Here is a 72,089-nt window from a genome sequence, read left to right as displayed (position 1 = left end):
ATGTTTACTAGGGTCTCGTTAATGCAGTCATTAAAAAAATGAGCAATTAATATTACTTTAAAGTGATTGTAAACGGTCACCTTGTAAAACAACCCATTCAGTCTAAAATAGATAAAAGGCAAAATATTTATAGATATAAAAGAAAAACATTCTAAATACCTTTTTTCCCCTTTTTTTATAAGTGATCGCATTCCCTCTGTTCTCAGCTGCATAAGAGCTAGGGGGAAGAGAAGCAACACAACACTGAGCTTCCCAGTGAATTTCTGTGCTGGGTTGTCAGGACAAGTCTGATCATTTGAGGAGTGCACTAAAGGAACGGCCGATCATGCTGTTTCTTCAGGGCCCTGTGCCGTGACTGGCGGCACCCACACAGCATGAGCGGGAGTGACCTCATTGCGGCTCCAGTCAATCACAGTGCCGGAGCCCGTGAACACAGAAGAAACTTCGGGGAAAATGTCAGCTGTCCCAGCAGTGTGCAGGCGCTGCTGCAACAGCTTTGTTCTAAGGTATTTCATAATGAGCTAGTATGTGATGCATACTAGCTCATTATGCCTTTGTCTTACATGTTTGTTTTATTTATTTATTTATTTTTGGGTTTACAGCCTCTTTAATCCATTCTCGGCATTAAGGTGTAAAACTTTCCAGTACCAGCTTCCCCTAGTACCCCCCTAAATACTTACCTGGCTTCTCTCTGTGCCCAAAAACAGTATTGCTGATCTCTTTGTCTCTCCTTACAGGCACAGAGGCAGCAGAGCAGCGGGAGCCATTAGTTCCTGCTGCTGGCAATCAAATCCTGTGAGGTGGGGGGCGTGGCCAACCCACAGTGTGTGTCTATGGATACACGTTTACCCCCATAACTACCAGCTTGCTATTGGGGCAGACCTTGAAAAGAAGGAGCTAAGATCACCAGCCGGGGGACCTCGGAAGAGGAATTTTTTAGACCTGCACATGGCTGGAATGGGCTACAAGACCATCAGCAAGAAGCTTGGTGAGAAGGAGACAACGATTATTCATTAATGGAAGAAATACAAAATAACCATCAATCGCTCTCACTCTGAAGCTCCATGCAAGATTTTGCCTCATGGAATAAGGATGATCATGAGAAAAATGGGTGATCAGCTTAGAACTACACAGTGAATGATCTATCAAGAACCATGAATCAGACTGAGACAGAAAGAAATGCAGTAAAAATTCGCACCTTTTAATACAATGGTAAATATGGTACAGATCAGTAATCGTGGTCATAAGCCAGTGACCGGTAACCAGAGCAGGTAGTCAGACAGGCCAGTAATCAGGAAACCAGAGATCAGAATAGTCGGAGGCAGCAGAACAAGATCAGGAACCAGAAAGGACTTCAGCTGGGCAAAATCTTTCACAGGAACACAGCAGAGATTCTCCAGATATGTTGACCAAGGCGAAGGTAGGAAAGGAATGAACAAGGCAGTTTAAATAGCCAGAAGGGGCTGACTGTAGGCGGGACTGACAAGCAGATGATGATAACCAGGTGAGCCACTGAGGGATCAATGATTGCTGAGAATTATCCGGCAGCTGAGCAGCCTGAGCACAGAGAAGGAAGCTGCTAAGAGCCCAGCCCTGACATGATCTCAAGGCAGCTGGGACCAGAGTCACCAAACAAACCATTGGTAACACAATACACCGCCATAGATTGAAATCCTGCAGCACACGCAAGGTCCCCCTCCTCAAGAAGGCACATGTAAAAGCCTGTCTGAAGTTTGCAAATGAACATTTAAATGATTCAGAGAAGGATTGGGAGAAAGTGCTGTGCTGAGGTGAGACCAAAATTGAGCTCTTTGGCATTAATTCGACTCACCGTGTTTGGAGGAAGAAAAATGGTGACTATGACTCTAAGAACACCATCCCTACAGTCAGCACGGAGGTGGAAACATTATGCTTTGAGGCTGTTTCTCTGCTAAAGGTACAGGCCAACTTTGCCACAGTGAAGGGCCAATGAACGGGGCCATGTATTGTAAAATCTTGGATGAGAACCTTCTTCCTTTAGCCAGAACACTGAAGATGGATCGTGGATGGGTCTTCCAGTATAACAATGACCCAAAACAGATCGCCAAGGCAACAAAGGAGTGGCTCAAGAAGAAGCACATTAAGGTCATGGAGTGGCCTAACCAGTCTCCAGACCTTAATCCTATGGAAAATTTATGGAGGGAGCCAAGCGACAGCCAAGAAACATTAAGGATTTAGAGAAGATCTGTAAAGAAGCGTGGACTAAAATCCCTCCTGAGATGTGTGCAAACCTGGTAACCAACTACAAGAAACGTCTTACCTCAGTGCTTGCCAGCAAGCATTTCTCCACCAAGTACTAAGTCATGTTTTGCTTGGCGATCAAATACTACATTCTTCCCAATGGCCACAAGTGCAAGGAGCATTCCTCCCACTGACATTCACACTAATGTATCATGAGTTGTAGATCTAGTAATTTTTAGCAGGGGTTCCCTGAGACTGGAAAGTTCATTCAAGGGTTCCTCTGTGTTTAAAAGGTTGAGAAAGACTGATTGATACATATCATTTTTGAATCTGTATTGGCACAAAAAAACAATCATCCATTGTGTTTGTACTATTACTTTTTATGAATCAGTTGCCATGTATATATGATATATTGTAATCCTAAGCTAGATGCATGCTTCCTCTGGGAGTGCATTTACAAAGAGCACCTTCTATCTACTTTTACTACCCTCAATATCCCAAACACTTATTTACTGTCCTTGTCACAGTTGCCGGGTCCAGGGTCTATCAGTGTTGCACCCCAAACTTCCTGAGTATCCACCAGACACTGAGGGCAGCAGAACATAAGGCTCCTGCTGCTATCAGTCAAACTGCTGGGGGAAAGGTTCAGGAGCATGGCTTGCCAACGTTGTGTGTCTATGGATGCCAACAGTTTGGATCAGGGAAGGAGCACGCCAAGGTGTCCTTAGTACTTGGCAAGCTAAGGAGACATCCATAGACAGGGAGCCGGGGACAGCAGCCTTAGAACCACATGATTTAGGAGGAAAAGGACATTTTAGAAGAAGACTACACATAATAGATTAGTGTTGACTTCCTCTTCTGAAATAATAAAACAGAAGGTTTTTGTATTAGTTTAAGGGAAATGTTAGGAACTTTATTACCTGACCACAGTCTGATGGCATACCCCCTACATGACAGATCTGGAGCTGCTGGAGTTATCTGTCCTTCAGTAACAAAGCAATTTGGAAAGGACCAAACGAAGTTCCAGTGCAGAGAGCGTGGATCATTTCCCACTTATTAAAACATCTGAGGCTTCTGGCTAATATCCTCAACTGTATTAAAACAACCTAATGAAATTACTGACATTTTATTAAATCAACATATTCTTCCGTTTATCTGGAATTTACAAATCTTAAAGGTCATCTCCACAGGCTCAGTATTTATAAAGGATTTTGCAGTCACATCACACCTCAATGTCTGTGTTCAGAACACTGATATATTTTCAACTAATCAAAAACACGGAACTGTACAATGGAGTCTTTGATAGCTTAAAAAAAAACCCTGTATTATCTTATACTGCAGGTTTGCAGTCTGTTGCCTTTCATCAGTTGAAGAACCAATAGAATCCCAACATGTTTGGCTGGTGGGCATACTGAGACTTTTAGTTCTTCAACCACTAGAGGACCAAAACATCACAGGTAAGAAACATAAAGCACACAGGCACAGCACTTCACGTGCCCTATTTTGAGATGGGATAATAACTTCCCATAGTGTTAATAAGGAACAACACCAGGCAAATACATCAATGCATCCTTTAATTCAGTGATCCCCAACCTCAGTCCTCAAGTGCCCCCAACAGCTCATGTTTTCAGGATTTCCTTCATCTTGCACAAGTAATCAATGGCGTGGTATCAATGACAGCTGTTATATCTAGGGAAAATTCCCAAATCATGGCTCGTTAGGGGTACTAGAGGAAGTAGTAGATGTAAAGTGCAGACCCCTAGACCCCTTGTGTATGCCATAATGCCTGTAGCAGCTTTCATGGCCACTCTACACCCAAATACCAAGCCACTTTGCCAATAGGCAAAGCGACAACTTTTCCAGTTAGCTTTAGAACTTCCACACATTTTGCCGATGACACTATACTATTTATGACAAATCCAAATGATGATATTGTTAAATTATATGAGTTAATAATGCGATATGGCTCATTTTTAGGGCTACGAATTAATGCCACTAAATGTGAAGTCTTATTGTTAACCTCTAGAGTGGGACTAAAATGGCATCATAAGGTTGGCTTTGCAGTGGCTAATACAGATACATATTTAGGAAATAAAATAGGGAAGACTCCAGCATCTTTATATATGTTACATTTTCCAGCAAAGATTGATAAAATTTGTAGAGAACTGACAGATTGGGCATCATTACCTTTAACTCTGATTGAATCCATTTAATAAAGATGTCAAGTTTTGCTAAATTACTCTATCCAGTGCAGAAACTCCCATTTCTTCTTAAGCATTAAGACGTGAATGTGTTGAATTTGGCATTCTGCAAATTCATCTGGCAGGGTAAGAAACCTCCGATCGCGTTCAAAAAACTATTTAGCTAAGAAAGAGTGGGGAATGGCTTTATCCAATATATGATTATATAATCTATTGTGTCTTTTGAGACATGCCATAGATTGGATAGTGGGTAAATATAGGTTTTCAGATATGGAGCTGAAATCAAATGTGACAGCACCCAGGAATCTGATGGCCCTTTTGCATTGCCCACCTGCAAAATTGCCTTTAATGAATTGCCAAAACATCTTGATTAAAGATATGGTGGTTACGTGGAGAGAAGTGGGAAAATATATTTATAAATCTCCATATTGCACAATATACCTCTCTATTAGAAGTAATCCGGCATTTTCTGCCGGTGAACAACTTATAGCTTTTCACAGATGGCAAACCAGGGTTTAAAACATTTGCATCATTTGTTTCATAGGGATACAGGAAACCCATGCACTTTTCAGGCTTTAAGCCAGGAATTTCATATTCCCCCATCAGTTTATTTTTATTTTTTGCAAGCGTCCTCTTAGTGGAAGAGTATTACGTTGCATCCTATACGGGACATATCTGCCTCCTGTTTGGACACTTTAGTAGAAATAGCAGATTTATCTATATCTTTCATTTATCCATACTTGAGAAGGCTTAGAGCTTTTGATCTAGGTAGATCTAATATCCATAAATGGTCCCAGGATTTTCAGGTAGACAACATAACACCTAAAATACTTCAGGGATACTGAAGAGTTTGTAAAATCATAAGAAAAGTATGGCGAGAGGCAAAATTTAAAATAATGGTTTTACTGCGCACTACTACAAAGCCTTTCCATCGCTTTTGAGTTCACACCTCCTGAAAGCCCTGAATTACCTTAAAGATCCCAGAAACATCCCTGAAGACCTCTTAAGGGCCCATGTCACGATATTACTTAAACCTAATAAAGACCCACTACAATGCTCCAATTATAGACCAATTTCGCTTCTTAATATAGATTTAAAACTTTTCACAAAAGTCCTAGCGAATCGCTTACGACCATTATTACATTTATTGATTGGTCCAGAGCAAGTAGGCTTTATGCCTAGGAGGGAGGCTAGGGATAACGTGACAAAAGCCATAAATCTAATTTACAGGGCACACTCCGATAGTCTCGAAGCCATGCTTCTCTCCACAGATGCGGAAAAAGCTTTCAACCGAGTGTCCTGGCACTATCTGCATGCGACCTGTCAACATACTGGTCTGAAATCTCATATGCTGTCGTGGATTTCAACCTTATCCAACCTAATCCAACAGCGAGAATTAAGGTAAATGGCTCACTATCGGATACTGTGTCAATTAAACATGCAACACGACAAGGGTGCCCTCTGTCCCCTTTACTGTTCATACTTACTCTTGAACCATTAATCCGTTCAGTAAACAACTCCTCAATTCAGGACTTTCAGGTGGGAACAAAAACATATAAATCAGTGGCATATGCAGATGATTTGTTTTTTATCACTCAACCACATATCTCACCTTTGTAAAATTTTCACACATTACAACTATTTCTCGAATTTCAAGGTAAACTATAAGAAATCTGAAGCATTAAATTTACCATTATCAGGGGAAATCTTAGTTACGACAAGGAAAAATTGCACCTTTAAATGGGAAGACAAAGCCATTAAATATCTTGGCGTATGGCTCACCTTGAAAACTGATTCATTATACGCGACAAATTTTAAGCCACTCTTACAAGATATTAAAAAGGATTTGGAAAAATGGTCTTTGAAATATTTTTCCTGGTTTGGCAGAGTAGCCATAATAAAAATTACAATTTTACCTAGAATCTTGTATTTCTTTAGACTCTACCAGTCCAGCTACCAGCAAGCTTCTTCCAAACATTAAACTCCATGACTAGGAGATTTCTTTGGGCCGCCAAAAATCCGCGTATAAATCTCACAATACTCACCAAAGGAAAACATGTCGGAGGTTTGAGTTTTCCTAATTTTAAAAACTATTATTTAGCCTCACATGTGAACCGCATAATTGATTGGCATTGCCATCTAGACAATAAGGACTGGGTGAGTCTGAAGAATGATGCAGGGCCTATTCCGATTAAATATATGCCTTAGATTGCATGGGTCGCATGCCCTACGCAACTTAAAAATCATCCAACAATAGGAGCCACACTAAAAGCAGCACAGAAAATCAGTAAAAACACCAAATTGATCTCCTCACCAGGTCCATTGACCCCAATACATAATAATCCTGAATTTCCACCAGGCCTAATGCCGCGTACACACGACCGGACTTTACGGCATACTTTGCACGGCGGACTTTTCGACGGACTTTACGACGGACTTTCCGAATGATCAGACTTGCCTACACACGATCAACCAAAGTCCGACTAATTCGTACGTGATGACAAACGACCGGACTAAAACAAGGAAGTTCATAGCCAATAGCTGCCCTAGCTTGGGTTTTTGTACGTTGGACTAGCATTTTCGACCGGACTCGAGTCCGTCGGATAGATTTGAAACATGTTTCAAATCTAAGTCCGACAAACTTTTGAGAAAACAAAGTCCGCTGGAGCCCACACACGATCGAATTGTCCGACGAAATCCGGTACGCCGGACCAAGTATGCCGTAAAGTCCGATCATGTGTACACGGCATTACAGTACAAGCAGAACAGACAGGAAGTGAGAAAAAAACTCTTATTAGCAATGCATTGCTTTGAGAAGCATAGAGTGAAAACGTTACAAGAGCTTCACCAGGTGAGAGGACAAGAAACGTTATCTTACTGGAAATATCGCCAAATATACAGCTATGTCTCAAATCCCAATAAACGCTCTCATTGTATTAAGCCCTTATCTTCACTGGAGGAGGTTTGTTTAACAGCTGAAAAAACTGAGAAAATGATTTCTCTGGCATATACTTGGTTACAATCACCAGGAACCACCGAAACAAACAAACACAAAAGGTTTTGGGAGGAGGCGTTGAACACCACCTTTAGCGATGATCAATGGCTTCATGCTTGTGTGTTTGCACATAAATGCTCGATTAGCACACAACACCAAGAAAACTTCATACAAACTTTTGACAAACTGGTACAATACTAAATCTAAATCGCCATACAAACTTCATAAATGGTTCCCCATGGTGTCAGATCTATGTTGGAGATGCAATGGGGCAGAAGGTTCGGCGTACCACATTTGGTGGGAATGCGACTTGATAGGCCTATTTTGGCAAAAGGTTTGTGACCTAATTAAACGCATCACTGAGACTTCAATTTCACTGACAGCAGCTTGCTGCCTATTAAATATTTCTAAAGGCACAATGAAAAGATATAAGCGATCTTTAACAAGATTCCTCCTTACGGCTGCAAAAGCCCTAATTACCAGATATTGGAAAACCACAAAAACACCCACTATCAGAGAATGGCTTCTAAACATACATGACATATACGGCATGGGGGAAACGAGAGCCATAGTACACAAAAATACAGAGAAATTCAACACTCTGTGGAGAGTATGGGTGGTCTATAAATATTCTGAAGAATTTAAGACACTTACGAATACCTGAACAATGGGTAAACGCCTAGCAATCTCATGGTATACGTACAACACATCTTTCTTTGCTATTCATTTTCTCCTTTACTCTATATATTCCATTTCTATTTCTACATTTCCTCTACTAAACTTACATGGTTACTTATGACAGGCATAACAGTGTCTCATTGCAGCATACTCTTTCATTACTTTTTTTTCTTTCTTTTCAGTTTTCTTTTTGAACAAAATTACAGATTATGGGAACTAGGCTATGATTGAGAGATCCAACCGGGTTATTATCTTATATATAATATATGGATACTGAAAACTAAAGTGGTGGATGGTAGAATTGCAACATGTTATATCCCTATGTTTGTGATTTGATTGGCATTGTATTGATGTAATGCGATCACTATTTTCAATAAAACTTTATTGTGAAAAAAAAAAATTTAAATAATGCATCGAGCATATATACCAGTCCAAATCTATGACCCGCAGACAGGACTCAAGCTTAGTTGTCCAAAGTGTGGAGAAAATAAGGCCACATTAGCACACTATTTTTGGTATTGTCCCTTAATAATTTTTGGAAGCAAGTACTAAGCTATACATCTAAGATCTGTGGTTACATCATTCCGGAAGATCCACTGCTAGTTTTGTTTAGCTACTGGGAGGCAGCACCAAGGGCACAGTCGGAAAAATGTAACGCAGAATGCGTCCACATTTGTCTAATAGCAGAAAGAAAATGCATACTTAGAGAATGGCTCAACCCATTGCTCCCAACTTTGAAAAGGGTACAGTGAGACATAAAGAACTTGTTTTACCATCAATTAAAATAGGTGATGGGAGGGAGCAAAAGTTGAAGAAAATCAATCAACGGTAGGCTCTATTAATAAAGAAATCCTTAACTGCACAGGAGAAAGCTATATTATCATTTAATTGGGATACACAAGCTGTAAAACTAGAATATGAGGGGCGATCACATATTATTTTTATTTTTTAATTAGTTTATTTTCCCCCCCTTTTTTTCCCTACAATTCTATTTGGTACAATTTTTATTTTTATATTTCGATGTATTGGAGGAAAAAAGCTTATATACTTGGAGTATAGAGTGTTGGAAGCGAGAAATTGATATTGAATGAAGCATAAAGGAACTTAATGGTCAGAGTTGGTTTGATGATGGGTAATAGAGAGAAGGAATTAGGAAAAGACCAAGATAATTGATATTATTAAATGTTGGACTTTCTTTTCTTTTTAACATGTAATTTATTTGTTTTTGTAAAGAAAATATTTTGAAAAAAATTAATAAAGTGTTTAAAAAAAAAAAAAAGAACTTTGACCTTACCCTCTATATCAGTGGTCCCCAAACTGTGGCCCGAAGGCCAGATGCGGCCTCTGCTTGCCTTTATCTAGGCCCTTGGGGCACTATTCCTCCCACTGGCGCCAATGATGGGACACTATTCCTCCCACTAAAGCCAGTGATGGGACACTATTCCTCCCGCTGGCACCAATGATGGGGCACTGTTCCTCCCACTGAAGCCAGTGATGGGGCACTATACCTCCAACTGATGCCAATGATGTGACACTATACCTCTAACAGATTCAAAGGATGAGGCACTATACCTCCCACTGAGGCAAAGGATGGGGCGTTGTTACTGACACCAGGACATTTTCTACTCCCACTGCCACAGTCTGGCCGCAGTCTGATAGTAAACTGGCCCTTTGTTTAGAAAGTTTGGAGACCCCTGCTCTATATGAACTAGTTCATTGCTATAGTGGGATGCTTCGCTGGCCTATAGAAAAATGTAGGAGGCAAGCTCTGTCTCTACCAAGAAGTGTCATAGCTTTGTCCAAATAGAACTCTACCATTTGGGCATTCAGGGGCACTGAAAGCAGCTGGAGAAATGTACCGGCTCCTTTAGTTGCCTGCACTTTATACCTGCTATTAGCTGTATTCTTTAAATGCAGAGTCACTTGTGTGTGCATACAGGAGATAAAAGGCTCATGGTGGAGACACAAATGTGGTGATACTCCATTGCTGCTCAAAGAAAAGGCAGAAGTTGGGGCAGTAATGTTGGCTCTTAAAAAAAGAAGCGTGTCACTCTCTAACAATATAGCACTGCTCACAATAGTATAAGATTTACCTTGCAAACATTCTAGAAGTTAAAACACATCTGTTTGTGCTTTAACCATATATTTAGATATTTAGTAGATATGCCCTTCAACTTAAAATGAACCTGTGTCCATGCACAGCGGAGTATTCACATATTCTGAACAAGCATTAAAATCACTTTAAAATAAGTCCTCAATAATCTCTGCATATGTAAGCATTGTGAAGAAATGTAGGTAGCTCTAGGGCCTTCTATTAAAGGAAGTATGTGCTGCGGAAACTTAATTATTAGTCCATCTGCACTTCTACTTTTCTCTTAGTTCCCCTGCAAAGTTCCACAAATATCCATTGATCCTGCCAGTGAATTCCACCTAAAACAGCTTCCCATGATGGTGTGGCAACAATGCTGCACTGCTCCTGAATTCAGAGCAGAGTTGTCATTCACTTGTAGGCTGTGCCTGTTTGCACTATAGTGGGAGGAGTTGCAGGGAGCATGGCTTTCAGCATTGTCACTGCTGATTCACAAGACTGTAGCTTGTCAGTCAGTACCTGTTCACACCTAGTCCTGCCTACTGATTTCTGTATTGACAGCACTGCCTCTGTTGGTGAAACCCCCTCACTGTCATCTGCAGTGTTTGGGAGGGGGAGTGTGTGAGACACAAATGAAGTAGGAATTGGCTCAGTCAGGAATGGTAAAGCAGTTCTTTTTGTTTACTTGAGGATTGTGCATAACTTAGTTGCTGAATGTGGTACTTGTTTAGACTGTCACAGGCATTTAGTTCTTTCAGTACTTTTATTTTCAAAGTTCACAACACATTAGTGGACTCTTATACACCAAACCCGCACACCATTGTGCACTATTGGCTAGTTGTGTAGGGGTGAGGGGTGATGCATTGTTACAATGCATCCCACTGTTTTCTATTTTTTTTTTTTACTTTATGGAAGTGTCACAAAATGACCCTTCCTTCAACCCAATGCACTGCAGCGTGCTGCAGTGCAGTGAGATGTGCCTCTTAAAAACTGTAAACATGCTACATTTTTTAAGGAAAAGTACAGCCAAAGTTCATTTTGAAGTAGCAGATTTAAGACAGAATATCGGTAAATGGCGTTGCCAGACACAGGACTCTAGTTCTCAGATTTATTCCACCTTTTTGGCCAAAAAAGTGGACACGCTTGACCGACTCGTGTCTATATGTCAAGTGTGTCAAATACAGCTCATACAGTGTACATATAATTTCAGCATATTGCGTCACAAGCGAACAGGCGGTACACTTCTGTTATACAAAACATTCTAACCTTTTAAAAATCAACCTAAAATCAACCTACGCATGCAAAACCAGACAGTTCTGCAAAACATTTTTAAACCTTATGCAAAACTTTCCTTTTCCTTGCACAAAAAAGAGGAACTCAGCAGGTTTCTGTATGGGAGGGGGAGTGAGTAAGTCCAGTGTCTTTAACCACAACCTGTCATAAGTAGTTTCAACATGAAATACAAGAAATATGATTCTTAGCTGAAATTCTAAATCAGTCTTACTACACACATAACTATGGCCATATAAACTGACCCTCGTTGCCAGTTCATTCCCCCCTTTGATCATAATCATAGCGATTAATATGAGCGAGATTAAGCATCACTAGATAATATACAGTTTTTTTTTTTTTTTCTTTATAGTGGCCTCACTAGCAGGCACAAAACATTCTTCTACCGAGACTATTCCCCATTGTCAGCTCCAGTCGGGTCTCTCATTAACTTATAAAACACTGGGATAGTGACCCTTGACCCATGGTAACAATAAGAATACAAAAAGAGTAAATATATTAGCACCCCATTCACTATAGGGAGAATCAGAAAATAATTAAAACTTGTCTCTGCAATACTTGAGTTGGTGATCAGGGTATGGTTTACCAGCTTACCGGTGGAGCTAAAGCTCCGAGCAGTTAGCCAAGTTTTATAGGGTGCATAAGTGGGGTTATAACAGGTTATCTGATTTCCAACAGAGCACATTGAATAGGTAGTCCCATTATGTATGCAGGTACCAGCTACTGTGCCCTTGCATTGATAATGAGAGTGCCACAATAACATCTTGGTAGCTATGAATCCTACTCTGGTGGTCTTTATACAAGGGTCACATGAATTACCCTCCCCCCTTTTTAGCTCGGCCAGTATCACTGCTATGGCTATCAACAGTCTCATAATAAAGATTTTAGTAAACATTACATCGATGAATATCCTCAAGCTTCAGCTTATGCGTAGACCAACCAGCGTCCGGGCTGTGGTTGGAGCAGAGCTTAGTAGATGTCTTTTATCTTCCACCGTGCGTTGAGCCAGCAGCTTCCAGGGATGTGCTGGCCGCAGGGCTGGAGTTCTTCCTTCTGATTTCTCTGGTCCATCTCAGTCTCAAAGGATCTTGGGGATCTACTATACTGTGCCAGGAGTCTGTGAGGTCAGCAGCTCGTTTTACCCTGGAATGGTGTATCCAGGGTGTCACCTCAGCTACCTTAATGGCTGTTGGTGTAGATAGCAGAACAGTGTAAGGACCTCTCCATTTTGGCCCTAGTGGGGTTAAGTTCTACTCCTTTTCCCACACTGTATCTCCTGGTTTAAAGGGGTGTACTGGGTTCGACAAGCTTATGGGAAGTTTCTCTTGAAACCATTTCCCTATGTCTTGCTTACTCTCCCCAAGTCTCTGTATCAGTTCACGGTTAACTACCCCTCCTATCTGATGCAAGTCTCCTCTTATCCCTCTAATGATGGGTGGGGGCCTACCATACAGTACAGGGGACAGATTTGTCCTCTTTGTTGGGGTACTCCGAATTCTCAGTAAAGCAATGGGCAACATCAAGGTCCATTTCATTTGGATTTACTGACAGAGCTTGGCCAGTTGTGACTTGAGCGTGCGGTTCATTCGTTCAACCTTTCCAGAGCTTTGGGGCCTATATGCGGTGTGTGGTTTCCAAGTAATCTTAAATGCTGTTTCTTATTCCTGGAGGCACTTGTGGACAAAGGCAGGGCCATTGTCTGAGCCTATGGCGGAGGGAATTCCATATCTGGGGAAAAACATCTTTTACAAAAACTGCTTCCGTCAATAAAGTACTTAACGTTTGGCTTTTCCAAGGGGCTGTCTTTCAAGTCTGGTCGGCTTGCATATCCATTACCTGGAGACAGTCATGAGTTAGGGGTTCTTGTGAGGTGGGGAGCAGAGTGGTTGGGTTTAAAGTGTTTACAGTCTCTAAGTGGATATGAGGATTTTCACACAGCATAGCTTGATATTTAACCATTCGACTGTTAGTGAACCAGTGATTTCCCTTGTAATCCATTAATGCCTGTACTTGGTGTGGGACTGGGACATAAGTCTCCTGACCTAATGACAACTTGTCAGCTTCGGCCACAAGGAGGGCTGTTGCTGCGATGGCCCGCAGGCAGGATGGCCATCCCTGAGCTACAGTGTCCAGTTGTTTCGAAAGGTATGCTACAGGGCGCTGCCACGACCCCAAGTATTGTGTCAGGACTCCTACTGCTATTCCTTGTTTTTCACTGACATACAAATAGAAGACTTTTTTTTTTGGCTATCCGGCAGGCCTAGCGCAGGAGCCTGCATTAGGGAGACCTTAATGTCTTGGAATGCTCTGTTTTGTTGTTCTCCCCATTGAAAGGGTTCCTTTTCTCCCCCCTTTGTGGATTCATAGAGGGGTCTGGCTTTTGTGGCAAAGTCCGGTATCCAGATTCGGCAGAATCCTGCCGCCACCAGGCATTCACGTACTTGCCGTCTGGTAGTCGAGGTGGGAATCTGACAAACAGCTTCTTTCCTGCCTTCTCCCAGTTGTCTCTGTCCTTGTGATACTCTGAATCCCAGGTACTTTACAGTCTCTTGGCACAATTGCGCCTTTCTCCGGGACACCTTATAACCTGCCTCCCACAGTAATTGTAACAGTTCATTAGTAGCTTGAAGGCACTCTTCTCTATTTTTGGCGTTGATCAATAGGTCATCCACATACTGTAGGAGGACTCTATTCTCAGGATCAGACTTTAAGGATTTCAGGTCTTGGGTCAGGGCTGTTCCAAATAGTGTAGGGGAGTTTTTGAATCCCTGGGGTAAGCGTGTCCATGTCAGTTGTCCCTTACCCCCAGTCTCTGGGTCCTCCCACTGGAAAGCAAAAATGCGCTGGGATTGTTCTGCCACTCTGAGACAGAAGAAGGCATCTTTTAAATCCAGAACTGTGAAATAGGTGGCCTCCCCTGATATTAATCCCAATAGGTTGTATGGGTTTGGGACCGCTGGGTGGATGGTCATTACAGCCTGATTGACTGCTCCGAGGTCTTGAACAGGACGATAGTCCGCTGTTCCGGGTTTCTGTACTAGGAGTGTATTCCAGGGAGACTGACAGGGTTTTAGAATTCCATAGTTTAGGAATTTGTTTAAGTACTTTTGTATTGTGTTTGTCAGTGGTACTACTCTTGTCATAACCATAATTCTGCACTGTTCCTCTTTTTGTGGCTTCTATCCACTGCAGGTCCTTATCTCCCGTTTGTTCGAAGGATGCACAATCATCCAGATGGATGTTTTATCCTAGCTGACTGACTGACTGAGGATTTGTCTGAAAGATGCACAATCATCTGGACGAACATTCCTCCTGACTGACTAGCTGAGGTTTTATTCCGAGAGATGCACAATCATCCGGACGGATATTCCTCCTAACTGACTGGCTGAGGATTTATTCGAGGGATGCACAATCATCTGAACGAACAGTCCTCCTGGAAGGTGCATCTTGGTCATGTTTCTGTGAGTCTGCCATAATATTCTCAAATAATCGGTCAATGGTTTCTAAGTCAAAGGTTCCCTGTGGGGGCCACCGCGCTCCATAGCGGGGCCAATCTTTCTCACACAATTGTTATCAATTTCTCAGGACTAGGTTTTTAATTGCAGTTCTTAGAAAATCCCTTCCTAAAGTTGGAGATCATGGATTGTAGGGGAGATTCAACACTATGTTTACCACCCATACTTGTAACCTAAAAGACACCAAGACAGACACAGAGGGTAGGGTAAATGATAAAAATTCAGTAAGGGGTCTGAATCTTCAACACAAATAGGAACAATAGACCACACTTCCCTCGGTCAGTGGCCTGGGCGGGGTCTCCCAGCCAGGAAACCCACTTAGAAGAGGACAGCTGTCACCTCACCACAAAGTGATGTCTCATACACACATCAATCATACTAGACACTCCCACCCAAAAATGACTGACTGACTGAAGATTTGTCCAAAAGATGCAGAATCATCTGAACGGACGTCTCTCTCTCGGAAGGTGATCAGGCTATCCTTCTCTCGATCCGTCGAGAGGCTGGCTGGCTGTTTGACTGTTATCCAAAAACAAAAGTAAAAAGACTCTCACCTGTTCCTGTTGGAGCTCCAGCTATCTATTTCTCAGATTCCCAGGTCCTTTTGATGCTACCAAGGTCGTCCACAGCAGGCCACCAAATGGGCCCAGCGCAGTCTCCTAGATAACAGTTCTAGAAGGCGCCTTTTGAGACTACGATATAGCCCACAGGGCTGGCCTCTCGGACCACTCCTTGTAGGTCTGGTGGAAAACAGTGCCACCTGCCTCAACAGGTCACACCGATATTCCCCCTCACGGCCAAATGCACCAAATGAAGTAGCAGATTTAAGGCAGAATATCGGTAAATGACGTTGCCGGACACAGGACTCTAGTTCTCAGATTTATTCCACCTTTTTGGCCAAAAAAGTGGACACGCTTGACCGACTCGTGTCTATATGTCAAGTGTGTCAAATACAGCTCATACAGTGTACATATAATTTCAGCATATTGCGTCACAAGCGAACAGGTGGTACACTTCCGTTATACAAAACATTCTAAACTTTTAAAAAATCAACCTAAAATCAACCTACGCATGCTAAACCAGACAGTTCTGCAAAACATTTTTAAACCGTATTCAAAACTTTCTTTTTCCTTGTGAGTAAGTCCAGTGTCTTTAACCACAACCAGATCACAGGAATGCAGTTTGTTCTACACTCCTGTGACCCGTTTTCAGCAGACAGCGGGCTGAAGCCCACTGTCGGCTGACATCACAGAGCTGGTCCAGGCCCTGGAAAGATTAGAACCATATGGTCGCATAGCATAGGATGCATTAAGGTGAAATGCTGGACTCTGGTGCTTGCCCACAAGGTAACCCCCCAGGAGAGCGCTTCTCTCAGGGGGTTTAGCGATGCGAGGAGGAGCCGCGAGCACCGGGGGACCCCAGAAGACAAGGTTTGGGGCCACACTGTGCAAAACGAACTGCACGGTGGAGGTAAATATGAGAGAGTAAATATGAGAGAGCCAGTTCAGGCTGAGAGCCTGAACTGGCTCCTTCCGCCCCCTCCACAGCCGAGTGCTCCAGTGAGCTCCTTTGATCGCTTGGTTCTCAGCCTTAGAGCTGGGGGGGGGCGGGGGACAGATGCCGCATCGGACTGATGCTGCATCCACCTAGGTAAGTATGATTCTAAAATTTAAAAAAAATTCCCATACTTCTCTCTTAAGAAGCGCTGACAATTGCATTTTATGTGCCCTTGTGTTGAGTCTGCATTAATCTTTGCTGATCAACACGGCTCAAAGGACATGGTGTGAAGGAGCCCTTATCTTAGCTCTTTTCCTTTTACTTTCTGTTGCACCAAAATCTTTGCAGTCTGCCAGCTCAAATGTAAATGCACAGCAGAGGTTTCTAAGTTGTTAGAAACTGAAGCCTGACTCTGAAGTTTTTTGTGATCTTTTGCCCCTTCCTGCCTGCTGGAAGCCTATATGTAGCAGCACGCAGATGGGCTTTATTTTGTGCTGCCTCATATGCTTGGCTGTCTTGTGCTGGGAGCGTGATCAATCGTACTATGACCGCACTGTCATCTACATCTCCCGATCACACAGTAATGCCCGTCAACCAAGAACCGGTAGGATAGGCTCCCTATCATGTGATCGCTGTGACAGCCAATCACAGTGATCACATAACTGGGAACCTCAAGGAATGCCACCAGCATTTAGGTTTCATAAAGGGCTAGTGGGAAGCCAGCAGAAAGGGGTGCATGATTTTGAGAAACAACCTTACATTAAATGCAGCTAGAATGGTGAGGGGTGACTTGTTTTTAAAGCTTTATTTATGGCTTGTTAACCCCGTAGAGCCGGCGCCTGCTGGCCCTTTAAGATGTTTAAAATGCCGGGGGTGGGGCTTATGATCATGTGACCGCTGTGATTGGCTGTCACAGTGTTCACCTGATCGGAAAGCTCCCAATTGCAACCAGCGAACGGGAGCTTTCTGGTAACTGCCGGGGATGCGCACTCTCAGCACAGCTTTGTCAGTGCTATTACATGCAAATATGCGGTTGCTCAGCACCAAGGCCTGGCCGCCAAGAGGCCACATATCTGCATGCGCTCGGCGCAAAGAGGTTAGTAATATGTAAATAGTTTAGTGTCCATTGTCTGGGCACAGGTGTGCTCTGTGTAACATGGACAACTATCCAAGATGGAAGCAAACAGAATTTTATAACTCAAAAAATCAAACCTAAATGTGGGTCACACTAAACTGTAAATTGGCAAAAAGTTGTAGTGTTGCCACCTATACATGACGTTTGTTTTTGTTTTTTTCTTAGCCCTTTTTAACTAAATTTACTGCCTTTGTTTTTCAGCTACCTTTTATGTTTTTGTTTTCCCAATCATTGACAATCCCACTTTGCTGTAATTCTTGCACAGGATAAAGCAACTTTGTGACATATCTCAAAGTAGTAAAGATAAACATATGTCTGAGTATATAACCACGTACCTAAACAGCACAGCAGCACGATATTAGACTGATACATTATATTTTGTAAATGTTGCTTAAAGTGGCAATAAACTTTTGTTTTTAGTTTTTTTTAAATAACAAACATTTCATACTTACCTCCACTGTGCAGTTCATTTTGACCAGTGTGGCCCCAAACCTCGTCTTCTGGGGTCTCCCATGCTCGCGGCGCCTCCTCGCATCGCTAAACCCCCTGGGAGAAGCACTCTCCCGGGGGGTTACCTTGCGGGCACGCTCCCGAGTCCAGCATTTGCGTCTATAGACACAGAATGCCGGGCTCGGCTCCAGCCCCCCGGCGCCAGCATCATTGGATTTGATTGACAGCAGAGGGAGCCAATGGCTGCGCTGCTATCAATCTATCCAATCAAGAGCCGCGAACCCCAGGAAGAGAGGAAGAGCGCGGCTCCGCCAAGGGAACGGAGGGCTCAGGTGAGTATAACAGGGGGGCTGGGGGCGCCAGTCACTGTCAGAAGTTTTTTCACCTGAATGCATAGGATGCATTCAGGTGAAAAAACACTAGGGTTTACAACCCCTTTAATTGTATAAAACTGAACAAAACTCAAACTCAAATTTCAAACATTGACAATTCCTTTAAAGTGTTACTAAACCCAGAACCCTGCATTCACTATATCTGGTCTTGCACAGTACACAGAACATGGAAATGCAATTATTTTACTAAATATAAACTGCTAAATACCCTTTCTCATCAGCAGTTGCATCAGCATTGGTAAAGCTTGTAGGAGGAGTTTTCTGATTGTCCTCTGAGACTGCAGGACCCCTGACCCTCTTTCTGGACAGTACTGATTGGCCCCGTGCTGATCACATGCACTCTCCAAAGAAAAAAAAAAAAAAACCTCTCTAGCAATACACATAAAACTGAGCATGTGCAGCCTGACTTCATAGACCCCGTGCTATCAGGAAATTATTAGGAGGCAGTGAAAGAAGTGGAGGATCAGAGAAGACAGGATCAAACAGCCTTTTTACACAATGCAGAGGATTAAACCCTTAGGTTTATACGGTGAGTATAACAAGCATGCTTTACTGCATATATAGACTGATTTTACTGTTGTGGGTTTAGTAACACTACTTTTTGTGTGACCTGTCACAAATGTGGACAAATGAAACTGATCAAACTGTGAAAATATGCTTAAAATAGATGTAAACTCAGTGACTACGTGTCACTGTAATTTTAACTGTCACTTTCAGTCATTTTAAATCTGCAGCTTTCATTATAATAATACTTGGCAAACCTGCCATAAAGGTTTATGTTCAGGCTTTTCCCCATTGTAGTGAAAATACACTCTGTCCCTGTCTAGTAGATGTTCTCCTCCATTGTCACACAGGCATCTGATGGACACTACAAGTAGTTATTTTACAATACATTACATGGGCATCGTTCACTGTTGTCACCATCAGAAAGCCCACCTAGGGAAATTCCATACAACCATCGCTTGAATGCATGTTGACAGTAGCTGAAAGCAAGTATTTTATTAGAAAAATGGCAGTTTATGATTCACAGTACATTGGAAAGCTAATGTCATTTAGTTGGGGTTTACATCCACAATAAGCGGAGGTTACTGTCAGTAAATCCCATATGTCTATGTGTCCATTAGATTTAGAGACACAGCTCATTGTATATGTAAATCTTAACTTTAAATGTTAAACTTGGCTCTTCCTCCTCATTAGGAGAGGCTATCTATCTGTTATATTGAACGGCTAAGGAGACTCACAGGCAGGGCTAAGCTTGACTTTTGCAAGAATCGTCAAGACTTTTATCTACTTTGGATGTCAAGTGAATAAAGTTTAGGCATTGTAGCTGAAGGCACAAGGGGAACCAATCAGTAGTCAAGGGATCTGGTCTGTGAAGAGGATTGCAAAGTACACATGTTTGAAGCATGTTTTATTCAAGATATAGAATTACATCCATTGATGGAACATAAATGATATCTCTAGGTGTGGTTGAGACCATTAATGCCAAGATCTAGAGTATGGTGACACCACTAGGAGTAACCATAAAACAAGACAATACTAGGAGATGGACCAGGATCCACAAAGTTGTAAGAGAACTCCTCTTTAAATGTTTGATCTCCTCAGAAATAACGATTCTGAACATTTTGCTCTAACAGTTGTCTTCCAAAAGCTCAAATAACCTGCAATCTAACCTTTTTGTGACACATTCTGGATTCATTGAATGTTTTTTGTTCTATCTTTTATTTCCTCACTATTGCTTTAAGCAACGCGTTTCTGTTTTTTTCTTTTGGGGGGGTCACTCATTTCCAACAGAGATGAAATTTACTATGTGGTTTAATTTTAAGCTTTTGTGGGCACAAAATCTTTTTAAATGCCCTCCTAAAGCTATAATGGCAGAGAGGATACAAAACAGGGTTGACAGCTGAGTTAACCCACAAGAGCCAAAAGGAGGCCTCATACCAATATTCTGGCACGCAGTGGCCTCTACAGGCTGCCCGAATGATCATCAGCAAGGTGTAGGGTGCCCAACATATTCCAAATACACAGACAATGACGGCTAAAGACTTTGCTACTTTTTTGTCTCTTGACAATCTGAAACGCTGGGCAATTCCTTGGGAGACCATCCTCATGCGCTTCTCCAATGACGGGGTGGATCCCGACTCTGTAAAGCTTCTTCTAGTACTTCTTGTTTTACCTAAAACAGATAGTGTACTCCCGTTTAAAGAAGACCTTTTAACTCCTTTAACCCTTTCCAGTATTTCGGCCTCTGCTGACTTGTAGGCCTCACCATCAGAGCGTCCTTTTTTAATTGCTTTATGGGTCACTTTCCAACATCTCAAAGAACTAGACCTGGGTGGTTCTGGTGTTGGCTTTATATTTTCAGTGGCTGTCTGGCTGTACGGTTCTTGCAAGAGGTCCAGTCTGGCCTTTGTCCTCTTCCGGATGTTCAGATAGATAGATACATTAAAGAAGGTCACACTTATGAAAGGAGTGAAGAATTCTATGGTGGAAGCTGTGATTAGAAAGTACCAGTTATAAAAGAATTCAGCAAAGCACTCTCCGTCCGGGATGATGGATTTATCAGCAATGTATTCCCAGGTTAGAATGGCAGGTCCATATAGAAGGAAGGCCAGTATCCAAACCATGGACATCTTCAGCACTGCATGTCTACTGTTAGTTTGCTGAGCCCTGTAGCTCACCTAAGAGGAAACAAAATGTTATTATGAATCCTCTAACACTATAAAGAAAGTATAAGTAAGAATGAGCATACAGATAAATTGAAAGTAAACAATTGGTGTCAGTGCAGGAAGCCATGCTAATAGTAAACCATAAAGCCTACAGATATATCCACAGTTAAAAAAAAAAAAGTATAAAAACTGCTTTAAAAAGGAGTCACTCTTAACTGAACCCTTTTACACAGGATTTGTTGAAGTTTTTTAAAAAGTTTTACAGTATACATGGGAGGGGGAGGGTGACCTGTATGTGAGTGTAAAAGCAAATAGAGAAGGTATAGGAAGGAAAAAAAACAGGAGGGGGGAGAAGAGATCCTGCAGGGTCCAAGCTGAGGCCCAGGGTAAAAGGGTGTCAGGGGCCCAATCAGGTCGAAGGCAAAGTGCCATCTAGGCTCAGGCCATCATTATAGGATATCCATAGGTCCCAGAACCTCAAGAACTTGGTATGGGTATTGTTCAGGATTAAGATGAACTTCCCATGAACCATAGTCACCATGACTATTGCTTAACATCCTTAAATGGAATAAATGGCTGGCGCCATGCTTTAGCTGACATCTGATGAGTGGCAAGAAAGACAAAGCCCACCATCATTGTGTAACCTACATTCAAAAGCGAATCACCTTAGGGCAGGTCCACCAGATGTGAAGCAAGGTGCCTTGTTCTTGACAGCCCTGGAAGCACATCGGAGAAACGGTGGGGACAAACCTAGACAAGCGATCTGGAGTCATTTACCAGCGTAAAAGCAATTTAAACTAATTTTCTTGGGCTGAGATATTGTAGAGGTGACAAGCCAAATATTGTTCCGTGCTGCTTGATCTAAGGATGTGCCCAGGTCTTCTGAATCCTATTCTTAAATGTTAATGAGGATAGATAAAAAAAAAAATTAAATTAAATTAAATTGCCTACCTTTCCTGAAAATAATGCTGCTCCAGGCTCCATTCATTACATATCCTCTGCATTGTTGTCTAGACACTTGGTCATGTGATGTCTGCTGAAGGAAGGAATTAGCCAATCTGAATTCTATTCTCGTTCAGCTGAGATCACATGACCACATGCCTATGCCTTATTGCCAGGTAGCATTTTTTTTCCAGCAAAGGTAAAAATTTTAGCCTATTACCTTTTATTTAGCCATTTCTGCTAACTTTATGTAGAGGTCCTCAACTCCAACCAACAACATTAATTGAGTTCAATGTACGCAGGGTCAAAATAGTCTTAGATCTTTAGGTCTTGGAGAATAAATTCCTTGCTATGGACAAATTCTGCAGAGAATCCTCCATCACTGCTCATCTGGTAGAAACATTAAAATATGATCATAACATAAGTGTTTGGATTTGGCAGAGGTTTCTTATCCTTTGTACCAACTGATGCTTTTCACCAACCGATCCCTGAGGAAACATCGATCGGACAGGTCTTAAAAAAAATTGTCCGATTGCTATTGATTCCCCAAAGATAAGTCAGTGCTGGACTCCTCCTTCCTTTTCCCTGCTCCATAGCTTAAACACGATGAGCAGAACGTACATGTTTATGTATCCTTCAAAAAGGGTCTGTCTCAATAGCTGGATTGCGCATGTGCACCACCATCTGTCATCCAACTATCAGCTCAGGGATGTGACCACCGTTGGTATCTCAGCCAGTATGATTCAGACACAAAGTAAGAGAGGGTTGTCCGATGCTGAACTGCATATTACCTGCTCTACTTTTGCAAGAAATATTAGGTAAAATTTGACCTGGAAATATTGCTGATTTTACCACTTTTTAATTAGCTCAGAGCTTTTCTTTCACAATAGACACACAGGGAGAATACAAACATAACAATGGACGTACAAAGGTGGACCTGTCATTAAAATTCACACTTTACATAATAGGGGACTTGGCAGCATCCCAAAATAGCACTAAATTCTTGATCATTTGTTATCATAAATAAAAAGCAGTATTTGCAAGCTGCAAATGCCACCCATATCTTGGCAGCCTAGATCACGTGGTCAGTGGCTAACAGGAGTACTGTGAGTGTTTCAAGTCATTAGAGGCTGTAGTATCTGTTGTTTTTAGTCAGGCAAACATAGTCTGGTACACTTACAGTGAGATAACGGGATCAGCAAAGCACAGCTAAGCAGGAAGCAAAGCCTGCATGTAATGAGAAAATTTGGCAGCCCCCATGTACACATATTATCAGCTATACACAGTGGGGACGGAAAGTATTCAGACCCCCTTAAATTTTTCACTCTTCGTTATATTGCAGCCATTTGCTAAAATCATGTAAGTTCATTTTTTTTCCTCATTAATGTACACACTGCACCCCATATTGACAGAAAAACACAGGATTGTTGACATTTTTGCAGATTTATTAAAAAAGAAAAACTGAAATATCACATGGTCCTAAGTATTCAGATCCTTTGCTCAGTATTTAGTAGAAGCCCCTTTTGATCTAATGCAGCCATGAGTCTTTTTGGGAAAGATGCAACAAGTTTTTCACACCTGGAAATGGGGATCCTCTGCCATTCCTCCTTGCAGATCCTCTCCAGTTCTGTCAGGTTGGATGGTAAACGTTGGTGGACAGCCATTTTTAGGTCTTTTCAGAGATGCTTAATTGGCTTGAAGTCAGGGCTCTGGCTGGGCCATTCAAGAACAGTCACAGAGTTGTTGTGAAGCCACTCTTTCGTTATTTTAGCTGTGTGCTTAGGGTCATTGTCTTGTTGGAAGGTAAACCTTCGGCCCAGTCTGAGGTCCTGAGCACTCTGGAGAAGGTTTTCGTCCAGGATATCCCTGTACTTGGCCACATTCATCTTTCCCTCGATTGCAACCAGTCATCCTGTCCCTGCAGCTGAAAAACACCCCCACAGCATGATGCTGCCACCACCATGCTTCACTGTTGGGACTGTATTGGACAGATGATGAGCAGTGCCTGGTTTTCTCCACACATACCGCTTAGAATTAAGACCAAAAAGTTCTATCTTGGTCTCATCAGACCAGAGAATCTTATTTCTCACCATCTTGGAGTCCTTCAGGTGTTTTTTTAGCAAACTCCATGTGGGCTTTCATGTTTCTTGCACTGAGTAGAGCCTTCCGTCGGGCCACTCTGCCATAAAGCCCCAACTGGTGGAGGGCTGCAGTGATGGTTGACTTTCTACAGCTTTCTCCCATCTCCCGACTGCATCTCTGGAGCTCAGCCACAGTGATCTTTGGGTTCTTCTTTACCTCTCTCACCAAGGCTCTTCTCCCCCGATAGCTCAGTTTGGCCGGACGGCCAGCTCTAGGAAGGGTTCTGGTCGTCCCAAACGTCTTCCATTTAGGGATTATGGAGGCCACTGTGCTCTTAGGAACCTTAAGTGCAGCAGAAATGTTTTTGTAACCTTGGCCAGATCTGTGCCTTGCCACAATTCTGTCTCTGAGCTCTTCAGGCAGTTCCTTTGACCTCATGATTCTCATTTGCTCTGACATGCACTGTGAGCTGTAAGGTCTTATATATCAAGTCCAATCAGTATAATCAAGCACAGCTGGACTCAAATGAAGGTGTAGAACCATCTCAAGGATGATCAGAAGAAATGGACAGCACCTGAGTTAAATATATGAGTGTCACAGCAAAGGGTCTGAATACTTAGGACCATGTGATATTTCAGTTTTTCATTTTTAGTAAATCTGCAAAAATTTCAACAATTCTGTTTTTCTATCAATATGGGGTGCTGTGTGTACATTAATGAGGAAAAAAAAGAACTTAAATGATGTTAGCAAATGGCTGCAATATAACAAAGTGAAAAATTTAAGGGGGTCTGAATACTTTCTGTCCCCACTGTATATTCAAGGTTTTTCAAACACCACACATTGACCAAAATATTTACACTGAGACAGATAAAGAAAAAGTAGCCCATTAAAAAATAAAATCAATAGGATGCTTATGCATTAATATTCACCTTCAGTCAAGAGCTGACCCCTGCACTACATTCTTACTGCCTCAAGATGTCCTCGGTTTTCCTGGTTGAATGACAGCCAACATCATTCAAATCACTTCCTTTGAGCCTAGGGTGTCATGTTCATCCCCAGCTTGTTATTGGACCGTACAGGAAAATGATGAGCTTATCTCTCCGTCACTCTGCTTTCTCCTCCTGTCAGCACATGAACTGTTTGGTTTTCTTGTGCTGCTTCTCCCTCCCCCAGTTTAAGCTCTAAAATACAGGGACTGCAAAAAAAAAAACGAATACCAGGTCCAATTCAGGTACTTACTTTGCTTCCATGTAAAAACCTACATTTAATGTTGAAATAATGAATACAGAATAGAGCTGCACGATTAATTGTTAAGAATCGAAATCGCGATTCTACTCCCCTCACGATCTTAAAACAGCATTTCCCAATTCTATGTAACAAGTGCAGAGTTCTCTGCTCACTTCTGACAGCTGACAAAAAATAAATAAAAAAATACAAGCAGCCTGCCAAGTTTATCTCAACATCCCCGATAACTATAAACAAATTAACATTTCCTTCTTAGATCAAATGAATGAACTTAGGTCATGTAAATGAGGTCAGTTTAACCACTTCAGCCCTGGAAGATTTTCCCCCTTAATGACCAGGCCACTTTTGCGATATGGCACTGCGTCGCTTTAACTGACAACTGAGCAGTCATGCAATGCTGTACCCAAACAAAATTGACTCCCTTTTTTTCCCACAAATAGAGCTTTCTTTTGGTGGTATTTGATCACCTCTGCGTTTTTTATTTTTTGCACTATAAACAAAAAAAGACAGACCATTTTGAAAAATAAACAATATTTTTTACTTTTTGCTAAAATAAATATCCCCCCAAAAAATGTAATTTATTCATTAGTTTAGGCTAATATGTATTCTTCTACATGTTTTTGGTAAAAAAAAAAAAAAAAAATCACAATAAGCGTATATTGATTGGTTTGCACAAAAGTTATAGCGCCCACAAAATAGGGGATAGATTTATGCCAATTTTATTTTTTTTATTTTTTTTAACTAGTAATGGCGGTGATAAGCGATTTTTAGTGGGACTTCGACATTGTGGCAGACAGATCTGACACTTTTGACACTTTTTTGGGACAATTGAAATTTATACAGTGATCAGTGCTATAAAAATGCACTGTTTACTGTGTAAATGGCACTGGCAGGGAAGGGGTTAACACTAGGGGCCGATCAAGGATTAAATTTGTTCTCTGAGAGGTGTTTCTAACTGTGGGGGGAGGGGACTGACTGGGAGTAGAGACAGATCGCTGTTCCTAATCACTAGGAACAGAGGATCACTCTGTACTTCCCTGTCAGAACGGGGATCTGTTTGTTTTCATCAGGGTTATGCAATTAGCGGACCTCCAGCTGTTGCTAAACTACAAGTCCCATCATGCCTCTGCCTCTGGGTGTCATGCTTGTGGCTGTCAGATTCTTGCTATGCCTCATGAGACTTGTAGTTCTACAGCAGCTGGAGGTCCGCTAATTGCATATCCCTGGTTTACATTGATAGATCCCCCTTCTGGCTCTCTGTGGAGCGATCGCGGGTGGCCGGAGGACATCGCGGCCACGCGCATCAGCTCCCCCCGTGCATCGCACGCACCTGCTATGGCTGTTAAAGTGACCGACATACAGCTATGGCGATTTGCGGGAATGAGCCGACCTGCCGCAGCATAATGAAGGTGGCTGGTCGGCAAGCGGTTAAAGTATAAAACTTTTTCTAACACTTGCTGCTTACAAGTTAAAATCTGTATTTTTTGCTACTCCCAAACATTATATATATATTTTTTTTAGCAGAGACCCTAGAGAAAAAAATGGTGATTGTTGCAATATTTTATGTCACACTGTATTTGCGCGGCGATCTTGGAATTTTTTTTAGAGAAAATACACTTTAATTAATAAAAAAAAACTAAACAGTAAAGTTAGCCCAATTTTTTTTGTATAATGTTAAAAATGATGTTACGCCACTAGAATCGTGAGAGAATGGTGATCTTTATCCTAAGCAAAAAAAAAAAATCATGATTCTCATTTTAGCCAGAATCGTGCAGCTCTAATACAGAATTGTGTTAGTGTGTGTGCCTAGAGTTCAGCTTTAAGCTGGACTCTTTTACACGAATGTAGCAATAAATGCAATCAGTACAAATATTTAAAAAAAACTAAAATCGTATGCCAGCTGAACACTTATAAGGCCCCTTTCACACTGGGGCGGTGGGGGCGTCGGCGGTACAACAGTGCTATTTTTAGCGCTGCTGTACCGTCGTTCTTGCAGCGGTATTCGGCCCCCCACTGGCAGCCGAAAAAGGGTTAAAAACCTCGTACAGCGCGGCTATAGCCGTGGTATTACCGCGGTATAGCCGCGCTGTCCCATTGATTTCAATGGGCAGGAGCGGTGAAGGAGCGGTGAATACACCGCTCCTTCCCCGCTCCAAAGAAGCGGTTTGCAGGACTTTTTTCACCGTCCTGCCACCGCACCGCTTCAGTGTGAAAGCCCTCGGGCTTTCACACTGAACAAACAGCGGCGGCTGTTTAGGGGCTGTTTTCAGGCGGTATTTTTAGCGCAATACCGCCTGAAAACCGCCCCAGTGTGAAAGGGGTCTAAAGGGTTAGAGGTGGAGGGATTTTCACGCATTACCTGTGTTTCTGGATCTGTTTCAACACGTGGATGCTTTTTGCTGTTGCTGTCTGGGCTTTGTGGCTCACCCCACTGGATATACAGACTTTCGTTTAATTTATATGGAACTTTTATTGTTTGTTTTTTTATGCGCTGCACTTCTCTATCTTTTGCACGCATACCTGAATAGCACTAAATAAAATAAAACTTCCTATTTAACCACTTCAGTCCCGGAAGATTTGGCTGCTCAATGACCAGGCCATTTTTTGCGATCCGGCACTGCGTCGCTTTAACTGACAATTGCGCGGTCGTGCGACGCTGCACCCAAACAAAAGTGACGTCCTTTTTTTCCCACAAATGGAGCTTTTTTTTGGTGGTATTTGATCACCTCTCCGTTTTTTATTTTTTTGTGCTATAAACAAAAGAAGAGCGACAATTTTGACAAAAAACACAATATTTTTTACTATTTGCTATAATAATTATCCCCATTTAAAAAAAAATAAATAAAAATTTTCCTCAGTTTAGGCCGATATGTATTCTTCTACATATTTTTGTTAAAAATAAGCGTATATTGATTAGTTTGCGCAAAAGTTATAGCGTCTACAAAATAGGGGATAGAGTGGCATTTTTATTATTATTTTTTTTTTTTTACTAGTAATGGCGATGATCTGTGATTTTTATTGGGACTGCCATATTGCCCGCGACAAATCGGACACTTTTGACACATTTTTGAGACCATTGACAATTATACAGCGATCATTGCTATAAAAATACACTGTTTACTTTATAAATGTCACTGGCAGGGAAGGGGTTAATACTAGGGGGGTGATAAAGGGGTTAACTGTGTACCCTAGGTGTGTTCTAACTGTAGGGGGGATGGGACTGATTGGGCAAGAGGGATATCGGTGTTCATAGTTAGTATGAACACACGATCTGTCTCTCCCCTCCCCTGAGAGTACCAGGATTTTGAGTGTTTACACACACAGATCCTGGTTCTCGCTCTGTCACAAGCGGTCGCGGGACATATGCTGCGGGCACGTGTGCCTCCTACAACGTCTTAAAGGGCCGACGTAGAGTTACGGCGGTTCGCCCAGGGGAGCCAACCTGCCACAGTACAACTGCGGCGGCTGGTCCAGCAGTGGTTAGCAACCTGTTGACCACTCACAGTAAATATACTGCGAGCAGGCAGCAGGTACAGGCATAGTCATGTACTGTATATGTACATGACCAGCCCCCTTCCAGGTTTGAGACCCGTCGGCTGTGGTGTGATTGGATATAGTATGAGTTTGGCTGCAGATTTCACCTAATGATTTTGGCTGAAGTCAGCTGATCGGCTGTGTCCAATCACACATAGGAACAATGACCTGAAAAGCAGGGAGAAAAAACAGCCAAATCACAAAATAGAATCAGCACACATTACACGTGTTCGGCACACAGTTAACCCCCCTGATTGCCCCTAGATGTTAACCTCTTCCCAGTGTCATTAGTCCAGTGTCAGTAGGGGTGCAACGGATCGTCACCGATCCGTGATCCGAATGGTTCAACCTGTTCGGATCGGCACACATTCCCCCCTGCGAAGCGCGCCGCTGCCTCGGCCTTAGGAAAGGCCACGGCTTCGACCTAGCTCCGGAGTGGCGGCCATCTTGGTAACACCCGGCGGCCATTTACCACGTGATCGCTCCGTCAAATGACGGAGCGATCACTTGTAAACAAACCGGCGTTGGTTCCTCTCTCCCCTCTGTGTACTGATCTGTACAGTGGAGGGGAGAGATCGGTTGGCAGCAGCGCTGTGGGCTGGATCTGTAGTGCCCACAGCGCTGCTCTGTGAAATTGCAGTCACATCCATGGATCCATCCATCCATGCTCAGCCATCCCTCCATACTCTGCCATACTCTGCCATACTCTGCAATACCCTGCTAATACTCTGCCATACCCTGCCAATACTCTGCCAATACTCAGCAATACCCTGCCAATACTCTGGAATACTCTGCCATACCCTGCCATACTCTGCCAATACTCTGCAATATTCTGCAATACCCTGCCAATACCCTGCCAATACCCTGCAATACCCTGCCAATACTCTGCCATACCCTGTCAATACCCTGCAATACTCTGCCATACCCTGCCAATACCCTGCAATACTCTGCCATACCCTGCCAATACTAAGGGTGCAACGGATCGTCACTGATCCGTGATCCGAACGGTTCAACCTGTTCGGATCGGCACACATGCTCTCCGCGGAGCGCACCGCTGCCTCGGCCTTAGGAAAGAGCTTCAGCCTAGCTCTGGAGCGGCGGCCATCTTGGTACACCCGGCGGCGGCGGTGCACGCTGGCGCCATCACCCTTCAACTCATGGATCTGATTTGGCTGGCTTGGCGGCTTATATTCTGTAAAGTAAGACTAAACAACACTAGTCTTCCTTCCTAATTCCTATACTCATAGTGTATATACAGTGGGGGAGATTGTGGATATTATTACAGTGGGGGAGATTGTGGATATTATTACAGTGGGGGAGATTGTGGATATTACAGTGGGGGAGTTTTTTTTGTTGATCCGAAAATGATCTGAACCTTGACTCCCGATCCAAGGTACGATCCGAAACATGAGTTTTTTGATCCATTGCACCCCTAAGTGTCAGTATACGGTATTATCACTGATCACTGTATTAGTGTTACTAGCGACGTCAGTGTCAGTTAGTGACCCTCCCAGCCAGTGTTTGTTAGTGCTGAATTGCCCACCACACTATCACAATAACACTATAACTCGCTGATCACCGCCATTACATGCTATAACTTTCGTACAAACCAAATGATACACACTTATTGTTTTCTTTACCAAAGACATGTAACAGAATGCATTTTGGCCTAAATTGATGATGAAACTACATTTTTTTATTGGATGTATTTTATAATAGAAAGTAGAAAATATCTTGTTTTTTTCCTTCAAAATTTTGGTCTTTTCTCATTTAAATAATAAAAAAAACAAAAAACCCAGTGATAATAAAATGCCACCAAAAGAAAGCTCTATTTGAGTGAAAAAACAAGATAAAAATGTCAATTGTGTACAGCGTTCAATAGTTCACAATTGCCAGTTAAAGTAGCGCAGTGCTGAATAGTAAAAAATGCCCGATCATTAACCACTTGCCGACCGCCTCACGCTGATATACATCGGCAGAATGGCTCTCCTGCGCAAACTGAAGTACCTGTATGTCAGTCCGTAAAAGCCAGATAGCGGGTCCAGTGGACTCGATGTCCACCGGCAGCCCGCGATCGTGGCGAGGAGAGGCAGAATGGGGAACTGCCTATGTAAACAAAACATTTCCCTGTTCTGCCTAGTGACATGACAAGGATCTTCTGTTCCTATTGATCGGGAACAGTGATCTCTGTCATGTTTCAGTAAGCTCATCCCCCCTACAGTTAGAACACGCTAAGGGAACACACTTCTTGTTCGCCCCCTAGTGTTAACCCCTTCCCTGTCATTTTTACATTGATTAGTGCATTTTTATAGCACTGATCAATGTAACAATGTCACTGGTCCCCAAAAAGTGTCATTTGGAGTCAGATTTGTCTGCCACAATGGCGCAGTCCTGCTAAAAAACGCAATACGCCACCATTACCAGTAAAAACAATAAAAAAAAAATAAAAGTCCCTAAATCGATCCCGTAGTTTGTAGATTCGATAACTTTTGCGCAAACCAATCAATATATGCCTATTGCGATTTTTTTCACCAAAAAGATGTAGAAGAATATATATTGGCCTAAACTGATGAATACATTTGTTTTTTTATATGTTATTTTTTTGGATCTGTATTATAACAGAAAGTAAAAAAAATAAAAAAATTTTTTTTTTTCAAAGTTGTCGCTCTATTTTTGTTTATAGCGCTAAGAATAAAAACCGCAGAGGTGATCAAATACCACCAAAAGAAAGCTCTATTTGTGGGAGGAAAAAAAAGGACATTTTGTTTGGGTACAGCGTTGCACGACCGCGCAATTGTCAGTTAAGGCGACGCAGTGCCGTATCGCAAAAAATGCTCTGATCATTAAGGGGGTAAAACCTTCTGGGGCTGAAGTGGTTAATGGGGTAAACTCTTCTGGGGGTCAAGGGGGCTAAAAGGTGAAAATTGATTTTAAAAAAATAAAGAATTTTACAATGACAATGTGTAAACAAAAATAAAAACAGGCAGTAAAGAGCAAACACATTCATTAACAATCAAGCAATACATTCAGTACAATTAGATATACTTTGTAAAACGTCTTGACTTGTTTTTGGATACTTTGATACACCTGTTTGGGCATCTTGCTTATTGTAATTGATTGATTAGCAGTCAATGTTACTCCATACGCCAAAGATTATTAGCAAATGTCGATGTTTAATAACGTTTGCCCACTGTGTAATTGGTTGCTGTCTCCAAGCTCATCTGTATTTGGCAGAAGACGAGCAGTTGAAGGGGCTGGTAACATGTCTGCTGGGGTAATTATTACAGTCAGCTGGCCGTGCTGGGATGCTCATTTGATGTGTAGAAATCCAATAAAGATTCCCAGGACGGCGAGGATTACCCGCATGATTGCTGCGCTTCCTGACTTTGACTGACCACCCTCCTCCCTTGAGAATGGATAACCTGTTACAAGTGTCTTCATGTAATTCCACACAGAGAAGCAGACCTCTGTGCCCAGAATACAATTGTCTATGTCTCTTCCTAAGCGTTCTAGCTATGCTGCAAGCAGGATTTCCCCACCATGTTACAATCATTTTCTATGGTTGTCATCATCAGTTACAGCTTTATTACAATTGCCACGACATGCCACATATCAAAGCAAATTGGCTTTTACTTATTGCAAAGTCACCGTGGAGGAGGACAGTTCTTGGCTTATGATCCAGACTTTGTGGTCAGGTAGGGGACCTGAGTTTCCTCCATTGCAGTTCCACTGTTTGCCATGCCCAGCCTGCTGATTGGACAGTGAGGGAGCATCGCCACACCTACCAACCCATCACTTTGTTTTCTACTCCTGTCCATGAGCCCCAGTTTAAACTTAATAGTAATCTGAATCGCAAAAGCCTTCGGTGCAGGGGATTAAAAGAAAGCAAATATAAAAACAGTTTCAAGTATTAGTACCGGTTGTACTGGTTCTCAGAGAAGAAGGTCGTTCTTTAAAGACTCAAGTCATCGCCAACTTTACACCCAAAGGCAAACAAACACTTAAAACATTTAAAACCTACAGTATATTTTCTTTAATCTGAACTCTTATGCCACGTACACATGAGCGGACTTTACGGCAGACTTTGCCCGGCGGACTTTTCGACGTACTTTACGACGGACTTTCTGAATGAACAGACTTGCCTACACACAATCCACCAAAGTCCGTCAAATTCGTACGTGATGACGTACGACCGGACTAAAACAAGGAAGTTCATAGCCAGTAGCCAATAGCTGCCCTAGCGTGGCTTTATGTCCATCGAACTAGCATACAGACGAGCGGACTTTTCGACCGGACTCGATTTCGACTGATTAATTTAAAACATGTTTCAAATCTAAGTCCGTCCAACTTTTGAGAAAACAAAGTCCGCTGGAGCCCACACACGATCAAATTGTCTGACCAAATCCCGTCCGCCGGGCAAAGTCTGCCGTAAAGTCCGCTCGTGTGTACGCGGCATAAGGCCTGTTTCACACAGGATTCACCTTGTATAAGAGCAGTGTGAACAGCAAGCTGCAGCTTTTGTATCATTCATCTCCAGTTTGTAAATGCTGAACACAGATCCTAATGGAAGTGCTGAATGCCACTTTAAGCAAGCTTCAAAAAGTTTTAAAGCCTTTTTTTTTTTTTTGAATTTCTGTTTATTAATTTTGCATAGAAAAACAACAAAATACAAAGACATCTAGCCTCACAGGGCCAAAAAAGTACACTTACTAACCTTCCCCCCCCCCATTCCAGGCAACCCAACCTTTGAGGAACTTCATCCTACAGGATGCTAGCATCCCCAATGGCTTTAAGGAGATTAACATATGACACAGTATTCCCCAAAATACGTGACAGAAACTCAAAAATCATATACAGATTAACCTAATAACGTCCCGAGTCCTTTGGCTAGTCTGGGGACCAATCCGGGGATCTCAACCAGGTTGTAAGAGCGCTCACCATGGCTATACTGGTAAATGAATACATAAGGTAGTGGCCTAAGCATTGACAGTATTAAATAGAGCAAGAGGACTCTGCCTGTAGGCAGTGGTGGAGGAACTGTCCAGCCAGGACTGCCAGACTTTATCAAATTTTTTTAGGACACCCTCTGCCCCTGTAAGTAGTTTTATAAAATGGGATCATTTTGTTCACCAGCCCTTTCCAATAGGCTAAGGAGGGTGTCACTGCCTTTTTCCAGTACAGAACCAGTGCCTTTCGAGCGTTGAATAATAGGAGACTGAGCAGGGTATGTTGAGCCCTAGTAGGTGCCAGGCCCTCAACCAGACCCAAAAGACAAGCCGACACAGTCATGGGCAAAGGCAGTGAAGTAACCTCAGAAATGCAACGTAAACTTTCTGTCCAAAAGTCCTGGATCACTGGACAGTACCAAAACACGTGTCCGAAGATAGCAGGGGAATGCGAACGGTGCCTGCTAGGAGTTTGTTTAAAGTGGCAATCAACGCTCCCGTTAGGATCTGTGTTTAACATTTACAAACTGGAGCTGAATGGTACTTTAAAAGCTTTAACAAACTGCTTTTTCAAAGCTTGCTGTTCACACTGCTCTTACAGTGCCTTGAAAAAGTATTCATACCCCTTGAAATTTTCCACATTTTGTCATGTTACAACCAAAAACGTAAATGTACTTTTATCAGGATTTTATGTGATAGACCAACACAAAGTGGCACATAATTGTGAAGTGGAAGGAAAATGATAAATGGTTTTGAATTTTTTTTACCAATAAATATCTGAAAAGTGTGGTGTGCATTTGTATTCAGCCCCCTTTACTCTGATACCCCCAACTAAAATCTAGTGGAACCAATTGCAGAAGCCACCTAAATAGTAAATAGAGTCCACCTGTGTGTAATTTAATCTCAGTATAAATACAGCTGCTCTGTGAAGCCCTAAGAGGTTTGTTAGAGAACCTTAGCGAACAAACCGCATCATGAAGGCCAAGGAACACACCAGACAGGACAGGGATAAAGTTGTGGAAAAGTTTAAAGCAGGGTTAGGTTATAAATAAAATATCCTAAGTAGAGGTTGACCGATATATCGGCCGATATTTGGTGTTTTTTACTTAATCTGCATTAGCCGATTGTGCTGATAAAAAAGGCCGATATAACTTCAGTGCGACTTGCAAATGACTTCTGTAATAGAAGTCAGTGCAAGTTGCCTGAAATCTTCTGTGAAGTGACTTCTCCCTCCTCTGCAGGGGCGGACTGACAACTCATGGGGCCCCCGGGCAATAGAAGATCATGGGGCCCCCTGTGTCTCCGCCCACATGCAAGCCGCACCTACACAAAGCCCCACTTACATGGGGCACACAGTAAGGCACATCACATGGCACACAGCAGAGCACGGGGCACATCATGGGGCACAGGGCATGAGGCACACAGTAGGGCACATCACAGGACACATAATGGGGCACCCAGCAGGGTTTATTATGCTGTACACATCAGGGCACATTATTGAGCACAGCATGGTGCATCACAGAGGGTACAGGGCACATCAGTGGGTACACAGCGGGGCACATCACAGAGCACATCAGGAGATACACAGCAGGGAGCGTGCCGCACATCACAGGGCATGTGGCAAATAGTAGGGCACACAGCAGGGCACACAGTAGGGCACATCCTTGGGAACAGGACACAGGCGGTACACATCAGGGCACACATCCCAGGGCATGGGGCACACAGAGCACATTACAGGGGACACATTAGAGCACAACAGGCGGTACACAGCAGGGCACATCACAGGGCAAGGGGTACAGAGTAGGGCACATAAGTGGGTACACTAGCAGGGCACATCACAGGCCATGGGGCACGCAGTAGGGCAAATAGCAGGGCACAAACCAAAACACAGGGCACACAGTAGAGCACTGGGATCCTCCAGACTTAACACAGTGTCTTTCAGGGTAGCCATCAGGGGGGAAGGCGACACAGTGGGGGTGGAGGACACAGGGAGACACCATGGGGGGGGTTGGAGGGCACAGGGGGACACTGTAGGTGGGTGGAGGGCACAGGGGGACACTGTGTGTGAGTGGCACAGGGAGACACCATGGGGGGGGATGGAAGACACAGGGGGACACTGTGGGGGGTGAAGGGCACAGGGAGATACTGTGGGGAGGTGGAGGGCACAGGGGGACACTGTGGGGAAGTGGGGGGCACAGGGGGACACTGTGGGGGGGTGGAGGGCACTGTGGGGGGGAGGTGGAGGGCACAGGGGGGCACTGTGGGGAGGTGGGGGGCACAGGGGGACACTGTGGGGAGGTGGGGGCACAGGGGGACACTGTGGGGAGGTGGAGGGCACAGGGGGACACTGGGGGGGTGGGGGGCACTGTGGGGAGGTGGGGGGCACAGGGGGACACTGTGGGGGGGTGGAGGGCACAGGGGGGCACTGTGGGGAGGGGGGAGGTGGAGGGCACTGTGGGGGGAACTGTGGGGAGGTGGGGGCACAGGGGGACACTGTGGGGAGGTTGAGGGCACAGGGGGACACTGTGGGGGGTGGAGGGCACAGGGGGGCACTGTGGGGAGGTGGAGGGCACAGGGGGACACTGTGGGGAGGTGGAGGGCACAGGGGGACACTGTGGGAAGGTGGAGGGGGCACAGGGGGACACTGTGGGGAGGTGGAGGGCACAGGGGGACACTGTGGGGAGGGGGGAGGTGGGGGGCACAAGGGGAGGTGGGGGGCACATGGGGACACTGTGGGGAGGTGGGGGGGCACAGGGGATCACTGTGGGGGGCACAGGGGGACACTGTGGGGAGGTGGAGGGCACAGGGGGACACTGTGGGGAGGTGGAGGGCACAGGGGGACACTGTGGGGAGGTGGGGGGCACAGGGGACACTGTGGGGAGGTGGGGGTACAGGGGGACACTGTGGGGAGATGGAGGGCACTGTGGGGAGGTGGGGGCACAGGGGGTCACTGTGGGGCACAGGGGGACACTGTGGGGAGGTGGGGGCACAGGGGGTCACTGTGGGGAGGTGGGGGGCACAGGGGGACACTGTGGGGAGGTGGGGGTCACTGTGGGGCACAGGGGGACACTGTGGGGAGGTGGGGGTCACTCTGGGGGGTGGAGGGCACAGGGGGGCACTGTGGGGAGGTGGGGGGCACAGGGGGACACTGTGGGGAGGTAGGGGCACAGGGGGACACTGTGGGGAGGTGGGGGGCACAGGGGGACACTGTGGGGGCACAGGGGGACACTGTGGGGAGGTGGGGGTCACTGTGGGGAGGTGGAGGGCACAGGGGGACACTGTTGGGAGGTGGGGGTCACTGTGGGGAGGTGGGGGGCACAGGGGGTCACTGTGGGGGTGGAGGGCACACAGGGGGACACTGTGGGGAGGTGGGGGGCACAGGAGGACACTGTGGGGAGGTGGGGGGCACAGGGGGACACTGTGGGGAGGTAGGGGGCACAGGGGGACACTGTGGGGAGGTAGGGGGCACAGGGGGACACTGTGGGGAGGTGGGGGGCACAGGGGGACACTGTGGGGAGGTGGGGGGCACAGGGGGATACTGTGGGGAGGTGGGGGCACAGGGGGACACTGTGGGGAGGTGGGGGCACAGGGGGACACTGTGGGGAGGTGGAGGGCACAGGGGGACACTGTGGGGAGGTGGAGGGCACAGGGTGATACAGTGGAGGGCACAGGGGGACACTGTGGGGAGGTGGGGGGCACAGGGGGACACTGTGGGGAGGTGGGGGGTACAGGGGGACACTGTGGGGAGGTGGAGGGCACTGTGGGGAGCACAGGGGGGCACTGTGGGGAGGTGGGGGCACAGGGGGTCACTGTGGGGAGGTGGGGGGCACAGGGGGACACTGTGGGGAGGTGGGGGTCACTGTGGGGCACAGGGGGACACTGTGGGGAGGTGGGGGCACAGGGGGTCACTGTGGGGAGGTGAGGGGCACAGGCGGACACTGTGGGGAGGTGGGGGTCACTGTGGGGCACAGGGGGACACTGTGGGGAGGTGGGGGGCACAGGGGGACACTGTGGGGAGGTGGGGGCACAGGGGGACACTGTGGGGAGGTGGGGGGCACAGGGGGACACTGTGGGGAGGTGGGGGGCACAGGGGGACACTGTGGGGAGGTGGGGACACTGTGGGGAGGTGGGGGCACAGGGGGACACTGTGGGGAGGTGGGGGTCACTGTGGGGAGGTGGGGGGCACAGGGGGTCACTGTGGGGGTGGAGGGCACACAGGGGGGCACTGTGGGGAGGTGGGGGCACAGGGGGACACTGTGGGGAGGTGGGGGGGACACTGTGGGGGCACAGGGGGACACTGTGGGGAGGTGGGGGTCACTGTGGGGAGGTGGGGGGCACAGGGGGACACTGTGGGGAGGTGGGGGTCACTGTGGGGCACAGGGGGACACTGTAGGGAGGTGGGGGGCACAGGGGGACACTGTGGGGAGGTGGGGGCACAGGGGGACACTGTGGGGTTGTGGGGGGCACAGGGGGACACTGTGGGGAGGTGGGGGCACAGGGGGACACTGTGGGGAGGTGGGGGGCACAGGGGGACACTGTGGGGGCACAAGGGGACACTGTGGGGAGGTGGGGGTCACTGTGGGGAGGTGGGGGGCACAGGGGGTCACTGTGGGGGTGGAGGGCACACAGGGGGGCACTGTGGGGAGGTGGGGGGCACAGGAGGACACTGTGGGGAGGTGGGGGGCACAGGAGGACACTGTGGGGAGGTGGGGGCACAGGGGGACACTGTGGGTGGGAAGCTGTGCAGCAACTTTCTAGTAGCAGCACGTGGTACAAGCTGCTGCACTTTCCTCCCTACATGCAGAGTAGCGCGGGAAGCGGCTGTATACAGACCTCTCGTGATGCGCTCCTCCTCCTCCTCGCCGGCCCCTCCTCTTTTCTGTCCGTCCGAGGTGATGACAGATACAAGCACCTGGGGTGGACGGGAGCGAAGGAGGGGCCCGTGGGGAGGAGGAGGAGCGCATCACGAGGTGTGTGTGTATACACTGCAGTCTCTTAGCAGTGAGCAGGGACCCGATCAGCCGTCAATCACAGCTAGCTGACGGGTAGATCGGGTCCCGAAGTGGAAGCTGCCATGGGGCCCCCTACTGGCCACGGGCCCTCGGTCAGCGTCCGAACTGCCCGATGGTCAGTCCGCCCCTGCTCCTCTGGGCAGCCAAGTCTGATAAAAAGAACCTGAAGGATACAATGTTTACACTTATGAATGAACTGAGCTCCATGTGTAGAAGTTCTCAGCTTAACCATTTAAAGACTAAATCTTTTCTGACATTTGTTGCTTACAAGTAAAAATCCTGTATTTTCTGCTAGAAAATCACTTAGAACCCCCAAACATTATATATATATATTTTTTAGCAGAGACCCTAGGGAATAAAATAGCGGTTGTTGCAATATTTTATGTCACACGGTATTTGCGCAGTGGTCTTTCAAACGCAATTTTTTTTTAAAAAAATACACTAATGAATAAAAAAAAAAAATAAGCAGTAAAGTTAGCCCATTTTTTTTCGTCCAAAAGTTTTGATTACCTGTTTTTGTATATTTAATATTTAAGATTAGTTTTTTTTTCCTAAATTCTACATACAAGTGAACTGATTGGAGGTTTGTTTTGTTTAATAAATGTTTAAATGTAAAAAATTTTCTGTATCACTTAAGGTTGCTTTCACACTGGAGCGGGCATGCATTGACGGTAAAACGCTGCTAGTTTTAGCGGCGCTTTACCGTCATTTTAGCGGCGCTATTTGGCTGCTAGCGGGGCGCTTATAACCCAGCTAGCAGCCAAAGAAGGGGCCGCGCCGCTGCCAAAACGCTTTGCAGGCGCTTCAGCAGCGGTGCACATTCATTTCAATAGGCAGGAGTGGTGGAGGAGCGGTATACACTGCTCCAAAGATGTTGCTTGCAGGACTTTTTTTAACATCCTGCCAGCGCATCGCCTCAGTGTGAAAGCACTCGGGGCTTTCACACTGAGACTGCAGGGGAGCCATTTTACAGGCACTTTACAGGCGCTATTTTTAGCCCAAAAGCGCCTGAAAAATGCCCCAGTGTGAAAGGGGTCTAACTGTTAGATTTTATGTGATGAAGGGGGAAAAAAAAAGAAAAAAAAAATCGGCCTAATATATCGGCCCAAAAAAATCGGCATCACATATCGGCCACCGAGATTTCTAAATATCGGCATCGGCCAGAGAAAAACCCATATCGGTCGACCTCTAATCCTAAGCTTTGAACATCTCACGGAGCAATGTTCAAACTATCATCCAAAAATAGAGTATGGCACAACTACAAACCTACCAAGACATGGCCGTCCACCCGTCTACTTTTTCTATTTTCGGCTTACTAATTAGGTGACTTCTACAGTTGGCTCCACTAGATTTTAGTTAGGGTTATCAGAGTAAAGGGGGTTGAATACAAATGCATGCCAGACTTTTCAGATATTTATTTGTAAAAAGTTTTGAAAAACATTTATCAATTTCCTTCCACTTCACAATTATGTGCCATGTTGCAACATAACAAAATGTTGAAAATTTCAAGGGGTATGAGTACTTTTTCAAGGCACTGTATACAAGCTGAAGCCCATGTAATACATGCCTAAGGACCTATTCACACCCAGTGGGTGGTGTTGCTCAATGCAGACCCAATGCAATGAGAAGCCAAATTCCACTGTTTTTAATAGGCCCAATTGACACCAACATGCTTTGTTGGTGTGCATTTGGAGAAAATAAAACATGCTACATTCATATAAAACATTGAAAATCCAGTATTTTGTCTCCTGCTGAAAAAAATATATAAATGCACAACAATGACGCCTGTTAACACACATCATAACACAACAACTCAAGGGCATTTAGCACAAGTGAAGTGAATCCAGCTTGAAGTGGAAGTTCACCCTAGAATTACTCTGTGAACACTAAACAGCTGTATAACACATGCACCTCTGTGCTCTGATGCTGGCAAAGACATAGATAGCACGAAGGGGGTTGAACAACACCATGGGGTGCAATTATATAAAATTTGCATAGCAGTTGGTCCATTGCAACTGCATGTCAATTCCTTCTACACAAATGGGGCAAAATTAAAGCGGAGTTCCACCCAAAAATGGAACTTCTGCTTTTCGGATTCCTCCCCCCTCCAATGTCACGTTTGGCACCTTTCAGGGGAGAACAGATACCTGTCTAATACAGGTATTTTGCTCCCACTTCCGGGCATAGATACCCGAGCTACCCTCGGGTATCTACGCCACGTCCGACGCCTTCTCCGCCCCCTCCCCCCGCTGTCTTCTAGGAGACACACAGGTCTCAGAAGACAGCAGGGACCAGTGGGAATGCTCAGCGCGAGTCGCGCATGCGCAGTAGGGAACTAGGAAGTGAAGCCGCAGGGCTTTACTTCCTGATTCCCTTACCAAAGATGGCGGCGACAGCACCCGAGAACCGAGGGACAGATCGGCTTCAGGTGCCGACATCACTGGACCTTGAGACAGGTAAATGTCCTTATTTTAAGTCAGCAGCTGCAGTATTTGTAGCTGCTGACTTAAAAAAAAAAATTTGCAGAGCTCTGCTTTAAATGCTTTCAGGCTATTCAGGTGCATTTCATAAAATCATCAAAAAAGTTAATTTATTTCTGTAATTCAATTACAAAAATGAAACTCATATATTTTATATAGATGTGTTACACACAGAGTAATACATTTCAAGCATTTATTTATTTTAATTTTGATGATTATGGCTTACAGCTAGTGAAAGCCCAAAATTCAGTACCTCAGAAAATTAGAATATTACATAAGGCCAATGAAAAAAAAGGATTTTTAATACAGAAATGTTGGCTTACTGAAAGGTATGTCCATGTACAGTATAGTATGGACTCAATACTTGGTCGGGACTCCTTTTGCATGAAGTTCTGCATCAATGCGGCGTGGAATGGAGGCGATCAGCCTGTGGCACTGCTGAGGTGTTATAGAAGCTTATGGAAGGTTTCTTTGATAGCGGCCTTCAACTCGTCTGCATTGTTGGGTCTGGTGTCTCTCATCTTCCTTTTGACAATACCCCACAGATTCTCTATGGGGTTTAGGTCAGGCGAGTTTGCTTGGCCAATCAAGCACAGTGTCACCATGATCATTAAACCAGGTATTGGTACTTTTGGCAGTGTGGGCAGTTGCCAAGTCCTACTGGAAAATTAAATCAGCATCTCCATAAAGGTGGTCAGCAAAGGGAAACATGAAGTGCTCTAGATATTCCTGCTAGAGGGCTCCGCTGACTTTGGACTTGATAAAACACAATGGACCAATGCCAGCAGATGACATGGCTCCCAAATCATCATGGACTGTGGAAAAATTTGCATTTTTTTTTGGAAATCAAGGTCTCAGAGTCTGGAGCAAGAGTGGGGAGGCACAGAATCCAAGTTACATGAAGTCCACTGTAAAATTTCCACAGTCAGTGATGATTTGGGGAGCAATGTCATCTGCTGGTGTTGGTCCACTGTGTTTTATCAAGTCCAAGGTCAGTGCAGCCCTCTGCCAGGGAATTCTAGAGCACTTCATGCTTCCCTCTGCTGACCAGCTTAATGGAGATGCTGATTTCATTTTCCAGCAGGACATGGCACCTACCCATACTGTCAAAAGTATCAATACCTGGTTTAATGACCATGGTATCACTGTGCTTGATTGGCCAGCAAACTTGCCTGACCTAAACCCCATAGAGAATCTGTGGGGTATTTTGTCAAGAGGAAGATGAGATACACCAGACCCAACAATGCAGATGAGCTGAAGGCCGCTAGCAACCTGGGCTTCCATAACAGCTCAGCAGTGGCACAGGCTCAATGCCACGCCGCATTAATGCAGTACTTCATGCAAAAGGAGCCCCAACCAAGTATTGATTGCATAGTAAACTGTACATGGACATACTTTTCAGTAAGCCAACATTTCTGTATTAAAAAAACATGTTTTCTATTGGTCCTATGTAATATTCTAGTTTTCTGAGAAACTGAATTTTGGGTTTTCACTAGCTGTAAACCATAATCATCAAAATTAAAAGAAAGAAATGCTTGAAATATATCACTCTGTACGTAACACGTCTTTATAAAACATATGAGTTTCACTTTTTGAATTGAATTTATCAGATGCACCTGTATTCTGTGCAGATCAAATGTGTCAATGGAAAAAATACTTATGCCGCGTACACACGATCGGAAATTCCGCCAGCAAAAGTCTGATGTAAGATTTTGGTCGGAAATTCCTACCGTGTGTATGCTCCATCGGACTTTTGCTGGCGGAATTTCCGCCAGCAAAAGATTGAGAACAGGTTCTCTATTTTTCCGTCGGAAAAAGTTCCTATCAAAAATTCCGTTCATCTGTATGCAATTCCGATGGGCAAGAAACCACGCATGCTCAGAATCAAGTACGAGACAGAAGCGCTCGGTCTGGTAAAACTAGTGTTCGTAATGGAGATAGCACATTTGTCACGCTGTAAATTTTTGGATCTTTTAATGCAGCGCATTCTTTTGTTCTTTATAATGCTAGAAGAATGAAATTGTTTTGCTGCAGATATTCACACAGAGTTCTGACAAACTTATTTCTTTATTATTTCTTGTGATCTCCTGAATAATATTTTTTGTTTTTAAAGCCAGATCTCCATAATAATGTTTAGAATTATTTTTTATAGTTCGCACTGAAGAACAGATACGAACCCACAAGCACAAACTGAAGAGCAGTAAAAGCATGAGGCTGAAAAGCGCGAATCGTCTCTCACCAAACCTTTACTAACATGAGATAAACACGAAATTAGCAGAAGGAGCCCAAAGGGTGGCGCACTTCGTATGGAACTTCCATTTTCTAGTACCGTCGTACGTGTTGTACGTCACCGCGTTCTTGACGGTCCAAAGTTCAGAGAACTTTTGTGTAACCGTGTGTATGTAAGCCAAGCTTGAGTGGAATTCCGTCGGAAAAACCGTCCAAGGTTTTTCCGACGAAAATTCCGATTGTGTGTATGTGGCATTAGTGTTACTAAACCCACCACAGTAAAATATGTCTGTATATGCAGCATAGCATGCTTGTTATACTCACTGTAAAACTTAAGGGGTTAATCCTCTGGATTGTGTAAAAAGGCTGTTTTATCCTGTATGCACAGATCCTCCCCCTCCTGCGCTGTCTATCTGGGGAAAGCCAGCTAACACAGGCAGAGTAGCTGACCTGCACATGCTCAGTTGTGTCTTTTATGCTGCAGAGAATAATTACTTCTTCTCAGAGCTAGCCAGGTCACATGATATTGGCATCACACATGTGGGCCTGTATACAGGCTGCAGTGGAAATTTCCTCCTACCTGAACTCTCAGCACTGGAGAAACTGTGCAGTTTATCACTGACCGTGGTATACAGATCAGCCAAAAAAGGTATATAGTGTCAGTATTTTAATGTAAAAAGAAGATTTAGAAGCTGTGGGCATTGTGGGGGTGCAGATTAACAATTTTCATAATACTGGGTTTAGTAACACTTTAATTGTGGCCACTGGATGGAGCTGAGGAATATATTTCTATAAGTATCCAATGCCATTTAGTGGCCATTATGCAGTATTTTCCCCTGTCACACATTCAATCTGCAGTGAATATATAGCCTGAGAACATTTGTAATTTTTATTATAAATACACCCTCGTGAGTTGTATGGTAAATGCATAGCACCCATTTGTCCCTGATTTCAAGGAACTGTCCCTGATTTGGAACAAAGTCCCTCTGTCCCTCATTCCTCCTGATTTGTCCCTCATTTTGTTCTGGTTTCTATAGTTGTATATAAAATGCACTTTTTATCTATCAAAAAGTGTTTCCTATTGCTAAGCCATTTATTCAATTTCTAAATTGCTGTATTTGTAAATTTCAAAAGACAGTATAAAGGAATAGTAGTGGTAAAAAAAGCACTTGTGGGTTTAACTAATATTTTTTTTTTGTATAATTCTCCTTTAAGGGGGTGTGGCAAGGGGGGTGTCCTATGCCTACATTCTTTTGATACTTAGGTGTCCCACATTCCCATCTCACAAAGTTGGGAGGTATGTAAATGGAGTGACAGAAGTCAAACATGGTGCTACGCATTTATTGCAGTAGACATGTTATATGGCTGTTTAATGTTCATAGAGTAATTCTAGGTTGAACTTCCACTTTGAAGCTTTATGTAAGTAGCAGTATAGGAGTATATTATGATGATTGGGAGGGGGTACTTGGGTGGTCTCAGCAGAAGGAGAGACCCTAATGTGTGATGACTGATGATCATAAGTGACCCAAAGAGCAGGCAAGGGTGAAGTGCATTGTCATTTCTGCTGCGTAGTTGTCAATCCAATTTTGCTCTATCCTTAAACTAAAGCTGCGTGCTTATGAATTGCGCAAGCTTTGAATTGCACTTTCTTTTCCCAAATTATATGACAATATCAAGATATATACAGGACATTAGCATTTTATATTTTATTGGTTGGCTAGACAATCTGTAGCTGAGAATTACTGCACAATTTTTATAATTCCCCTTGGCTAATGAACCAACTTGTAGCAATACACTGGGGATAAGGGAGTAAATCTGAGACCAGAATCCCTGCATTAATCTAGCACGCTGCATTATCCATACGTGCCGCATTGTATATTCCAGTCCTAGCTGTGTCATTTGCATTAAAATGCTTATATTTGCATCATCAGGAACTGGCAGCATCTAGCAGCCACGTTTAACTGCTTCAGGGCATATACTCACCGCTCTGGTTACTGAGATGAACCTGTCATAGCTGATCAGTACGATGTTAAAAACTGAGGAGGTGCACAGTAAGTAGTCCAGTACAAGCCAGAGTTTGCAGACGCTTCTGCCGAAGCTCCATCTGCCAGTGAGGACATAAGGGACATAGAGTGGGATGCACAGAGCCCCTGCAAGAAGAAAAAGAAATACAGATTAAAATCTTACCAAACACATTGCAGTTTGCTTGTACAATATATTAAAGACCAACTCTGAGCTCCAGTATTCCCGCTCCTAATTTCTTTACCTCCCCCTCTTTTCCAGGTGGTCCCCAGCAGTAATTTATGTTTTTTTGGGGGTTGTAGCGCTACCCCAGCAGGGGCTGCTGGTGAATGTGGTTCGTTTCCCACCCTGCACAGCCAGGCACATGAATTTCCAAACACACCGAGTCAAGAAGAAGTCCTTGCACTTTGGGATTTTTTTTGTTTTATTAGGGGAATTAAACTTGGATGGGGAAAGGGTACATATGGGATGCCCACTTGATTGATGAAACTTGGTAGGGACTTAACTAAATATACTCCTGTATATACAATTTCTTCTCCTCAACCTCCAGCACATTCACTTGCTTGCAGACTATCACTCCCAGGAACAGCTAGCACAGGTTTCAGGCCTAGTACAATCTCAGCTGGGTCTGATGGAATGCCCTTTGCAGGTAGGGATGGGCCGAATGAACCCCTGTTCGGTTCGCACCAGAACTTTCAAACATTGCAAAAGTTCAGACCCGAATAACGAACCCCATTAAAGTCAATGGGACCTGAATGTCAAAAATCAAAAGTGCCCATTTTGAAGGCTTATATGCATGTAATTGGGCATACAATGGTTATAGGGGACCGGGTCCTGCTCTGGGGGACATGTATCAATAAAAAAAAAGTTTGTGAAAAACATTTTTAAATGAGCAGTGATTTTTTTATTTTTAAAGTGAAAGCGTAAAAATGAAAAATTCCTTCCATTATAGTGCCTGGGGGGTCCCCTTAGTCTACCTGTAAAGTGGCAGATCTGTACCATGTCTAGAATCTGCTGCAGCAATAATTTCATTTATAAAGCCAAAAAAAATTACATCTTCCCTGCAAGCTGCCTTTATTTTGCTCAGCAACAGCTGGGGAGCCAGTGTGTATGATGAGGCCACAATGTAGTGCACTGGGAACAAGATTAGAGATTTTTTGGATACATTCTGGTGTCACTTTGACTTTGGATAGAAGTAACGGATGTGTAAAAATTGGTCTTTGGGTGTCGGTGGCGCCTTCTCACCGTAACCCTGTAGAGGTAATTTTGATGAAAGCAAGAATTGGCCTTGCTGTAAAAAATTGCAATGATATGCACCTGTCAAACAGGTGCAGAAAAATTGTTCTTTGGGTGTTGGTGGCGCCTTCCCACCATAACCCTATAGAGGTACTCTTGATGAAAGCAAGAATTGGCCTTGCTGTAAAAAATTGCAATGATATGCACCTGTCAAACAGGTACTAAAAAATTGATCTTTGGGTGTTAATTGTGCCCATGAAACCTATACCAAAAACATTCTTCCAGATGAAATGATTGAACATCCTCAAAGCTAGGCAGCCTCAAAGTCCTGCAGACATTCCACATCCCAAAAAGGCTTAATCAGTGACATCGGCATCACGGGCTTCATAGCTGTTAATCCAGGACTGATTCATTTTTATAAAAGTCAAACGGTCCATGGAGTCTGTCAACAGATGCGTTCTGTGATCAGTAACGAAACCTCCTGCAGCACTGAATGCCCGTTCTGAAAGCACACTGGATGCAGGGCAGCCCAACAACTCAACAGCATACTGGGCAAGTTCTGGCCAGTGGTCTATTCTCATGACCCAGTAAGTCAGTGGATCGTCAGCTGGAAAGCTCTCCATCTTTGTTTTGGCCCGAGGTGATCGTCCACCATGTGATGCAGACGCTGCCGATGGGATGTGGAAGCTGAAAGTCCTGGGCGTTGAGGACTAAAAAATTCCAAAATGCCTCACTTGGGCCGACTCAAAACGACCTTTTCCACGACACTGTAACCTACTGGAGTCAGGAAAAACGTTCATTAAAATCCTCTTTAACGTCTCCTCAAGAGATTTTATCTTCTGCACTCTCTGTGGGGATAGGATGAGTTCTGAGACCTTCTCCTAATAACGGTGGTCAAGGAGGGTTGCCAACCAGTAATCAACCTTCTCCTTTATGCCACATATTCTTGGGTCCTTTCGCAGGCTTTAAAGCATGAGGTTGCCCATGCGCCTCAGATTTGCAGAGGCTTGAGAAGCAGACTCCTCGGGGTCACTCAGGATGACAGCATCTGGAACGTCCTCCTCCCAGCCACGTACTACCCCCAAGGGTCCTGGGGTTGGAAAGCCATCGCTTACAGATTGACGCATGTCTTCCTCTTCTTTGAAGCCTATGAAAGTGCCAGAATCCTCCTCCTCATCCTCCTCCCCTCTCTCTTCCTGTATGTTCGGTGACATAGGTATGATGGTGTCTGGATAAAGTGGGCCTTGAGAGGAAAGGAAGTCCTCCTCTTCCTCTTGCTGCTCTGCCTCCAGTGCCCTGTCCATAATGCCACGCAGAGCCTGCTCCAGCAGGAACACAACAAGGATTGTGTCACTGATGCATGCACTATCATGGATCACCATCCTTGTGGCCTCCTCAAATGGTGACAATACAGTGCATGCATCCTTAATAATTAGCCATTGGCGTGGGGAAGAAAAGCCGAGGTGGCCTGAGCCTGTCGTCATGCCATACTCGCAGAGGTACTCGTTGACACCCCTCTGCTGCATGTATAGCCACTGCAGCATTGCCAAAGTTGAGTTCCCGCTGAATTTTAGCCAACCGAGCACTGGCTGTGTATGACCACCTGAAATGACTACAGACTCTTCTGGCTAGCTTTAGCACATCTTTCAACCCTGGGTACGTATTTAGGAAACACTGCACCACCAAATTGAGGACATGTGCCAGGCATGGCACGTGTCAACTTTCCCTGTCTAGGGGCAGACAGGAGGTTTGAGCCATTATCGCACGCCACCATTCCTGGCAGCTGGCGTGTTGTGAACCACCTCTGGGCCTGTCCCTGCAGAGCTGCAAGAATCTCTGCTCCGGTGTGGTTCCTGTTCCCTAAACACACCAACTGAAGCACTGCATGGCACCTTTTAGCCTGACTCATAGAATAGCCCTTTGAACGCTGCAGCGGGGTGCAGCGTTTCCTAAATACGTACCCAGGGTTGCTAGATGTTCATAGGACAATTCTGCAGAGGAGGGCATGAAGGTGGCGGAGGAGGAGGAGGGGGTAGAGCTTTTCAGGTCTGGCATCATCACCACCAGCTGTATGGAGCAGTGGGGGCACAACAAGCTGCAGAACTGAGCCCTGTCCTGCATCCTTTCGAGTTGAAAGCAGCGTTACCCATTGTGCCGTTAAAATATATTGCCCCTGCCAATGCTTGCTGGACCATGTGTCAGCAGTAAGGTGGATTTTACGGCTGACTGCCTTGCCCAACAATGCCAAAACATTCCCTTCCACGTGATGGTAGAGAGATGGAACAGCCTTACATGAAAAATAGTAGCGACTGGGAACCTGCCATTGTGGTACAGCACATTGTGCGAATTCATGGAAGGGGGCAGAATCCACCAGGCTGAAAGGCAGAAGTTGGAGAGCCAACAGCTTTGACAAGCTTGCATTTAGATGCTGGACATGTGGGTGGCAGGGACTGTATTTTTTTTCCTACTGCAGCCGATGGGGCAGAGAAATTTGCCGGCTACAGTCTACAGCTGGTGTTGTGCTGCTGGCAGATGTGCTGCTAGGACCTGGGACACCCTGTGCTATACCATCATCCCTGTCAGTGGAGGCTGCTGAGAGTCAATGACTCAGTATAGCAGGGGCAGACTGAAGTGGGTAAAGAGGAGGAGGAGGTACATATTTGTGTCCCTTTTGTGTGGCTTTTAGGTGCTCTTGCCAATGGGTTGAGTGGTTGGACGTTAAATGCCTTAAGCATGTGGAATCCAAATGGCTGGTGTTTTTGCCACGTTTGATGTGCCTGAGACACAGTTTGCAGATAGCAACAGAGCGATCAGCTGCAGATGTGCTGAAAAAGGCCCAGACAGCTTTGGGGAGTGGGCCGGGAGATAACAGCTGCAGAATGTGATGGAATAGGGTGGCTGCTCTCTACTCTTTCTTGATGTTGGCCTCCTTGGGGTTGTGCCACCTCACCTCCAGTTTCCTCCTCTGCTCTATCTGGCACCCAAGTCGCATTTAGTGACCTCATCATCATCATCATCTCCATCTCCTCCACCTTCATCATTACCCCTGGAGACAACTTGACAATATGCTGCAGCTTGGGGAATATGAATGCCAATTTGTCTACCAGTGTTCCTCCATCTCTTTAGGCTCATGTTCCTGTCATCCTCAACCTCAGAACCAACATCTGAATCCAGTAATGGATGGGCATCATCAAGGTGCAAGTGGCTGACGCTGTGGTCAAATAACTCAGCTGACTCCTCAATGGCTGATGTTGGGGCTTTGGCAGGAATAGATGTGGACAAGGAGGCAGGTTTATCCACTCTGGCAACTGCAGGGGACTGCACACTTGTCTCTGCTTTGTGTTTGGTGCAATTTGAGTACTCACACTACACAGACACACACCACGGATACACTATAATATACTGCAATATAATGCGCCAAACGTACAGTGACGCACAGAACTATATGGCGTTAAACTGGCAGTAATGCACACAGAACTGTATGGCGTTAAACTGGCAGTAATGCACACAGGACTATATGGCGTTAAACTGGCAGTAACGCACACAGAACTATATGGCATTAAACTGGCAGTAACGCACACAGAACTATATGGCGGCGTTAAACTGGCAGTAACGCACACAAAACAATAAGGCGTTAAACTGGCAGTAACGCACACAGAAGTAAATGGTGTTAAACTGGCAGTAACGCACACAGAAGTAAATGGCGTTAAACTGGCAGTAACGCAATCAAATAGACGGTGTTCAACCGTCACTACACTGACGCTATCTGAACTTTCCCTACTCTAGTTATACACTAATGTAAAGATTACTGACACAGTCTCACTACACTACAGTGAAACTATTTGAGCTGTCCCTACTCTAGCTGCACACTATGCAAAGCTGAATGATGGTCCTCCTCACTACACTCACACTATCCCTAGACTAACACTAAACTAATATTCTACACTGACAATTGAAGCGAAGTAGCACAGTATAGCACACTAACTAATAGCACTGAACAGAGCCCTGTTCTATCTCTCTCCACGCTGAAATCACACTGAAAATGGCTGCCATTGAAAGAATACTTTTATACTGTGGGGTGGGAATGAGCCATGATTGGATAAAGTCATGATGACAGTGTCCAATCATGACTCTGACAGTGCTCTGTGCTCTGACAGTGTTCTGTGTCCTGATTGGCTGAAGCTTTCACTGCTTCAGCCAATCAGGGCTTGCAATGCACTGTTCAGCGCTGCAATGCATTGTGGTCGGTTCTGGGGGGCGAACAAATGGTCGAATGACCCGTTTGTTCGGATGTTCGCCGAACGTCCAAACAACGGAAGTTCGGTCCAAACTTACGCTTGGGCCTAACCGTTCGCCCTTCCCTATTTGCAGGCAGGGACATCTGGCCCCTATGGTGTAGCAAATGAAAGTCTTTTGTATTAGCTGTCCTATCTGTGGTTACTGCTCCCAGCACCACCTCGTCAGGCACTGCCAGCCCTCCTGGCTGCAGCTGCCCTGTTCCACGGCCTGTGCCACCACAGTCCTCCTGACTGGCTCTGCGCCCATCCCAGACTTTTCCATCCCAGTCCTCTCAGGCATGCCTCTCAGTCCTTCTGAATGTGTGCCACTCCCCAGCCCTCCTGGCTGTTCCTTTTGTTCTGGAGAGTTGCCCAACAGTGTTCTCCCGCTGTCCTCTCCTTGCTCCCAGTGCCTCCTGGCCAGGAAACCTCCATGGGTTCTGAGAAGGTCCCATCTGCACCCGAGCTCAGGCCCAAGGTCCCCCCCCTCCCCCCCAGACTGGGGAGCTTCCTCAAAAGCCACGACAGCCTAACATTCCATCTCCAGCTGCCACCCGAACTCTCCTCCCCAGCTGGGCTGACCCAGAGTATTTTAGGGGGCTTGCCCCCTGCCAATCCAAGTTGGGGATTGGTTAGGGCCCTCAGAAAAAACTCCAGGCAGCTCCACCTTACTTCCCCTCCCATCTTTCCACAAGGTTCCAGCATATTCTAGAGATAGGGGGGAGGTCTCAGTGATGCTTTATTACTTTATGCTATATTGGGTTATCTTGTTTTTAAGTGCACTTTCATTTTTTTTAAATGCTGCACTATTTTTTCTAAATACAGCACCTGGGAGCTTACAATCTAATGGGGAGGAGCTGGTGAAACAAAAGGTAACAACTGTGAGGGATGAACTGATGGGAGAAATAAAAGATTTGGTGAAGGTGAAGTAGAAGGCAGGATAAGCTTCCCTGAAGGGATGAGTTTTCAGGGATCCCCTAAAAGAAGACAGAGTAGGAGATAGCCAAACAGATTGGGGTAGTGAGTTCCAGAGGATGAGAGAGACAGACCAAACCGGGACAGGGGCTTTTGGAGGGGGCTGCAGGGTAGCCTCTTGCCTACTGTCTATGGGCCCTGGCTTTTGAGGGGGCTGTATTTTTGGGAGGTGTGTGCCTGGGGGACCCTTGGAGGGGCTATGTCAGGTTACCTGAGTCAAGGTGACAGATGCACACCGTTGCAGTCAGGAGTGCACCACTAAGGTAGTGGACCCTACTGCTGACTTCTGTGGATGGAACTCTGGGTGGTTCACGAAGGCAGGTCCACTGAAGCACCAACACGTATCCCACTGGGAGCTAGAGCATAAGATCTCCTGAGGCGTGGAGTCTAAGAGCCAGCAGGTGTTCACCAGAGCCTCTAGTGGTGAGGATGGACTGCGCTGCAACTGACTCTAGGTCGTGGCCCCAGGCTACAGGAGGATAGAGAGGAAGCAGCAGCCCAGGACACAAGGGATAGTCAGGAGATAAGCCAAAGTTTGGGGCAACTAGCAGACAAGGACAGACAGAGAACATGCCAAAGGTCAGAGTAACAAGCAGGCAGGGATAGTCAAAGAACAAGCCAAGATTAGTAATAGAAACAGACGTAGAGCATACGGCAAACAGGAAACCAAACACACAATATTACTTAACCACGCAGGTGTAAGAGTGCAGGCCCTAAGGCTGATACGCAGACAAGGTAAGAGACAGACAGGGCATGAAAGTATTACTGCAGAGTCATGACAGGCTATTAATATTATTATTATACGGGATTTATATAGCGCCAACAGTTTGCGCAACGCTTTACAACATGAGGGCAGACAGTACAGTTACAATACTATTCAATACAGGATGAATCAGAGGGCCCTGCTCGTTAGAGCTTACAATCTAGAAGGGAGGGTCAAGTGAAACAAAAGGTAATAACTGTGGGGGATTAACTTAACATTAATAAGTCACCGGGACCAGATGGCTTGCATGCGAGGGTCCGTAAGGAAGTAATTGCCAGACCATTGTTCCTTATTTTTAAGAACAGTCTATTGACTGGTATGGTACCAGAAGATTGGAGAAAAGCAAATGTAGCACCAATATTTAAAAAAGAACCAAGATATATCCCAGGGAATTACAGACCAGTTAGCCTAACGTCAATAGTTTGCAAGCTCTTGGAGGGGATGATAAGGGACTATATACAAGATTTTAGTAATGACAACGGTATCATTAGCAGTAATCAGAATGGATTCATGAAGAATCATTCTTGCCAAACCAATCTATTAACCTTCTATGAGAAGGTGAGTTGTCATCTAGATAAAGGAAGGCCCATAGACATGGTGTATCTGGATTTTGCAAAGGCATTCGATACGGTTCCACATAAGCGTTTACTGTACAAACTAAGGTCTGTCAGCATGGACCAAAGGGTGAGTACATGGACTGAAAACTGGCTACAGGGGCGAGTTCAGAGGGTAGCGATAAATGGGGCGTACTTGGATTGGGCCAGTGTGGAAAGTGGGGTCCCCCAGGGTTCTGTTCTTGGACCAATCCTATTTAATTTATTCATAAACGATCTGGAGGTTGGAATAGGCATCAGTATTTGGGGACGATACTAAGCTAAGCAGGGCAATAATTTCTCCGCAGGATGTGGAAACCTTGCAAGAAGATCTGAACAAATGAATGGGGTGGGCAACTACATGGTAAATGAGGTTCAATGTAGAGAAATGTAAAATAATACATTTGGGTGGCAAAAATATGAATGCAATTTACTCACTAGGGGGTGAACGTTTTGGGGAATCTAGGATGGAAAAGGACCTGGGGGTCCTAGTAGATGATAGGCTCAGCAATGGCATGCAATGCCAAGCTGCTGCTAACAAAGCAAACAGAATATTGGCATGTATTAAAAAGGGGATCAACTCCAAAGATAAAATGATAATTCTCCCGCTCTACAAGACTCTGATCTGGAGGATATTAGTTATGAGAAAAGGTTGCGAGCACTGAACTTATTCTCACTGGAGAAGAGACACTTGAGAGGGGATATGATTTCAATATACAAATACCGTACTGGTGACCCCACAATAGGAATAAAACTTTTTCGCAGAAGGGAGTTTAACAAGACACGTGGCCACTCATTAAAATTAGAAGAAAAGGACATGTCCTAGGATAGTGCCTTTTTGGACGGAGACACAGCTTTTACTAACTCGCCTGTTAGGTGTGCAGGTTCCTAGAACCCCAAAATCATTTCTTCTTGGAGTCTCTGGTTTACAGATACCTAAGCATTCCAAGAAACTGCTTAGACATGTCCTGACAGCCACGAGATGCCTTATAGCCCTTTATTGGAAACGATGGGACCCGCCTACTCAAACAGACCTATACAACAGAATAAAAGACATAGAGCTGATGGAAAAAATGACTGCTAGATTACAAGATAGATTGGAGGCGCATGATAAGGTCTGGGAAGAATGGCATAGACGAGAAGATCCGCCTTGAACCAATGACCGAGCCTCCCCCTCCTCCCCCCTCCCTTCCCTCCTTACTCTCTCTTTCTTTTCTCTACTATACTCTTTCCCTTTTTTTTTTCTCACTAGACAATGCTAAGGTCCATGTTGAAACCTACTTGTTGACTATTGAACTTTATATGGTACCTGATATAATCCTTATATATTTGAATAATTGCTCATTGATGCTGGTTGCTTATCAGTTTTGTCGCTGGCACAGTGAATTTCGTAGAATACAGTGTCATTGTCTTTTCTATTTACCTGAATATATGTTTAATAAAAAACATTATTTGAAAAAAAAAAATCAGAAGAAAAGAGGTTTAACCTTAAACTATGTAGAGGGTTCTTTACTGTAAGAGCGGTAAGGATGTGGAATTCCCTTACACAGGCGGTGGTCTCAGCGGGGGGGCATTGATGGTTTCAAGAAACTATTAGATAAGCACCTGAACAACCGTAACATACAGGGATATACAAGGTAATACTGACATATAATCACACACATAGGTTGGACTTGATGGACTTGTGTCTTTTTTCGACCTCACCTACTATGTAACTATGTAACACCCCAGCGGACCAGGGTGCTGTAAATGGGTCCCTAAATAAGAAGGCGCGGCCTGCATGCTTACTAGCAGCCACTGTAAACCGACAAAACTAGAAAGACATTTAGCTGTGTGTGTAATCTAATCTCTCTTACTATGTAGTCCTCTGAACAATACAGACTTTACAAACTGTCCACATTTATCTGCATTGTTTCATATTGTCTTTTTTCAACCTCACCTACTATGTAAGGAACCCCTGCTAAAAATTCCTATATCTACATCTCACGATATATTAGTGTAATGGTCAATGGGAAGAATGCTCCTTACACTTGTGGTCATTGGGAATAATTACCCCTGTACAGATAGCTAGAAAGATCAATAGTGTCTGGGAACTTATCTGATACGCAGAAATGTCTCATTAATCAAGGAACCTCTGGCAACCTTTGGAAGAACCCTGGAGTTCCATGGAACCCTGGTTAAGAAACTCTGTTCTATAGTGTGTACTAGCCTCAATCCAAAGCACCTAGTGGGGGGGTCCCTAGCTGCTCTCTCTTTCCTCTGCTATCTGCGTAAGTCATTTTTGACAGGTTAAGCCAACACCACAGAATCCCAGGGGACATCTCCTCTCCCCAGAACATAGAGGCTAATTGACAGCTTCGGCTGTGCATGTTTCCCTAAGAGACTGTGTAGAGGGAGATGTGTCCTTTCACTCTACTAAGGTCTCAGATTACACCTAGCTCCTGGCTCTATGATGTGCATTGTGTGACATCAAATCCTCATTCCCTGCTTGCTAAAGCTCAGAGATGTGTAAAATGTGTGCTTTAGGAGGCTGTATGTGAGGGTTTACAACCACTTCAAGCTTGTATTAGCTTTTTGTGACCTTGGTACAGCAGCGCTAAGTCTATAAGAGGGAGAAGATACAAAGTGTGCCAAAAGCACTACTCGTGTGCTAAGAAGAAACTTGTTGATGGGAGGAGAGAGCAGAATGACAGAGAGGTGGGCCCATCAATCTGCTGCTTCTTCTTTCACTGTCCAGTCAGTGAGTGGGTTGGTGGTGGGTAGAGAAGACCTGTAAGTCTCATCCCCTGACAGTCAGGTCTATGCTCTGTGAAGGGGCTGTAATGAAAATACTTTGGCAGGTATAGTTTTCTGTATGCCTACTGTTCAGCTAAGTACATGTGCCAAAACAAAGCCATGAGTCAGGTGTGACTGCTTTAGCAATTAATGGTACAAGCCCGCTTTTGTAGGGCAAGTTCATCCGGTAGTCTAAAACATTTTCCTGTGTGGGGGTTGGCTATTCCCGATCCAATAAATGCAAGCAAGGCAATCATGTCTGAAAAATGTGTTCCATCTAGGGGCAAATAGCAGAATATATGAAGAGCACTGGCAGGCAGTTATTGTTATTGCATGCTTACATTTTCCTACATGCTATATAATACCTGCAAACAATCATCAAAATAGAACAAAGCGTTCACTACCCAATCTGTACATTGTATCTTTGCTAGGAAAGATCAGAACAGGTCCTGATGAGATTTGACTCAGGCTAAGGTGGGCAGACTTCTCGAGGCATGTTGTTCTGTATGACAGATTCGTTTACGTATACCTCCCCAAAAAGAATGCCCTAGTATACCTTTAGGCTAGGTTCACACTGCTGCAGTGCGAATTTACCGCGATTTTACCGCGAATTTACCGCGATTTTACTGCGAATTTACCGCGATTTTACCGCGAATTTCAGGAGTTGGATATAGCTGCGATTGATAGTCTAGCCAATGGAATCATAATGTAAAAAAAAAAAGGGTCTTAACTTCCTGTGTACTTCCTGGTTTTTGTGGAGAGTAGTGTGGTGGAATTCGCACATATGTGAACCATCAATGCGATTCAAGAACGATTTACATTGATGTCTATGGAGACTAAATTCGCAACGCAACGCAGTAAACTCGCACAGGACCTTTTTTTCACGCAGGTTATATTCGCAACGCGTCGATGTGAACGGCACTAATGTTAATCTATGTAATTTAAATGACTTGCGAATTTGAGCGATCGCAACGGCTCAAATTCGCAATAGAATTCGCAGCAGTGTGAACCCAGCCTTAATGCTGATGTTAACGCTGAGACCCGTGTAAAGCAAAACCCACTTAATTTGTATCACACATTTTATTACGATCCTTCTGGGCTCAGAAAACTACTTGACAAGTAGAGCCAGAACTGAAAATGACATTGATAATTAACCCTGCCAGAAGTGATTTGTACGAAATAGCTCACAAGCAAGAAATGGCTCTGAATAGAATCTGCATAGTCCCCTACACTTCCTACAGATATATAGGACTGTGAGGAAGGCTGTGTATCTGTAAAGGATCAGGATAATAATAAAATTGGAGAGGGGAAATTGTCTATTTTGTTATATTTACTACATGGTCTTCATCATGATAGAGACATCCTTCAAAGGGCAATGAGAAATCCATGTTCAGATTAAAGAATAAAAAAAACACTTTGGGATGTGGTCCTTTAAACTGGCTTAGGCTAAAGAGCTTGCAATCTTGTATGGATTGTGTAATTATCTCCTATTATAGCATGCCTATAAATATCTTAATTTTTTCACAGTGATGTTTATGTAACCTTCGATATGGAACCTTGATGGGTCTTACTAAAATTTTATTTTTATAAAGTAGATTAAGTTTTCTGTTGCGGGGTAGGTGGATATTTAAAGAGTTTCTTATTTTTGCCCCGGCGACTGACCAGCAGGTTACTGCCCACTCATTATCTCTACCGACCGGCTGCTTGGTTAGCATTGACAAGCAACTGTGAGGCTGCAGTGCTTGGTTTTCTTCTGTGAAATGCAGCCCATTGAAGGCAGCAGCAGGGGGATATACCTAATGGTACTTTCTGTTTCACGCTTTAAAAAGCTCTCTATATATCTTTTGTGCTGTGGGTAAGAATTCATATGACTTAAATCCTTGACTTTATATATTAAAAGCAAGTTGAATAGTTCTTTACACTTAAATGTGATATGTTGGTTTAAATGCATATTTAGAGACTGGCTTATTCAGTCAGGCCATTCAAAGGATTGGGATCGTGTGCATTGTACAGCGACATAGTAACCAATTAAATTCTAATCGGTTACTGTGGGTCACAGAGTGTTTATACAACCTACATATATATCTAGTTAACAAGTTAATCAAACATGAATCTAGCCTAAGCCATGAGTACTCTATCTGATCTTGTAAAATCTAGATTCAATTTTCATGCAAATTGTAAAGAAATCCAAACCCCTAAAGAGAATTTTTTGGGGATATGGGTTTCCTCCAAGTCTTTCCGCAGCCTGAAAACATACCGCTTGATTAAGGCTGGCCATACATTATACAACTTCATTGTACAATGTTTGTTTACATTTACCAAAACCATATCATATGAGGTCAAACCTAAGCACTTTCAATTTGTATGCAATCAGGCAGCCCCTGGCACTACATAGTTGAAGGTAAAGATAAAAGAAATTGAACAAGAAAAATGTATAATGTATGGCCAAGCTAATTGGCTTTTGGCAAAATTAGCTCTGTAGTCTGACTATTGCAGTGGCAGGAGATTGTATGCTTTTGTTGAAGCAGGGGGTATGGTTAAAGTCTGCTGGCTTTATATAGGTGAAGAAAATGTGATAGACATTAAATAGAGTGATACTTTACCTACTAGAAAGTCAGAGATGGCCAGATTGAGCAAGAAGTAGTTGTTTTGAGTCCTAAGGCTGGAGTCTACCACAAAAGCCAACATAACCAAAGCGTTGCCCAACACTGTGGCAACTATCAAGATCCCCATGAGAACAGCCAAGAATACAGTCCAGGAGAAGGCAAAGTTGCCTGGAAAGCCGGTTCCTCCACCATTGCCCTTCCAGGAGTCATTGAGATGCCAAGTTTGCTGGGTGCTGGCCATTTCAGCACCACAGCTTAGTAAACCTCTAGGTAGAGAGCATAGTAACGATTGATAAAAGTCAACAAATTGGCCATCCTTAGCTCCCCGTCGTAGATGGACACTGAAACTGAACCTGGCTGTCTTGAGGTGGACTTAATTTAATATCCAAAGGCATTTGTCTTCTCATGGTCCTTTCCAATTCAACTTAGGTTTATGCAGAGAAGCCCAGCTCTTGTTTGTAGTGTCTGTCTGAGAGGCTACTCATTATCTGTCTGAGCCCATCTGCTTCTCCTACCACCTGAATCTCTGCCCCACTCCAGTAATGAAGAGATACCTCCTCCCAACCATCTCTCTTGTAGGACTGAACCTCCCTCCTTCCCTTGCTCTCCCTCCCACCTCCAGCCGAAGAACCTCACACAATTCACACACTCCACAACCTCTCAGAGAGAGTGAGAGAGAGGAGCTTGGTTATAAATATCAGACACAATCAGCTGGAAATCAGCTTTGAAAAGGAATTTGTTTAACTCAGTCTTTGCTGAATGATGAAGCAGGTCTGGCACTGCTTACAGGGGCTATTGGGGGCTCTGCATTCACTGGAGAGGTGTCTGGTCATGTGTAGGTAAAAAGGTTTAAGTGAAATTGTAGTTTTCATTATTACCCTAGCAGTTGCCAGTATGTTTATTTTATTTATACGCCCTTGATTCTTTCTTTCTTTTTTTCCATCGCTTGCAATGTAGTTCAAAATCGTCTAAGTGTAGGTATTTTATTTTGTAATGCCCTATAATATGTAACTGGCATAAAGAAATAATTCAAGGAGATGATTTCTAGGAAACATTGCAACCTTACTAAAGTAAAATGTCCATTTAGTTTACCTTTAATTTCTGTTTTAATAAATTTGTTGCAGCAAGATCATGAAGGCTTGAAAGCCCCTGTCACATGACTCACGTGATACGTGGCCTCTCCATTTCTAAGAACTGTAAGGTGACACGTCACCACAAACCATCAATGTAAGGGAACACATCCCCAATGACCAGCAACATAAAGAGTCACGTTACCATTTGCCACCAATTCAAGGGGACACATCACCACTGACCACCAATGTAACGGAACAATACCAAAAACCTGAAACATAAAGGGTCACATCACCATTTACCAACAATTCAAGGGGACACATCACCACTGACCACCAATGTAAGGGGATGAAGTAGCAGATTTTAGGCAGAATATCGGTAAATGACGTTGCTGGACACAGGACTCAGATTCAGTTCTCTGATTTATTCCACTTTTTTGGCCAAAAAAGTGGACACGCTTGACCTGACACATGTCAAGTGTCCAAAATACAGCTCATACAGTGTACATACAATGTCAGCATATTGCGTCACAAGCGAACAGGCCGTACACTTCGGTTATACAAAACATTCTAACCTTTTGAAAATCAACCTACGCATCCTAACCCAGACAAGTTCTGCAAAACATATATATTTTTAAACCTTATGCAAAACTTTCGTTTTTCCTTGCACAGAAAGAGGAACAGGTTTCTGTATGTGAGGGGGAGTGAGTAAGTCCAGTGTCTTTATCCACAACCTGTTACAAGTAGTTTCAACATGAAATACAAGAAATATGATTCTTAGCTGAAATTCTAAATCAGTCTTACTACACACATAACTATGGCCATATAAACTGACCCTCGCTGCCACTTCATTCCCCCCTTTGATCATAATCATAGCGATTAATATGAGCGAGATTAAGCATCACTAGATAACATACAGTTTTTTCTTTCTCCTTTATGGTGGCCTCACTAGCAGGCACAAAACATTCTTCTACCGAGACTATTCCCCATTGTCAGCTCCAGTTGGGTCTCTCATTAACTTATAAAACACTGGGATAGTGACCCTTGGCCCATGGTAAAAATAAGAATACAAAAAGAGTAAAAATATTAGCACTCCATACACTATAGAGAGAATCAGAAAATAATTAAAACTTGTCTCTGCAATACTTGAGTTGGTGATCAGGGTATGGTTTACCAGCTTACCAGTGGAGCTAAAGCTCCGAGCAGTTAGCCAAGTTTTATAGGGTACATAAGTGGGGTTATAACAGGTTATCTGATTTTCAACGGAGCACATTGAATAGGTAGTCCCATTATGTATGCAGGTACCAGCTACTGTGCCCTTGCTTTGATAATGAGAGTGCCACAGTAACATCTTGTTAGTTATGGATCCTACTCTGGTGGTCTTTATACAAGGGTCACATGAATTACCCTCCCCCTTTTTAGCTCGGGCAGTATCACTGCTATGGCTATCAATAGTCTCATTATAAAGATTTTAGTAAACATCGATGAATATCCTCAAGCTTCAGCTTATGCATAGACCAACCAGCGTCCGGGCTGTGATTGGAGCAGAGATTAGTAGATGTTCTTTATCTTTATCTTCCACCGTGCGTTGAGCCAGCAGCTTCCAGGGGTGTGATGGCCGCAGGGCTGGAGTTCTTCCTTCTGATTTCTCTGGTCAATCTCAGTCTCAAAGGATCTTGGGGATCTACTGTACTGTGCCAGGAGTCTTTGAGGTCAGCAGCTCATTTTACCCTGGAGTGGTGTATCCAGGGTGTCACCTCAGCTACCAATAAAGTACTCAACGTTTGGATTTTAAAAGGGGCTGTCTTTTCAAGTCTGGTCGGCTTGCATATCCATTACCTGGAGACAGTCATGAGTTAGGGGTTCTTGTGAGATGGGGAGCAGAGTGGCTGGGTTTAAAGTGTTTACAGTCTCTAAGTGGATACAAGGATTTTCACACAGCATAGCTTGATATTTAACCATTCGACTGTTAGTGAACCAGTGATTTCCCTTGTAATCCATTAATACCTGTACTTGGTGTGGGACTCAGACATAAGTCTCCTGACCTAATGACAACTTGTCAGCTTCGGCCACAAGGAGGGCTGTTGCTGCAATAGCCCACAGGCAGGATGGCCATCCCTGAGCTACAGTGTCCAGTTGTTTCGAAAGGTATGCTACAGGGCGCTGTCACGACCCCAAGTATTGTGTCAGGACTCCTACTGCTATTCCTTGTTTTTCACTGACATACAAATAGAAGACTTTTTGGCTATCCGGCAGGCCTAGTACAGGAGCCTGCATTAGGGAGACCTTAATGTCTTTGAATGCTCTGTTTTGTTGTTCTCCCCATTAAAAGGGTTCCTTTTCTCCCCCCTTTGTGGATTCATAGAGGGTTCTGGCTTTTGTGGCAAAGTCAGGTATCCAGATTCGTCAGAATCCTGCTGCCCCCAGGAATTCACGTACTTGCCGTCTGGTAGTCGGGGTGGGAATCTGACAAACAGCTTCTTTCCTGCCTTCTCCCAATTGTCTCTGTCCTTGTGATACTCTGAATCCCAGGTACTTTACAGTCTCTTGGCACAATTGCGCCTTTCTCCAGGACACCTTATAACCTGCCTCCCACAGTAATTGTAACAGTTCATTAGTAGCTTGAAGGTACTCTTCTTTATTTTTGGCGGCAATCAATAGGTTATCCACATACCTAAGGAGGACTCTATTCTCAGGATCAGACTTGAAGGATTTCAGGTCTTGGGTCAGGGCTGTTCCAAATAGTGTAGGGGAGTTTTTGAATCCCTGGGGTATATGTGTCCATGTCAGTTGTCCCTTACCCCCAGTCTCTGGGTCCTCCCACTGGAAAGCAAAAATGTGCTGCCACTCTGAGACAGAAGAAGGCATATTTCAAACCCAGAACTGTGAAATAGGTGGCCTCCCCTGGTATTAATCCCAATAGGTTGTATGGGTTCGGGACCGCTGGGTGAATGGTCATTACAGCCTGGTTGACCGCTCTGAGGTCTTGAACAGGATGACAGTGAGCTGTTCCGGGTTTCTGTACTGGGAGTAGAGGTGTATTCCAGGGAGACTGACAGGGTTTTAGAATTCCATAGTGTAGGAATTTGTTTAAGTACTTTTGTATTCCTACTAGGGCTTTTCGAGGGACTGGGTACTGTTTCAGGCTGACTGGAGTGGCTCCTGATTTTAATTCAATAAGGATTGGGGGAATGTGTCTGGCTAATCCTGGTGGGTTGTCTTCTGCCCATAGTCCCGGGATGTCTTGCAGTATGCGGGCTTCAAAGGGATGGGGCAATTTTGGGATAGCCTGTCCGTCAGATTGGAAATATATGTGTGCTCTGAGTTTAGCAAGTAAGTCTCTGCCCAGCAAGGGAATAGGGCAATCAGGCATATACAGGAACTGATGTTGGACTTGATGCGCCCCCCCAAAACTACAAAGTCTTTCTAATAGGAAGGGTCTTTTGACTTTATACTTCTGCACTGCTTGGTTAATTCTGTGTCTCTCCTAAGTATTAAAAAGGGTCAATAAAAGTTGCTGGCAGTCAGACCAAGTGGGATTATGGGTCTGAGTTATTGACCGGAGCAAATCTGTCATGGCTTGGGGCTTCTCAGAGTAGGCAGGGTTATGAATCTTCCAGTTCAGTAAATCTGTTGTAGTAAAAAGGGGTGTAAACTAGAGTCCGATGTTCCCCCACTGCCTGTTTTCTTAGGGGCATTTGCAGAGGTATGTTGAAAGACGGGGCAAGGGTGCGGCTGTTTGCATCAGGATTTCTCGGAGTGGAAGTGGACACTTGATTGGGGAGCTCATTGACTACTACTGAGTTCCCTATTTCTGTCCTGCCTATACCCAGAGTGTTACGGTTCGGAGTATATTTACTGAGATTTGACATTGACAAACTTGCTGAATCTGATGTAGGTGGACAACAACTTGAGTCCCCTTGTCTACTGGACGGGGCATTTGGACATGGCTCTGACCTGTCTCTATCTGAGGTCCGTTCATCTACATACGGGGGAGGCTGGAGTTGGAGATGATGGATTGTAGGGGAGATTCAACACTATGTTTACCACCCATACTTGTAACCTAAAAGCCACCAAGACAGACACAGAGGGTAGGGTAAATGATGAGAATTCAGTAAGGGGTCTGAATGCTCGACACAAGTAGGAACAGTAGACAACGCTTCCCTTGGTCAGTGGCCTGGGCGCGGTCTCCCGGCCAGGAAACGCACTTAGAAGAGGACAACTGTCACCTCACCAAAAAAATGATGTCTTATACACACATCAATCATACCAGACACTCCCACCCAAAAATTACTGACTGACTGCAGATTTGTTTGAAAGATGCACAATCATCTGAACGGATGTCTCTCTCGGAAGGTGATCAGGCTTCCCTTCTCTTGATCCATCAAGAGGCTGGCTGGCTGTCTGACTGTTATCCAAAAACAAAAGTAAAAAGACTCTCACCTGTTCCCGTTGGAGCTCCAGCTATCTATTTCTCAGATTCCCAGGTCCTTTTGATGCTACCAAGGTCGTCCACAGCAGGCCACCAAATGGGACACAGCGCAGTCTCCTAGATAACAGTTCTAGAAGGCGCCTTTTGAGACTACAATATAGCCCACAGGGCTGGCCTCTCGGACCACTCCTTGTAGGTCTGGTGGAAAACAGTGCCACCTGCCTCAACAGGTCACACCGATATTCCCCCCTCACGGCCAAATGCACCAAATGAAGTAGCAGATTTAAGGCAGAATATCGGTAAATGACGTTGCTGGACACAGGACTCTAGTTCTCAGATTTATTCCACCTTTTTGGCCAAAAAAGTGGACACGCTTGACCCGACTCGTGTCGATAAGTCAAGTGTCCAAAATACAGCTCATACAGTGTACATATAATTTCAGCATATTGCGTCACAAGCGAACAGGCGGTACACTTCGGTTATACAAAACATTCTAACCTTTTAAAAATCAACGCATCCTAACCCAGACAAGTTCTGCAAAACAAAGATATTTTTTAAACCTTATGCAAAACTTTTGTTTTTCCTTGCACAGAAAGAGGAACAGGTTTCTGTATGGGAGGGGGAGTGAGTAAGTCCAATGTCTTTAACCACAACCTGTTACAAGTAGTTTCAACATGAAATACAAGAAATATGATTCTTAGCTGAAATTCTAAATCAGTCTTACTAAACACATAACTATGGCCATATAAACTGACCCTCGCTGCCACTTCAGGGACACATCACCAATAACCAGCAACATAAAGGGTCACGTCACCATTTACCTCCAATTCAAGGGGACAAATTACCACTGACCACCAAAGTAAGGGGACACATCACCAATAACCAGAAAAATAAAGGGTCACATCACCATTTACCACCAAATCATGGGGACACACCACTGACCACAAATGTAAGGGGACACATCACCAATAACCAGAAACATAAAGGGTCACATCACCATTTACAACCAATTCAAGGGGACACATCGTCACTGACCACCAATGTAAGGGGATACAGTACATCACCAATAACCAGAAACATAAAAGGTCACATCACATTTACCACCAATTCAAGAGGACACATTACCACTGACCATCAATGTAAAAGGGCACTTCACTGACCACCAATATAAGGAGGCACTTCTCCTTGTACACCTCACCACTAGCCACCAATGTGAGGGCACTTCTCCTTTGATTACTAATGTGGAAGACACCTCTCCATTGACCACCAAGGTAAGAGGACACTGCATGCCTACATACAATGCAAACCCCCAGACATGTTTCTGACTGCTGCAGTCTGCACGCTGTGCTGTATGTTACATACTATTGCCTTCTGCACCTTGCAGCTTGTGCTATACGTTACATACTCCTGACTGTTGTAATGTAACTTGAGCTGTATGTTATATACTCCGTCCTGACTATTGAATTCTGTAACTTGTACTGTCCATTACATACTCATGACTATTGTACTCTGTAACTTGTGCTGTACATTACATACTCTTGACCATTGTACTCTGTACCTTGTGCTGTACATTACATACTCCTTACTGTTTTACTGTGTAACTTGTGCTGCACATTATATACGCCTGACTGTTGGACTGTGCAACTTGTGCTGTACATTATATTGTATATGCTCTCCCTCTTTGCTGTGCAAGTGATTATGTGCATCTAAGGTTTAAACAATGTATTTACTTAGATTTCAGTTTTTGTGTTATGTTAAGGTGGACCACAAGGAACCAAAAAGCACACCCTAAAATTACCATGAAATACCGCGTGACTGGCATTAGAGTGAAATCAGTGCGCTATAGTGTTTATTTTTATATGACATCTGTATATTCTTTTATCTATTTCTGTTATTTTTTTATATGTTGCCACGTAATACATAGCCCAGGCATAGAGAGCCTGTATAAATCATGTCTTTCTCCCTTTCATTCTCAGCGAAGCTTATTAACATAACAATTACCCTTTAATATCGTAGATAATATTTGATTTGTTTTAATGAGCAGACAGACTGGCTAGTGCATAAGGGTCCTTTCCATTTCTTGGCAGATAGATATCAGCTTGCTTTTTTTTCCCCTTTCATTATGTGTGAAATTATCTTCCATCTTGAGTACTGCAGGTTGATAACGCAGTATAGAGAGGCTGCACTGGGACAGACTTTCACAAGTTGATGGGAATTCTGCTGTTTGCGTTAACATTGTGTTTTATTTATTGACTGGCTTTGTATAGTCAGGACGCTGCACAGACAAGCACAGGGGATCAGATCCTGAGTTGTAGAGGGAGAGGAGTGACAGGTTGAATTCCAAATTCAGTTTTGGATTCAGTCAAGTGCTTAGAATTCTAATAGAGGAATACCGCTTGGCATTTCAAAAGTAACAGTGGTGCCAAAGTCCATGTCCATTATGGTGCCTACAAGTACCTTTATACTTGTAGGCACCATCCCTGTGGAGCCCCTCCTGGATATAACTTACAAGAAGCCTCAACATCTGCCCACGTTTAGAATTAAGCTTGTCCCCTCATGATGCTTGGCTCTGCTCCTGTCCTTCCATCTACTGTCCCCATTCATACCTCTTCTGTCTCCAATCACCCTCTCTTGTCCCCACTCACCCTCTCTTGTCCCCACTCACCCTCTCTTGTCCCCACTCACCTTCTATTGTCCACGCTCACCCTCTTCTGTCCGCTTTCACCCTCTTCTGTCCGCGTTCTCCCTCTTCTGTCCGCGCTCAACCTCCACTGTCCGCACTCACCCTCCACTGTCCGCACTCACCCTCCACTGTCCGCACTCACCCTCCACTGTCCGCACTCACCCTCTACTGTCCACACTCACCCTCCACCCTCCGCACTCACCTTCTAATGTCCGCACTCACCTTCTACTGTCCGCACTCAGCCTCTAATATCCGCACTCAGCCTCTAATGTCCGCATTCATCCTCTTCTGTCTCCACTCACCCTCTACTGCCCCCATTCCCATTCACCCTCTTCGGTCTCCACTCACCCTCTACTGCCCCCATTCACCCTCTTCTGTCTCCACTCAACCTCTACTGCCCCCATTCACTCTCTTCTGTCTCCACTCACCCTCTTCTGTCCCCACTCACCCTCTTCTGTCCCCACTCACTCTCTACTGTCCGCACTCACCCTCTCCTGTCTACACTCACCCACTACTGTCCACACTCACCCTCTAATGTCCGCACTCACTATCTACTGTCCACACTCACACTCCAATGTCCGCACTCACCTTCTACTGTTCGTACTAACCCTCTAATGTCTGCATTCACCCTCTTCTGTCTCCAGTCACCCTCTCTTGTCCTCTCTCACCCTCTTCTGTCCACACTCACCCTCTGCCTGTCCACACTCACCCTCTACTGTCTACACTCACCCTCTTCTGTCCGCATTCACCCTCTTCTGTCTCCACTCACCCTCTTCTGTCTCCACTCACCCTCTACTGCCTCCATTCACCCTCTTCTGTCTCCAATCACCCTCTCCTGTCTCCAATCACCCTCTCTTGTCCCCACTCACCCTCTATTCTCCCCACTCACTCTCTTCTGTCCACACTCACCCTCTACTGTCCACACTCACCCTCTACTGTCAACACTCACCCTCTACTGTCCACACTCACCCTCTACTGTCCACACTCACCCTCTACTGTCAACACTCACCCTCTACTGTCCACACTCACCCTCTACTGTCATCACTCATCCTCTACTGTCCTCACTCACCCTCTACTGTCCTCACTCACCCTCTACTGTCCTCACTCACCCTCTTCTGTCCTCACTCACCCTCTACTATCCATACTCACCCTCTACTGTCCTCACTCACCCTCTACTGTCCTCACTCACCCTCTACTGTCCTCACTCACCCTCTACTGTCCACACTCACCCTCTACTGTCCACACTCACCCTCTACTGTCCTCATTCACCCTCTACTGTCCTCATTCACCCTCTACTGTCCTCATTCACCCTCTTCTGTCCTCACTCACCCTCTACTATCCATACTCACCCTCAACTGTCAACACTCACCCACTTCTGTCCTCACTCACTCTCTTCTGTCCACACCTGTCTTCACACACCCTGTTCTGTTCATCCTCTTCTGTCCCCACTCACCCACTTCTATTCTCATTCACGCTCTTCTGTCCCCATTCACCCCCTACTGTCCACACTCACCCTCTAATATCCGCACTCACCTTCTACTGTCCGCACTCACCCTCTAATACCGCATTCACCCTCTTCTGTCTGCACTCACCCTCTACTGTCTGCACTCACCCTCTACTGTCTGCACTCACCCTCTTCTGTCCGCATTCACCCTCTTCTGTCCGCATTCACCCTCTTCTGTCCGCATTCACCCTCTTCTGTCCGCACTCACCCTCTACTGTCCACACTCACCCTCTACTGTCCACACTCACCCTCTTCTGGCCACACTCATTCTCTTCTGGCCACACTCACCCTCTTCTGTCCACATTCACCCTCTTCTGTCCACATTCACCCTCTTCTGTCCACACTCACCCTCTACTGTCCACACTCACCCTCTTCTGGCCACACTCATTCTCTTCTGGCCACACTCACCCTCTTCTGTCCTTACTCACCCTCTTCTGTCCTTACTCATCCTTTTCTGTCCTCGCTCCCCCACTCTGTCCCCACTCACCCTCTACTGTCCCCATTCACCCTCTACTGTCCACACTTACCCTCAACTGTCCACACTCACCCTCAACTGTCAACGCTCACCCACTTCTGTCCTCACTCTCTCTCTTTGGTTCTTATTCACCCTCTTCTGTCCTCACACACCCACTTCTGTTGTCATTCACGCACTTCTGTCCCCATTCACCCTCTTCTGTTCTCATTTATCCTCTTCGGTCCCCCACTCACCCTCTTCTGTCAACACACAACTTTCACTGTGTCTTCAGGACATGTGTCCTGCGGCCTGAGCTAATAAAGCTCCAAACCCTTCAGTTACCATGAGTCACCTCTGGAGAGCAACAGGTTCATTCAGTTTGCCCAGGTGATAGCTATTTAAAAAGCTAGCTTGGAAAGCAAAAGCGCATCTTTGTTATTTGATATATTATAGCCATTTTGTATCCATGTACACAAGGTATATTTTCTTGGATAACAGTGCTATGCAAACCGCTGGGAGTGTCAATACACAATTAATTACACCCCCAGATTGGTTCTCAGGAATCGGATTGCATGGGTGTGATCCATGTAATCCGATTCTGGTGCGGATAAAAAAAAAGGAGGGTCATAGAGTTTGGTCCGAATGCGATGCAAATTCAGCCATACAGTTTGCATCGCACAGACATTGCATGTGATCTGTACAGCAATGCGGTGTAAATCACATGCGATGTCTGGCATCACAGCAGTGTGAACTGGCCCTTAGGATGCATAATTTTTTTCCTTGGAAGCCCTGAAGAAGAGGAGGAGAATCTATGACCCTCCTAAACATGTTGGAACTATATTAACAGACAGGGGTTGATTTACTGAAACTGGAGAGTGCAAAATCTGGTGCAGCTGTGCATGGTAGCCAATCAGCTTCTAACTTCAGCTTGTTCAATTAAGCCTTGAAAAAAAAAAACCTGGAAGCTGGTTTCTATGCACAGCTGCACCAGATTTTGCACTCTCCAGCTTTAGTAAATTAACCCCACTGGGTCTACAGGCTTTTGTTTAGATCAGGGCTGCTTCTCTCCCCATGCAAGGCAAGAGGAACATAAAAGCAGGTTGATGCAGTTTAGAAGAAAGTCAAATTCCGGTTTAAGGTGTCTGTCAATGAACTCCAAATGATCTCAGAAGCATCCCTTACTGATCTCAAGTGCTAGGGGCATGCATCTGAAAGCAAGCTGCATTTGCACATATAATAAGCCCAAAGCCTGCCAACACAGGTCCAAAAACAAGCCCTTTAATATTTGATGACTGTGGGCATCCCTACTGGATCCTTTTTTTACGATTTCGGGAGATTATTAGAACATACATTAACCGCTTCAGATCCGGGCCATTGCCAAATGACGGCAACAGCGCGGATCTAAATTGCCGGGACTACGTCTATTGACGTCGTCCCGTGCACGAGCGGCCTGCGCGCCTATGCGAGTCTATGAGAGTCGCCTGATCACAGATCAGAGTAAGGGGTCGGTCCCGACCCCTTACCACATGATCAGCTGTCAGCCAATGACAGCTGATCATGTGATGTAAACAGAGCTGGTAATCGGCTATTTTTCCTCCTTGCGCTGACAGCGTGAGGAGGAAAAAAGAAACCCGATCACCGGCGGCCGTGATCGGGACATCAGTCCCGATCACGGTGCTCTTCTGATACAGAGCAGTAGGCAGCAGTGCCGCCTACCAGTGCCCACCAGCGTCACCCATAAGTGCCCACAGTGCCATCAATCAGTGCCCACAGTGCCACCCATCAGTGCCCACAGTGCCACCCATCAGCACCCACATCAGTGCCACCCATCAGCACCCACATCAGTGCCACCCATCAGCACCCACATCAGTGCAACCTATCAGTGCCCATCAGTGTCACCTACCAGTGCCCATAAGTGCCCATCAGTGCCGCCCATCACTGCCCATCAGTGCTGCCCATCAGTGCCATCAATCAGTGCCCCCCATCAGTGCCGCCCACCAGTGCCCCCCATCAGTGGTACCTATCAGTGCCCATCTGTGCCACCTATCCATGCCACCCATCCGTGCCGCCCATCAGTGGCCATCAGTGCCGCCTTATCTGTGCCCATCAGTACCGCTTTATCTGTGCCTATCAGTGCGGCCTTAACTGTGCCTATCAGTGCCGCCTTAACTATGCCTATCAGTGCCACCTTAACTGTGCCTATCCGTGCCCATCAGTGCAGCCTATCAGTGCCCACCAGTGCCGCCTTATCAGCGCATATCAATGAAGGAGAAAAATTATCTGTTTGCAAAATTTTATAACAAACTATTAAATTTCCATCTTTTTTTGTTTGTTTAGTAAAAAATAAAAACCCCAGCTGTGATTAAATACCACCAAAAGAAAGCTCTATTTGTGGGAAAAAAAGATAAAAATTTCATTAGGGTGCAGTGTAGCACGACCGCGCAATTTTTATTCAAAGTGCGACAGCGCTGAAAGCTGAAAATTGGTCTGGGCAGGAGGAGGGTTTAAGTGCCCAGTAAGCAAGTGGTTAAAATAAAGCAGCATACAATGTCAAGCGTCTCATGTTTTGGACATGTGGTTTTTAAAAATATTTAGCTATAAAAGGTATTAATGGCTGTTTTTCATAGGCAACGTTTTCTTTTAAGGTTTTTTTGGTCTTACGAACCAGCAATGGACAACTATGCGCCGCGCATTTTTGTAGAAAGTGTTTGAAGATTGGCATTCATTGAGAACTGTTTACATTTCTTGAAGATGACAGTCTGAACAGCTGTCTGGTTGACAAGATAATTTTCTCAGCTTTAATACAACCTTTTATCATTGGGTCATGTCGCTTTTCAGACACATCTCTCCTCTCTGCTGAGAGATTTTAATATTCCCTTAACAAAGACCACACAAATAATCACCTCCATATATATATGTAAACACCTATTAGGCTGTTCGCGCTCTACATCTACATTAGACAAGGCTGCAAATGATCCATCTCCTGCTTGTCAATCACAGGTTGGGATTGTTCTACTTTAAATGAAAAGGGATTTACCACGTATAGAATTGTCATATAGACCTGCACTGGTAAAGGGTTTAAATAACCTCTTCATCAT

The 72,089-nt window shown here is 44.6% G+C and overlaps 1 protein-coding gene across 1 annotated transcript; it reads right to left on the bottom strand.

Moving 5' to 3' along the window:
• Window positions 1-18,889: 18,889 nt before the first annotated feature.
• On the bottom strand, window positions 18,890-59,431 carry HRH3 (histamine receptor H3). The gene is made up of 3 exons (XM_073607519.1): window positions 58,846-59,431; window positions 45,585-45,751; window positions 18,890-21,143 (listed from the first exon to the last, which is right to left on the bottom strand). The coding sequence occupies exons 1-3, from the start codon at window positions 59,087-59,089 to the stop codon at window positions 20,244-20,246; spliced, it is 1,311 nt and encodes a 436-aa protein (XP_073463620.1). The 5' UTR covers window positions 59,090-59,431; the 3' UTR covers window positions 18,890-20,243.
• Between the last annotated feature and the right edge of the window lie 12,658 nt (window positions 59,432-72,089).

Source organism: Aquarana catesbeiana, linkage group LG12, assembly GCF_042186555.1.
Source record: "Aquarana catesbeiana isolate 2022-GZ linkage group LG12, ASM4218655v1, whole genome shotgun sequence".
In the NCBI taxonomy this organism is placed as follows: domain Eukaryota; kingdom Metazoa; phylum Chordata; class Amphibia; order Anura; family Ranidae; genus Aquarana; species Aquarana catesbeiana.
Note: the sequence above shows the minus strand (reverse complement) of the source record. Positions and strands in the feature narration are given on the sequence as shown.

Coding starts and splice junctions, on each gene's coding strand:
- HRH3 (XM_073607519.1), bottom strand. CDS start 59,089: ATGGCCAGCACCCAGCAAACTTGGCATCTCAATGACTCCTGGAAGGGC. Junction 45,752..58,845: donor CATCTCTGACTTTCTAGTAG/GTAAAGTATCAC, acceptor TTCTTCTTGCAG/GGGCTCTGTGCATCCCACTC. Junction 21,144..45,584: donor TCATCTCAGTAACCAGAGCG/GTGAGTATATGC, acceptor GTTTCCTCTTAG/GTGAGCTACAGGGCTCAGCA.